General features: G+C 36.5%; 1 protein-coding gene across 1 annotated transcript; it reads right to left on the bottom strand.

The window, feature by feature from the left end:
• Window positions 1-28,969: 28,969 nt before the first annotated feature.
• On the bottom strand, window positions 28,970-54,614 carry LOC149248585 (phospholipase A1-Igamma1, chloroplastic-like). The gene is made up of 4 exons (XM_089450528.1): window positions 54,452-54,614; window positions 37,308-37,325; window positions 36,249-37,175; window positions 28,970-29,865 (listed from the first exon to the last, which is right to left on the bottom strand). Exons 1-4 carry the CDS (start codon window positions 54,612-54,614, stop codon window positions 28,970-28,972), a joined length of 2,004 nt encoding a protein of 667 aa, XP_089306654.1.
• Between the last annotated feature and the right edge of the window lie 17,475 nt (window positions 54,615-72,089).

Below are 72,089 nucleotides of genomic sequence, written 5' to 3' on the forward strand. Positions count from 1 at the left end.
CTGCAACCTGCAGAGAGCTACAACCCTCTCTCGTTTTCCAGTCTCTCTTGGAAGGGAGCTACAACCCCCTTAGCTCTTGTACTAGCTGAGCTACTAGTACGTAGGTGCTGACCTACTTCTTTTCTTCCAAGGACCACGTTTCATTAATTTTCAGAGTGGATCCATGAACATCAAATAATCATCAAGTACATGTGAATCAACCAATCTCCTTTTACAATGAACTAATGAGCCTCTCAAAATGCAGTAACCAGACAAGCAATGCCAGTAATCTAAACCCAGAATTCAGTAGCAGTAGACAAAAGGCAGCCAACAAATATTTCAGGAAAAGTCCGCAACTTCACCAATAGAAACCTGCAAATATCGACAATTCTTCTGTGTCCAGCCTGCGTAGCTCCGCACCTGCTCTGTCTACTCGACAGCGCACCTCCGCACCTGATCCGTCTACTGAACTGCGCACCTCCGCACCTACGCCGTTTACTGGACTGCGGATCTCCGCACCTGATCCGTTTGTTGGATTGCGCACCTCCGCACTTGTGGCTTCTGCTGGACTGTGTACCTCCGCACCTGTGGCTTCTACTAGACTTTGCACCTCTGCACCTGCAGCTTCTGCTGGACTGCGCACCTCTGCACCTGCGCCTTCTACTGGACTGCGTACCTCCGCACCTGATCTTGTCACTGAGTTGTGTACCACCGCACCTGCGCTGTGGATCGCCTGTGGACCTCCTAATAGAGCCAAATTATCAGTCCTCCAATGTGCCACAGACTCTCAGATCCACAGATCTGATCATGTGCCAAAGAGATCACGACCCCTCAATTGATCTGTCTTCTCATGCTCAGGTTTAACTCTAACTCATCAACCGATTACAATTATTTCAGATATTGTTCCTCTTAAGATATTCAACACATAAGTGCCTAGCCAAATGATCTCCTTTCCCTTTTATAGGCAAGCCCTTACACAAACCATGGATCAAAACCATAGAAAGCCAATACAAGGGACCCAAAATCGGGGTTCAATATTTTAGATGCTATACCACGGACCAAAACCATAGGATCAAACACGTCAGACTAAATACCATGGATCAATCATAAAAATTCCCACGTTTGTGCGCTTCTATGCATTGAAGTGAGAGAATTTGATGCTCGCACCTTTTGTTCGGAGAACCTGCGGGTATGCTCGCACCTTTTGTTCGGAGAACCTGCGGGTATGCTCGCACTTCTTGTTCGGGGCACTTGCGGGTCCGCAGCTTTTGTTAGGCTCACCTGTGGGTATCACATTTTTTATTATTTTGAGAGCTTGAATAAAGATTTGCCACTTGAGTGAGTTGCCATCAAGGACAACACCTGTTCCATAGCGCCAAACCTGAGTCATAATGCCAACATGTGATGTGTCGTAGCCTCCTTGGAAAGTTTGTCAGTAGCCTAATTGTGTTCCTTGTAAATATGTTGATAGGTAATAGAATTAAATTTAGTCTTGAAATCCAAAATTTCATCCAAGATGTTTCTAAGTGAATGTGCATGGAAGTTATTGATGTTATTGAACCAATTTATGATGATTTTGGAGTCACCAAAGATCTGTAAATTATTGCAAGAGTGTGCCAGTGAAAAATGCAAAAGGTGCCTGAGAGTGATCAGTTTAGCATAATTGTTTGTTCCCTCTCCCAAGCCCAGTTGAATTTTGAAATGATGATGTTCAGATAGATGTAGAATAATTCCACCCCCACATCCCTGAGCTTGAGTGGCGTCGTCGAAATATGCCCATGGTATGGTGTGATCAATCACCTCAGTGGTGCAGGTGTGGTTTGTAGGAGTGTGTGTTTCATTTGGGATCTCATGGTAGGCAGCAACAATTTTCGTTGCAGCATGTGGCCATTGGGCCTCTGTTTCCTTGAATATAATTCTGTTCCTGGTCAGCCAGATTGACCAACAGGTGAGGAGAGGGAGATAGTGGGTTTTAGGGCTATTGTTCATGGCAATCCAATTATCCCAGGCCTCCGAAATCGATTGCCCCTGCCAACATCCAAGTTTGGAGAGTAGGTTTAATACTTGTAGCCATAGTTGCGCACTCATCGGGCAATGGAGAAACATGTGATCATTTGTCTCCTCAGCCTATTTACATAGTACACACCAATGTGGACTGTAGTGAGATCGATGCATAAGGTTTGCTCCAGTTGGGGTTTTGTTACTGAGCACGTTCCACATGAAGAGTTTCATTCTCGGTGGTGCTTTAAGCTTCCATAACTTGCTCCACCAGTCAAGAAGTGCATGTGGCCTGCGCGCTGTGAGAAGGATGGGATAGCCAATTTTAGGGGAGTATATACCATGATCAGCTAGGGTCCAGATAAGCTCATTAGGACCTTCTTTGATGCACACATGGGCTTCTTTCAGGGCGTTAATATACCCCTCCCAAGTCTGCAACCAATGTTCGGGGATGCCCAAGTCTAGAGCAGATAACCAAGCTTGTTCAGAGATGGAGTTGTTCTCAAAATAATAAATTTGAGCAATTACCTTAATATGCCTCTGGTTGAGAAAAGGATGAGGCTTGGTGGTAATTTATACATATTCCCCCCTCATGTCCATGGGTTCATGCCTATACGAGCCGATGTGCCATTATTTATTCTCTATGGTAGGCCCTCTCTAATAAAAGGAAAGGTATGTAGAATTTCTTTCCAAACCATAGATACCCCTGTTCGAGACCAGGTGGGTAAGTGAATCTAGTCCATGAGATGATGAGGCCAAATGTATTTGTGATAGGAGACTTCAGTCCAGAGGTTTTGCGATGTGAGCAGGAGCCATCCCGTCTTGGTAGCAAGGGCATGTGCAAAGACTAATAAGTTCTTTAGCCCCCATCCTCCCCACTTCTTGGGGAGGGAAATGTGCTTCCATCCCACCCAATAAAATGGGTTTCCCTCTTTATATCCATTCCAAAGGAATCTGTAGCAGATCTTCTGAATTCGAGCAAGTATTCTTTTAGGAATCCAAGCCAATGACATCCAATAAATTGGGGTAGCCTCCAAGACAGATTTGATGAGGACTAATCAGCCAACTCTGGAAAGGAATCTGTGGTTCCAATTTAATAGTCGCTTTTCAATTTTAATAACAAGCCATATCCAATTTTCTATTCTGTAACAATGAGGCTTAATCCAGAACCCCAAGTACTTGAGGCCATCCTCCAGATGATGTCTCTAAAAAGGGAATTTCTGATGAGCATATCTAGCTTCCGGGGGTGAAGTATTGGAAAGGGTGATGGTAGACTTGGAGTGATTTGCTTCCATGCCAGTAGCCAGGGAAAATAGTGAGAGAATATCATGGAAGGTAGAGGAGTCCCGAATGCTTCCATTTAGGAAGATGAGGACATCATCTACGAAAAGTAGATGAGTGAGGTAGCAGATGTCACTCATTTTAAGCCCTTGTAGTCACCCTTCCCTCTTGGTCGATGCAATGAGTCTGCTGAGCCCTTCCATTACAATTAGAAAGAGGAGCGGGGAGAATGGAAAACCTTGCCAAAGAACCCTCTTAGCATGGAAGAAGTGTGATGCAGATCCATTAACGAGAACACTGAAAGTTGTTGAAGTGATATAGCACATGATCCAGTTGATGAAGGTGGGGGGGGGGAATCTCAGATGGGTGAGGATCATCTTAATGTATAGCTAGTTGACCCAGTCAAAGGCTTTAGCTAACTCAATTTTGAGAATTACCCCTTTTAGATTTTTAGTTTTAAGGGAGTGGATTGCTTCTTGGGCTATGCCAATTGCTTCATGGATTTGTCTATTCTGGAGGACAACAAATTGCTCAGAGGAGATATGGCAGGATAGGATGGGCCTGAGTTGATTAGCAAGTATCTTGGAAATGATTTTATATAGACAATTACACAAGGAGATAGGACAAAAATCATTGAAAGATGTGGGGGAGTCGGATTTAGGGATCAGGGCTATGAAAGTTGTGTTAATGGCCTCATACAAGCACCCAGTAGTCCTACATTCCTCCACCACCTTAAGCAGGTCTTGTCCAATGATCTCATAAAAAGAAAGGTATAATTCAATTTTCCAGCCATCTAGCCCTGGACTCTTATATTTTTTGAACCATTTCAGAGTACCTTCTAGTTCCGCCTGAGTGACAGGGGATGTGAGCTCCTCAACCATGTCCATGTCCACAAATCTAGGGAAATGTCCCGCAATTCTAACAATTTCAGCGAGGGAAACACCAGGAGGTGCTTTGAAGAGTTTTTGGAAATGAGAGTTCCCAAGGTGGGAGAGATGATTAAAAGTTGTTTCCATTCCCCCATCTTCCATGGGCATATTCCAGATAGTATTGGTGACCTTCCTTCCCTTGGAAAAGTTTTGGAAGGACTTGGTGTTCTCATCCCCTGCTTTTAACTAGACAACTCGACCATGAAGCCACCAAGTTTCTTCCCTCTCCTTCTGAATTTTTTATCTTTGATTTTCCAAATTTATAAGTTGTGTCTTTGCCTCTGCAGAAGTGAACCCCTGGCCCTAATCATCCAGAAGAGTGGCCAATGACTGTTCAATATCACCGAGGGTTTGGTCATCCCTCTTAGTTTTATCCTTAGTCCAATTTATGGAGAGTCTCTTGAGTTTAGTAATATTGGAGTAGAAACCTTCTGCCAGAGTTCTCCCCATGGAAGGAGGGTTGGATAACCATAAATTAGAGACCATTTGAATGTAGGATGGGTCCAAAATCTAGGTGGAGTTGAATTTATACGGTGCCTTTGGTTTCTGAGAGGGGCCAATGATCTCCATAAAAATTGGGGAATGGTCTGATAAACCACCTGAACCAACCCATTGTCTATATAAGGAAAGCTTTTATATTAGAGAATCTTTCATAAGGAATCAGTCCAATCTCCTGGGCAGAGATGCCTCACCAACTCTTCGGTTTCTCCAGGTGGGGAGAGGTTTTACCATGGGAATATTTGTCAGATGGTGTTGTTCAAGCAGCATCTCCATAGTCTCCGAGAGTGGATCCACTTGTGCATTTGTCCACCATGATTCCCCAAATCCTAAGGAGAAGTTCAGGTCACCGCCTATTATGAGATTATTTGGGGTAGTGAGGGATAGGTTGAGGAGGCGGTTCCAGAAGGCCTCTCTATTTTGACAAGGGCCATATACATTGATCAAACGAAGATCCATCCCCAATTCTGATGAAAAAATGTCCATGCCAATAAAACCAGCTCCACCCTAGGAGGCCTTGAGGTTAATAGAATGGGGATTATATCCCAGGGCCAATCCTCCAGATCTCCCTATGACATCAAGGGATTGAAAGTTCCATCCAGGCTTCAAGGAATAGAGAATACAGGAGGTAAGTTCAGCCTCACCCAAAGTTTCTTGAAGGAAAATTATGTCTACAATCTCGGATTCAAAAATTCATCTGAGGGCTAGATTTTTAGGCAAGCTAGCTAGGCCCCTGCAATTAAAGGAGAGCCATTTCATGGGGATGATTTAGGAAGAGTGTTCAAAGCTCTAAGAACCCAATCAAGTGATGATTCTCTGCCCGAAGCCACTTTCGCCCTGACTAATAGGATGGATTTAGATAGATGGAAGTTATGGCCTCTAATGGAATTGGGGGGATGAGATGGGGGAGTCAGACCCAAACGAAAGGATACAGAGCTAGCCTCTAAGAGGGGGAGGCAGAGCCTAAGGTTGTAGGGGTGGGGGGACCATCATGGTAAGAAGGCATAACAGTGGATGAGGGAGGAGGATCAGGAGGGAAGGATGGGGGAGTTGTCAAGAGGACCAACCAATGTGAGTCGAGTGGACAGGGGATGGAGGAGGGGATGAAATCCTGATCCAATGTGGATGCAGAGTTCATATGCAGTGCAAAACATGCAAGAGAAAAAACAAATACAGAGTCAGGGAGAGGAGTACCCGAGGATTGGTTAACCTCAGCAGTAGCCCTCGATTGGGTCATCGATGGGGAGGGAGGATGAGGAGCGCTTGTAGTCGGAAGATGATTTGGATACCCCTTCCTATGCATTGATGAGGCAGTCGAAGGAGACGACCCTGGAATGGATGCAGGAGCCTTAGCAGTCTCACCTTCAAGTCCTTTTGGAGGGTCTGAGTCCCTTCACACCAATGGGCATTCCTTGAATAAGTGTCCAACTTTGTGGCACCTGCGGCACCTGAAAGGGACTCCTTCATAGTCCAGGATTTGAATCCTGGTGAAATTCTTCCATTGTAGAGTGATTTTCTCCTCTAATCCTTCTCTCATATCCAGGTGTACCAGTATGCATGCCAGAGACTTGTTCCTGGATTGGATATAGGACCTATCGTAGTCCAAATAGGTACCCAGTGCGTTCCCGATACAGACAAACACATCCTCAGACCAATACTGCAGTGGGAGTCCAGGAAATCTAACCCATAATGGTCTAGCCCCAATCTGTTCTCTTTCAGGGTCGAAAAGCGGGCTCCATCGCTTCAACATGACCGGGGCCATTTCAATGTGCCAATATCTTGCAAGTGCCCAGTTGGTGTATTCCTCTTGCAAGAAATGGAGCGCAAACTAGCCGCGGGGTAGGGTCTGCACTTTCGGAAGATATTTGAATATGTTGCCCCAAATCTCCTTGACCCAGAGGCTAAATTGTGCCACGGAGTAGGCACGACCCTGAACCCTACCCACCAAAACCTTACCAGTCGTATTGACAACCTCTCCCATGTTCAAACCTTCCCCAAATTTGAGGGTGAGGTCCTTTCCCAAGGCCTTCACACACTTAATCTTCCGCTTTCCCGATCTCGACATGGTCGGGTGGTCTTGCAGAGGGTTTAGAGAGCCCTGATTCTCCTAGTGATTCTGCGCATGGTGTCAGACCTTGATGACGTGGGTCTCAAAACAACCGAATGGGATTGAGGAGGAATATGTCACTGCAGTGGAGGAGGGGATACCAGGCTCAAATAAGATCTGCTCAGGCATGGTGGCTTGGTCAATCCTAGACATAGGTGTGAAAGGCAGTGAGCACAATAGGTCCTCCGAAGGTGAGGGTTCAAAGGGTGGGGATTATGAAGAACAAGCAGTAAGCAGATGGAGGGTCGCCAGTGAGAGCGGAGGGCAGTCAAGCTCAGGGGAGTCAATGGAGAGGGCGGTGAAGGGGAGGCTATATGAAGATGGTTCGAGTAGGGTCACGATAGAAGGATAGATGGAGTGAAATGGAATATATGATTCCCGAAGAGCAGATATAGTCGGTGTAGGGTTAGGGCTTCGAAATATGGGGATATTGGGGTTAGGGTTGGCGGAATAATCCACCTCCTCTAATTCCATATCCTCCATGACACTGCATGCCTGGAGATAATTGAAAACGGCATTGACAACAGGAGGCATGGAGGGTAGCCAGTAGGTAGCGGAGAATGATAGCACATCTGCAGGGATCCTATGGTTATAGAGGAGCAGGGGCAGTGGTTAACCGTAACCCTTGTTTGGAGTGGTCACCATCGAGCCCAATGATTTGACTATGCCCACCTCGTCCCCCTTCTTACTTGCCTTTTTAGATCATGGTGAAGGCTTGTGATAAAAATATTTGTTACACTATTATAGATGAGGGAGATTTTGTTATCATTCTATCCTCAATGACTTGGAAATATTTGGGATCCCCTCAGCTTGTGTTTTTGCTCTGAATCTTTTGGATTTTAATAGGATAACCAATCAAGCTTTAGGGATCCTTCCTAATTTTCTTGTTACCTTTGAAGGAAACACTATATATGTTGATGTTATGGTAGTCATGGCCCCCATGGATTTCAATTTACTCCTTGGGTAATATTATGTTTATGCTATGAAATTTGTCATGTCTACACTCATCTGAGTGATGTGTTTTCCGCGTAAAGGGAAAATTGTGACTATCAACCAACTTTCATTCGTTGGTCCTGACTTGACAGCCAATCATCCGAATTCTATAAATGTTCCAAATATGCAAGTATTATCTCGCCTACCACAGGTTAATTATGTGGCAACATGTCTCATGTCTTCACTTACTAATGAAGAAGAGCCTTTCACTTTTTGCTCAACTTATTTTGACCTGGATCCAATAAATGATATGGTGAATCATTTACTGGGGGCATTGGAGTCTGATCTTTCCATTGGATCCCTTGATATGTATCCCTTCCAGAGCATTGTTCTCTCTTCTGATGAAAACATCTTGGAATCCATGGTCTCTTGGGGGCCATGAACAAGATAAATACTTATAAGTAAAGTTCATTTTCTTATGTCAAGCTCATTAAAAAATGAAACAAGGTACATAGATCATATTTTTTTTTATTGTGTCAAGCTCGTTAAAAAAAATGAAACAAGTCACCACGAGTGTAGTTTCTTCTATGTTTCAAGTTTGCATAAAATGAAATAAACCTTTGAGCATAGTTATTTTCCTATTTCAATCTCATTAAAAAATGAAATAGATCGCCCTCCAACTCCAGCTTTGATTAGATCTCGTAAATGTGAAGTCAAGTCTTTAACTTTATCTCATAAATGAACCTTCATTCCATCCACCTATTAGTGACCAGTAGTCTACTTAGGTGAATGAAAAGAATATTGGGGGGCATGTTCCTAGAATTAAGTCATTATGTTGGGGACATGCAACTTATCTCAAGCATATTTTTCCTTTGTTTCAAGTATGTGTAAAATTTAAACCTATTTTGAGTCCATTTCAATTATTATTTTAAATACTTATTAAACTCATGAAAATATTGAGATTCTTTTGTTATCTTTTCATGCTCATAAAACACACATGAAAATGTCGAGTTCTTTCTATCTTTCCCTCCTCGTTAATTAAATTGAAAGTTGGTGATACGAGTACACTTTTATCAAATTTTTAGGCTCGTTAAACTATTATTAAAAGGATTCCACAATTTATCTCTCATGGTTTCCATTTTTTATTAGCCTATTTCTACAAGATGAGCCTTGGTTTTCTCACTCCAACGTCACCATATGCTTGGCTGATCATTCGATTTCACTTGGTGTTTTACCCTTTCCTTAACAACCACTATGATGAGTGGTCTTATATGCCTACCTCTTTACCTCTACACGTTTTGAGAAGTTCCATCATAATTGGAACTAGTTGCTATAATTTATACCACTTGTTCCTCTACGAAGATTCCTTTTTAAGATATTTTCATACTCCCAAAACATGAAAATATTGTCAATAAATTCTCTTTTTGAACTTGTTAAAATAAATGAAAAGACATCTGCCTAATATAAGTTTAACCCTCTTCTTGACTATATAGACTATTTATGAAAAAGGAATACTTTAGTTGAGCATGACTAAAAGGTTCTCCTGGATATTTTTTTATGCCTTCTTAGGCCCAAGGGACAAATTTACAAAAAGAAACATCTTGGAGTTTTCTCTTTTGCCTCTTTTTCAAACTCTCTAAACATGAAAAAAAAAGTTGAGTTATGCCTTCACTAAACTGGTAAAACTATTGAACAACATTGGACTCATCAAACATGACGAGAGTAAACCAATCTTTCTCAAGGTTCATTAAAATTACTCATAAGGGTTCATCTGAACAATGAACTTATAGATCAAGCATATGTTATCCTCTTCAATCTTGTAAAAAATAAAGAGGTATTGGCTAGAAATGGTTGGGAAATTGAGAAAAAAGGGCATCAAACCTATTAATGGCAACGAGTCGCTCTTGAACATGACACTCTTTCACTTCATCTCCATGACTTCTTTGGGTTGGGGAATCTTCTTGCCTCTCTATTGATCACACCTTAATGAAAGCCTTCATGATGGGTCTTTGAGTTCATGTTGAAAACTCCATAGAAGTTTCGTTGATATGTTCAAGAGAAAGTCCACCAACAGTTGACATATACTACAATAACTGTAAGCCTTACTTCATTTCTTTCGTTCTTAAACTAGATCTGTATAATCGTTAGAATTATGTCTCAAATCTTTGATACCTATTTTGTGTCGCTGATGGGGGATACATAAAGGCTCTCCTACAACGAGTGACTTCTTTCACGATCAACACATTATCCAAGAAGTTGACTTAGAAACTCCATTTAGTGCCTTGGAGCTTGCCTACCTCAATGGCAAGTTTCTTTCTTTTGGTGCCAAGTTCTCATCAATGGCCTTCAACTGAAATATTCTATGTGGTGTTCAACTTTAACTCATTTATTCACACTGCATAAATTGTATTGTAGTACCTTGAGAGCCATTATCATTATCAATGGTTCCTCTTGCATCTGTTAACGACTTACATCATTGGCCAATAATCAGATGGTGTCTACCATGTTCGACCCCAACACATTTATTCACATGGTTAAACTTGTATTGTCGAGTGACAAGGTAGAAGACCCCATATCTAGTTTCATCCATCCGGGCTACGATTTCAGGATTCATACAAGATCACAAAGTATGATGGCTATGATCATTCAAAAAGTTATCCAAGCATGGGTCCACCATCTATCATCAGTGGATGTGACTTTGATTATTGTACATGTAAATTGGCTTATATGTTGAGTATGGGTATGCTTACCTAAACAATGATATCATGATGATTAAGTATTGTAAAAGAAAATTAATGATCTCGACCAATCTATTCTTGATCTGAACTTGTCACATGGTAAAGATCTTAAGTCCTCAACCATTGCTTATGGATTTGTAATTTGGGGGGAAATTTGTTCCAGGTCATTTTCTGACATCCAATCAATTGGCCTGGGAACCAAATAAATCATCATCCTTTAAAACTTTGCATTCATCCCCTGCAAATCCTAGAGCATCCTCTCTCCAAAAGTCCCAATAATTTTGGGTTAAATAGCTCAAAATCCTAATTTTTAGCCCTATCGCATTTTCCCTTCATGTAACATGCACTGTTGCAAGTTGTACATGGATAAACTGCACTAACTAGCTCATGTTGCCTTTGTTGCAAGTGTGATGGCCTCTACAATTCAGTAAAAATTAAAAATAATTATGAATCTCCTCTTTCCAGAAGGTTTTCGTTTGGTTTTAACTATTTACTGTTAGATCAATATCTCGAACTTGAGGTCTTATCTCTTATCCCTAGAGCTTATGCTCCGTCATAAGTCCTAGATTGGTAAATCCCAAACCACCCCATTTACCCTATAAATTTACTGCCTCCCATGGAGACTAGGTTTTCTTTTGGAGACTCTTAGTTATGCCCTCATGCTACTGCGTTGTGCTTAGGGATCTATTATCCATCCATGCACTTGAGTTTTGATTGAAGGCTTTATTTGTTGCAAAGGAAGAACAAGATAGTTGGGAGACATCTACAAGGTCAAGATTTGTAAAGGGTTGCAATTTCTCCTACATTCATTAATACAAAAAGTGCTTTGTTTTCCTATACTTATGTCTCATTAATGCATATGTATTACAGTGCCTTCTTGAATCATTATTTAGAGATGTTACTACATGCCATTTGTATGTTGTAGTGTTCTTGCTTGTTTTAGTTATTTTGCAGGTTGTTTTTATAGCATTTAGATTTGGAGCCAAAGCTTACAAGGAAGGAGAAGAGGATGACTTGTGTTGGATTCCAAATAGGTATTTCCTTCATGTTATAATTTCTCAAAGGAAGCATAAGTTTTTTTGTCTTTGTTGTTTCTAGATCTAACCACTAGATATAAGGAATTCGCATTTGTCCATAGAAGGAAATTATCTGTCAAACATTGAGTTAAGATGAATTAATGTTGGTTATAATATATGTTATTTATTATAATGATTTCAATTAAGTAGAGTTCTTGAGTATTGATAAGGAGTTTGTGTGGAGTGAAATTAATTTATTGTTAAATAATATATAGTTAATTTAAAGAAAATATGTGAAATTATATTCATTGAAATCAATTTTTTAAAAGGAAATATAAAATATTGATTAATAAAAGAAGTTTTTTCTCTTTTCAAATTTTATAAATTTAAATTGTTTAATCAAACCATTTAAAATCATTGTTTAATTATATCATGCAATAAGAAAAAAGGCCTCAAAAGTAATATTTGTTTTTTTCCTTTGTTTCGAGAGGTATGGTAACGTTATATATATATATATATGATTATTTTTCCTTTATTACCAGTTGAGAAACTAAATCGATAGTAGAAATTTAAATTTTCTAAAAATTTTGCACAGTACTTATAGCTAAGGAAATTTGTCACTTAAACTGAAAAGATAACTAATCAATACACGGTATCAATACAAAGATTATAAATTAAAATATAAACTAGTAATTTGGTTTTCTTGATCATTCTATGTTGTAGAAGAGCCCACTTGGATCGATGGTGAGTCAAGGAGAGGGTGAAGGTGATGTTTGTTTGCTTTTAACCAAGTCAAAGACATTCGTGACTAGCCTTTCCATTTTCTCCCACTTTTTCCATGCAAACCAAGATATCATGTTCTATGTCAAATTGTTCAATGAAAACTATTCCAATAATCATTTTAATGTGCCAATATAAATTGACCAATTGTATGTAAGATGTTTCTTGAGACCTAGTAGAGGTGCCTATTTAGGGAATTATTACTTCACACACACACACACACCATTTATTTTTCATTGTAATTATAAACTCCATAGATATATAATATAATAATAAAGGTAAGAAAATTTTTAAAGAAGAGTTTCTTCTTATTTTAAAGTCAAAGGTTTGTCCATTTACAATTATTTTCAAGTCCTTTCCACCCTCTCCTTATAGTTTTTTCAATGATATAGTTTCACTTAAGTTTTTAATAAAAATTGGTTCTAAGATATTGGCATAAATTCATTTCCTCCAAGCTACTATTGTTATACATGAAATTAATATATAAGTGATCGTTTTATAATTATTTCCATAACCTTTGTTTAAGTACTGCTAAATAATCATATGCACACTAGAGAAAAAATAATTGAAACGTTTTAGTTGCTTATTGAGATCATAGGAGCTTCTCACTATAAGAAAAACATTGTCACTATAAAAAAGAAGAATGATGAATATTTCAATTGAAGATTCTAAGAATATCCTACTCCTCTCCTTATCCTTTTTTCAATGTTATACTTTCACTTAAGCTTATGAAGTAAATTGTTTCTAAAATATTTCCATAAATTCATTTTCCCCAAGTTATTATTGTTAAACATGAAATTAGTATAAGCGGTTATTTTGTAACTATTTCCATAACCTTTGTTTTCACAGTGTTAAATAATCATATCCATACTAGAGAAAAAAATAATTGAAACTTTTTACTTGCCTATTGAGATTATAGGAGCTCTTCATTGCAAGAACAAAATTGTCATTATAAAAAAGAAAAATTATGAATAATTTCAACTAAATATGACAAACACATCCTAATTCTTTTAAAAAACCCTCTAACTTATTCAAATATATGTGAAAAATGGTAGATATAGGGGGAACCTTTCTTAACTCATGCATTATAGTTAACTTCTTTCGACCACCCCTCAATGTCTTTTTTGTTAAGGAACGAGTAGGTATTTATATATTAACAAAAGATGGGGTATGGACTAGAACCCTTACACAGAGATTCAGATACAAAATTGGATATATCATTTATCCATTCAAAATGGCTAACAATTGTAGAGATGCAAATCCTTCTTGTGCTAAAAACATGGAAATTATAAACTTCACAATATTAAGGACCCTAGAATAAAGAAGCATCTAAATAATATCATATGTAACCAATGTTATGAGGAAATAATCAATACTAATCTGAAAATATTATTCAACAGGTACCGAGACCAACAGTGTCAATCCCTCTCACACTTTGAGATCTCTTCTTTTCCACAACATCGAAGCCTACTCTACCCACATTCTTAAGCATGTCACCAACCTTGGTGGACTCCAACATTGTAGCTCGAGCACTTAATGAGTGGACATCCTCACACAGACATTGAATACATTCCTCCATATCAAATTGATTCCTAATCAACTTTTCTTCCATGAATAATTGAAAGGAACAGCTTTTCCTTTTGACCATGTCCTCCATTTTTTTAATAGAGGTCAATAGCACTTAAACTGCTTCCAATAGCCTATCTAAAACAATGTTGGCGGTGATATTCTCTGGATATGCCAAAGAATTAGCCATTTAGAAATAGAAACACAACACCCAACAAACAATATTTCTACTAAAATTTATCCACACTCCAATGATCACATGAGAAAATGACACATAATTGACCCGAGGGACTGAATAAGTTGATAAATAGACAAAATTAGAGCTATGGCATGAGCCATACTACAACAATATTTCAAGAGCCATCACAAAATTCTCATCTAGCTAGAGAATTAATGGCAAATAATTACCACAAAAAATCTGAATTAAATCCTTCCCACTACTCCAAAAACTGAAATCTGTTGTTGACGAAAACCACATCAGCGCCCACCAGGGGAAAGTTAAATAGACAAGACACTCAAGACTATGTAATATGAAAATTTCCACTTGTAGAAATGGATATAACATCGGGACCAAGTCAAAGGAATCTGTGGCTGAAATAGGAGTAGCCATCAAATCCCGAGATCCATGTCTATCTGTAAACGAAACATGTGACAGAAATGGAGGACAGAAGATGGCCACAAAATAAGACAGAGGATTACCCCACTAATGATGGAATTAGTAGAGTTATTTCTTCTTATGACTCCAAACAACATAGTTACTGATCAAATGAGAATTATTACCTCAAAACAAGAATTCTAGCAAAACAATACCCAAAAAATCATGAAAAAACAGCCCGAAAACAAAAAGTGTTGATTTTGCATTACCATTTTTTTTAAGAGAAAAATTTCAATCATTTTTAGAAATAATAGTAAAAAACAGTAAAACCCATTTTATTCAGTGCAAAAAACACCTTGAAATAAAAAAGTATTGATGTTGGAATAATGTATTTTTTCAGAGTAAATTTTCAACATTTTTTAACAATGGTGTTAAAGATAAAATATCAATTCTCTGAAAAACCTTAAAATTGCACCAATTTTCAAGCACGGCATTAAAGATAAAATATCATTCTCTAAAAAATCCCTAAATTCAAACAATTCTCAGTGATAACGTTAAAGATAAAATACTTGTAATTTTTTTTTACCATAGCATTAAAGATAAAGTATCGTGACTTAGAAAAACCTTGAAATTCTGACAATTCTTCAACCATAGAATTAAAACCAAATATCACGACTGCAAAAAACCTTAAGTTTTCAATATATTTCAATCATGCCATTATCGAAAAATTATATGACTAAAAAATCTTTAAAAATGAACACCTTAATAAAATAGTCATTATACCAAGAGTAATTTCTTTTTTAAATGCTAAAAGTATAGCTATTTTAAAATCTTAACCTAAGACAACTTGACACATTGCAACAAAATTTTACAAATCAACCATCAAATTGACATGTGGTGTAGGCAAGCTCAACTATGCTAATGAAATCTTAAAAATCAATCATGAAATTCATACACGCAGACTTGTCCATTATAACGATAACTTTAAAATCAACTATCAAATTGACACATAATGAGGTTGGGTTGCTAGTTGATGATCAACACGAACCCTTAAAAAAAAAGTAGATAAATAAATAAAAATGTAAACTACAAACAAACAAAAAAGTAAAAGTAAAAAAAAAAAAAAAGTTTTAAAAAATAACAACTAATAAATAAAACAATATATTAAAACACAAAAAAATAATTAAAAAGATAAAAAAAAAAAGACAAAAAAAACAATCAAACATAAAAAAATTAAATAAAAAATATCTTTCAGATAAATCATAAAGTAGATTCCACATATATATAACAAACAAAAAAACATAAATTTTAAAAAATACAAAATTAACACAAAAGATAAAAAAAAAATAAAAAATAAAAAAGTCAATTAGATAATAAAAAAATAAAAATTAAATACAAACTAAAACAAATTAAAAAATATTTAAACCATAAAGTTAAAAATAAATAAATTAAAAATTAAAAAATAATATTAAAATACATTAAAGAAAACCATTGAAGCAAAAAAAGGGTTAAAAAAAAAAAAAAAAAAAAAATATAAAATAAAAATTAAGTTTAAATAAAAATTAAAAAAATATAGACATTAAAAAAAAAATTAAAATTTAAACCTAAATATAAAATAAAACAATTAAAAAAAAGTTAATTTAAAGTTTACAATTAAAAATTATTTAAAAAAAAAATATTAAAAAAACAATTAAAAAGGATAAAAATTCTTTTAAAAAAATAAAAAAGGCCAAAAAAAACTTAGAAAAATATGAAAACAAAAATTATAAAAAACAAAAATTTAAGGAAAAAATTTAAAAATATATATAAAAAAAACCAATAAAAAAATCAAGTGAATTAGATCATTAGAAAAGAAACAAATAAAAATAAACAAAAGATTTAAAAAACAAAAATTCCAAAGAAAAAGAGTTAAAGTATATATATATATATATATATATATATATATATATATATATATATATATATATATATATATATAAACCATTAAAAATAATAATTTAAAGAATTTAATAAATTTAAATAAATTTAAAATTTTAATCTATTTTTTTTAATTTATATATATAGATATATAAACCATTAAAAATATTTATTTAAAGAATTTAATAAATTTAAATAGATTTAAAATTTTAATCTATTTTTTTTTAAATTTAAAAAATTTAATTTAAATTTATTAAAATAAAATAATTTAAAAAAACAAAATTGAAAGCTGAAAATTAAAAAATTAGTTTTCTTTTTATTAAAATTTGGAAAGAAAATTGGCCCTCAGGACCTTGGCTGGCCAAGGGCTGAATCCGATAATCGGCCCTCAGCCAAGTGGGGGCCTGAGGGTTGACTCCTGGGATCAGCCCTTAGCCAGGCAAGGGACCGAACAATTTTTTTTCTTTTAAATTTTAATAAAAAACATAATAATTTTTAAATTTTTAAATTATCAAGAGGCCACTTAGATCAGTGGTGAGTCAAGGAGAGGGTGAAGGTGATGTTTCTTTGCTTTTAACCAAGTTAAAGACATTCGTGACTAGCCTTTCCATTTTCTCCCACTTTTTCCATGCAAACCAAGATATCATGTTCTATGTCAAATTGTTCAATGAAAACTATTCCAATAATCATTTTAATGTGCCAATATAAATTGACCAATTGTATGTAAGATGTTTCTTGAGACCTAGCAGAGGTGCCTATTTAGGGAATTATTCCTTCACACACACACACCATTTATTTTTTATTGTAATTATAAACTCCATAGATATATAATACAATAATATAGGTAACAAAATTTTTAAAGAAGAGTTTCTTCTTATTTTAAAGTCAAAGGTTTGTCCATTTACAATTATTTTCAAGTCCTTTCCACCCTCCCCTTATAATTTTTTCAATGCTATAGTTTCACTTAAGTTTTAATAAAAATTGGTTCTAAGATATTTGCATAAATTCATTTCCTCCAAGCTACTATTGTTATACATGAAATTAATATAAGTGATCGTTTTATAATTATTTCGATAACCTTTGTTTTAGTACTACTAAATAATCGTATGCACACTAGAGAAAAAATAATTGAAGCGTTTTAGTTGCTTATTGAGATCATAGGAGCTTCTCACTATAAGAAAAACATTGTCACTATAAAAAAGAAGAATGATGAATATTTCAATTGAAGATTCTAAGAATATCCCGCTCCTCTCCTTATCCTTTTTTCAATGTTATACTTTCACTTAAGCTTTTGAAGTAAATTGTTTCTAAAATATTTCCATAAATTCATTTCCCCCAAGTTATTATTGTTAAACATGAAATTAGTATAAGCGATTATTTTGTAACTATTTCCATAACCTTTGTTTTCGCAGTGTTAAATAATCATATCCATACTAGAGAAAAAAATAATTGAAACTTTTTAGTTGCCTATTGAGATTATAGGAGCTCCTCACTGCAAGAACAAAATTGTCATTATAAAAAAGAAAAATTATGAATAATTTCAACTAAATATGACAAACACATCCTAATTCTTTTAAAAAAACCTCTAACTTATTCAAATATATGTGAAAATGGTAGATATAGGGGGAACCTTTCTTAACTCATGCATTATAGTTAACTTCTTCCGACCACCCCTCAATGTCTTTTTTGTTAAGTAACGAGTAGGTATTTATATATTAACAAAAGATGGGGTATCGACCAGAACCCTTACAGAGAGATTTAGATACAAAATTAGATATATCAGTTATCCATTCAAAATGGATAACAACTGTAGAGTTGCAAATCCTTCTTGTGCTAAAAACATGGAAACTATAAACTTCACATTAATAAGGACCCCAGAATAAATAAGCATCTACATAATATCATAGATAACTAGTGTTATGAGGAAATAATAGATACTAATCTGAAAATATTCTTCAACAAGTACCGAGACCAACAGTGTCAGCCCCTCTTGCACGATGAGATCTCTTATTTTCCACAACGTCGAAGCCTAGTCTGCCCACATTCTTAAGCATGTCGCCAACCTTGGTGGACTCCAATGTTGTAACTCGAGTGCTTAACAAGTGGACGTCCTCACACAGACCTTCAATACATTCCTCCATATCAAATTGATTCCTAATCAACTTTGCCTTTAGACCATGCCCTCCATTATTTTAATAGAGGCTAATAGCGCTAAACTGCTTCCAATAGCCTGTCTAAAACAATGTTGGTGGTGATATTCTCTTGAGATGCCAACGAATTAGCCATTTAGAAATAGAAACACAACACCCAACAAACAATAATTCCATTAAAATTTATCCACACTCCAATGATCACATGAGAAAATGACACATATTTGACCGAAGGGACTAAATAACCCGATAAATAGACAAAAATAGAGCCATGGCATGAGCCATACTGCGACAAGATTTCAGGAGCCATCACAAAATTCTTATCTAGCTAGAGAATTAATGGCAAATAATTACCACAAAAAATCTAAATTAAAACCTTCTCACTACTCCAAAAATTGAAATCCACGATCGACAAAAACCACATCAACTCCCACCACGGGAAAGTTAAATAGACAAGACACTCAAGACTATGTAATATGAAAATTTCCACTTGTAGAAATGGATACAATATTGAGACCAAATTGAAGGAATCTGTGGCTGAAATAGGAGTAGCCATCAAATCCCGAGATCCATGCCTATCTGTAAACGAAACATGTGATATAAATAGAGGACGGAAGATGGCCACAAAATAAGACGGAGGATTGCCCCACTAATGATGGAATTAGTAGAGTTATTTCTTCTTGTGACTACAAACAACATAGTTACTGATCAAACGAGAATTATTACCTTAAAAAGAGAATTCTAGCAAAAAAAAATACCCAAAAAATCACGAAAAAACAGCCCGAAAACAAAAAGTGTTGATTTTTCATCACCATTTTTTTAGAGCAAATTTTCAATATTTTTTAAAAATAACAGTAAAAAACAGTAAAATCCATTTTTTTTTTTTGGTGCACAAAAATACCTTGAAATCAAAAAGTGTTGATGTTGGAATAATGTTTTTTTTCGGGGTAAATTTTCAACATTTTTTAGCAATGGTGTTAAAGATAAAATATCAATTATCCTAAAAACCTTAAAATTGCACCAATTTTCAAGCATGGAATTAAAGATAAAATATCATTTCTCTGTAAAGTCGTAAATTCAAACGATTTTTAGTCATAATGTTAAATCTAAAATACTTATAATCATTTTCGACCATAGCATTAAAGATGAAGTATCGTGACTTAGAAAAACCTTGAGATTTTGAAAATTCTTCAACAATAGAATTAAAACCAAATATCACGACTGCAATAAACCTTAAGTTTTCAATATATTTCAAGCATGGCATTATCGAAAAATTATATGACTAAAAAATCTTTAAAAATGAACACCTTAATAAAATAGTCATTATACCAAGAATAATTTCTTTTCTAAATGCTAAAAGTATAACTATTTTAAAATCTTAACCTAAGACAACTTGACACATTGCAACAAAATTTTAAAAATCAACCATCAAATTGACATGTGGTGTAGGAAAACTCAACTATGGTAACGAAATCTTAAAAATCAATCATGAAATTGATACATGCAGACTTGTCCATTATAAAGATAACTTTAAAATAAACTATCAAATTGACACATAATGAGGTTGGGTTGCTAATTAATGATCAACACGAACCCTTAAAAAAAAAATAGATAAATAAATAAAAATGTAAAATAGAAAACAAACCCAAAAATTAAAAGTAAAACAAAAAAAACAAAAGGTTAAAAAAAATAACAACTAATAAATAAAAAAATATATATTAAAACACAAAAAAAATTAAAAAGATAAAAAAAGAGACAAAAAACAATCAAACATAAAAATTAAATATAAAATATCTTTTAGATAAATCATAAAAGTAGAGTACATATATATAACAATGAAACAAAAAAACATAAAATTTCTAAAAATACAAAATTATATATATATATATATATATATATATATATATATATATAAATATATAATACTAAAAAAATAAGTCAATTAGATAATAAAAAAATACAAACTAAAACAAATTAAAAAATATTTAAATCATAAAGTTCAAAATAAATAAATTAAAAACTAAAAAATAATATTAAAAAATATTAAAGAAAGGCATTGGAAAAAAAAGAGTTAAAATAAAAAATAAAAAATTAATTTTAAATAAAAAATGTATATATAGATATAGACATTATAAAAAAATTAAAATTTAAACCTAATATAAAATAAAAGAATAAAAATAAATAAAAAATTTACGATTAATTTTTTTTTTTTAAATATTAAAAATTATTTCAAAAAAAAATTCAAAAAAACAAAAAAAAAACAACTTAGAAAAATATGACAACAAAAATTATATATAAGTTAAGGAAAAATTTAAAAACAAATTAAATAAACCAATAAAAAAAAAAATCAAGTGAATTAGATCATTAAAAAAGAAACAAATAAAAATAATGACTAAGAACTATTTTCTTAAATAAAGAAATAAAATATATTAAAAACAAATTTAAAAAAAAACAAAACAAAACAAAAGTTTCAAAGAAAATGAGTTAAGGAGAATATATATATATATATATATATATATATATATATATATATATATATATATAATAAACAATTTAAAATATTAATTTAAAAAATTTAAATAGATCTAAAATTTTAATCTAAATTTTTTTAAAATTTAAAAATTTATTTTAAATTTATTAAAATAAAATAATTAAAAAAAAATATTAAATTTAAAATAATTAAAAAAATATTAAATTTAAATTTGAAAATTGGCCCTCAGGCCTCTAACTGGTCAAGGGCTGAATCCAATAATCGCCCCTCAGCCAAGTGGGGGCCTAACGGCTAACTCCCAGAATCAGCCTTTGGCCAGGCCAAGCTAGGGGCCGGGCAATTTTTTCCTTTTTCATTTTAATAAAAACATAATAATTTTTAAATTTTGAATTTATCAAAAATTTTAATTATATTTTTATAAATTATAAATTCTTAATTCTTAATTGTTAAAATTATAAATTTTTAAAATGCAAAATTTTAAACTATAAATTTTTAAATAATAAAGGTTTAAAATATAATAATTTTTATTTATTTATTTTAATTTATATATATATTTTTAAATTTATTTTAACTAATTTTATTTAATATTTTTTCTATATAGGTTTTAATAACAAAATTTTATTTTATTTACTTAAAAAAAATTAATTTACTTCATTTATTTGAAAATTTTAATTCTAAATAGTTTTTTTGAAATTTAATTTTATTTAAAGAAAATTTAATAATTTTTTTTTTTTTTTTTTTTTTTTATTATGATTGTATAAGTTTTATATTTTATAATTTTTTTACCATGTTTTTGTTTTTAATAATTTTTTATCTTTTTTTTAAATTTAATTTTTGTTCAAGTTTTTCAAATCGGTTTGCTTTTTTTCCAAGTTTTTTAAGATTTTTTTTTTTTTTTTTTTTTTTTAAATGTTTTTTAATATATTTTTTAATTTTTTTATCTATTTAAAAAAATTAGTTTTTACTTTGTATTTAATTTTTTTTATTTTTTATTGTGTAATTATTCATTTTTTATTTTTATTCTTTTTGAGTTAATTATTTTTTATTTTTCATTGTTTATATATATAATTTGTTTGGTCTCAGCGGACGTTAACCATCATCATCATCATATATATATATATATATATATATATATATATATATATATATATATATATAATTTTTTGTGTATTAAATTATTAATTGTTTATATATAAATTTATAAAAAAAACTTAACCTCAAAATATTAATGTCATTATTTTCTTTTTTAATTTTGCACAAATAATTTTAAAAAAATCATTATAAAAACACACTACAAAAAAAACATATATTTTGAAATCCCTTAAAAAAAACAAATATCTTAGAGTGGAAAACAAGATGAGGAATAAGCTAATTTGAACAATTGTTAAATAATCAACATTTAAAAAAAATATATATTGTGCATACTTAGGACATCAGAAAATTTTAAGCATAAAAAATATGCCTTAAAAAAAAGATGATTTTCAAAATTCGCACTAAATCACAAACAATTAAAAAAAAAGTATCCACACTCAATACATTAGAAAAATTAAAGTGTCAAAAAAAAGCCCTCTAAAAAAAGGGGTTAATGTTGCATCAACACTTTTCAAAATCAACCTGAAAATCACTAACATTTTAAAAGAAATGTTCATAAGAAAATTTAAAGTGCCAAAAATATGTTTCAAAAAAATGGTGTATTCTGGATCACCACTTTTCAAAATCAAGTGATTTTTTGCTACCTCAAAAAAATGGGTACCACGTAATTTTCTCGTTTGATCGGTAACTACATTAAACATGGATAAGGAGACGAGAAGGCTAAGGTTTGCATCCAAACAACCCTAATTGCACCATAATGATCTAAACATAACTAAAGTATGGGAATATTAACAAAATTATGATCCAATTATAGCCAACCTTGGCCCAGAGTTGATCCTTTATTAGCAAGGGCGTCTGCCACTATATTCAATTTCTTGTACACATGGAAGGGATCCAGCTGCTCAAACTAAGAGGTAGAAACAGTATTCCACTAGAGAAAGTGTGATAGCCCCACCCAAGGTTCTTGTATGATCCATGTAATAGATGTAATGTAAATTTCATGCAAGGTTGAAATTCAAGAAAGAGAGGACTAAGTTAAGGGACACGGATTCCAGGGCTAGGGTGGAGAATTGTTGCTTATGATGTTATGGTTTCTTGTGCCAAGGTGAAACCTGGATTGAAAAGGTAGATATTGATGGTTATCTAGTGCAACGAGTTAATGAACTGACTCCTGAAATTAAATCAGCTGAGGGAAAGTACTCAGGCCCATGCTTGCTTAAGAAAGCACTACAAGAAAGGAAGGAAGGAATTTATGAAGGAGCTACAAAACTGCAAAAAGGAAAGATGCAACAATAAATAAGGTGGAAAAATTGTTGATCGGGGGCGTTGGAAGAAAAAAAAAGAAAAAGGAGAGGACACACGAGAGGAGGATACGAGCAGGGGAAGCCTTTGAATAGCAAGAGGAAATCATTCAAATTAGTGGAACAAGGAATATAGACCCATTCGAGTTTCTAGAAGAGGAGAACATAAAACTTTGCTTAGAAGGAGATTGAGAAGATGATTGGGAACCATGCCTTCAATAAAAGCTTGCAATAGACATATTGAAGAGAAGGGAAGAGAAGGGGATCGGTTCTCTGTCCTGGGAGGCTATGGTTGAGTGCTAGTCTCTAGAGCACTACAACAGCTTGGGATCCCTTAAGGATGTGGGTCGAGATAGGATCCCTGAAACCCTATGACAACTCGGGTCCCTAGAGGTTGTCGGTTGAGACAGGAGGTCTTTGGAGCCCTATAACAACTTGGGTCCCTGGCGGATGTGGGTGGGATGAAATCTCTGAAGCCTTGTAACAGCTTGGGTCCCCTAGAGGCTATGGGTTGAGATAGCCACTCTAGAGTCCTGTAACATCTTGGGAGGAGACCATCCTAAAGCCGAAATAAGGAAAGGCTTGATCACAGTCTTTGGTTACTGCCCTAATTGGTACAGTGGATTTTGGACTCCCTAGGAGGGGGTGAGGTTGGGCACCTCTGGACTCCCTATGTGGGAAAGAAAGAAGCAAACAATTGTTGGGATTGAGGCAGGAGGTCCTTCGGAGTCCCTGACTTAACTGACAGCTTGTGTGTGGTCCCAAAAGCAAGCATTTCACCCTCAGAATATGGAATCTGGCTTAGGGGTGGCAGTTGTAAGTAACAGTGGTTGTATAGGTTCTATGGTTGGGTGGAGAGTCCTAGACTTAGTTTCCATGTAGACTTAAATATAAATATTTGTGAATGTTTCTTGCATTTAAATGCATTATGTTGTATTGTTGTTTATAATGGTTCTGGGAAACAGAGATTTCTTTTGTGTTGCTTGTGCATATACCCGTGGTGCAACTTGGAGGAGATATTCTCTTTATATGTATGTTGAATATATGTGTGTGTATGTATGTATGATGATGCTTGAACCTGAAAGAAAATGTGTTCAATAGCCTAAGTTATGGCAACCATAGAGTATATGATGTAAAGATGTGAAATGAACCTTAGAACAGTGATGCCTAAGCTATGGAGTCGAGGTTGGCCCTTACTCTGAATAAAACACCCATATGTGCTCAAAATGACACAGTAATGGAAGAGAAAGAATTTCATGATATGTTTAACCATGCTCAGAAAATAATATAGTAGTGAAATTGAATGATCTTAATGATATGTTTCGGGCCATAATCAAGCTTGAATTAAACCATTAAAAGTAGTGGGTTCTGAGACCCTTTTTATTAATGTACACCTTACATAAAAGACCCTTTATTGGCCATAATCGATCATTGTATACATTTTAGGTAATTTCTTACAAGTTGTTGTGGCAGCATGAAAGAAGTGTATGAATGTTAGGGGAAGTTCTCCAGGGTCGGTTGATCCTTGTAGCTTTACCTAAATGTCCTATAGCCATACTCAAATAACCTCAAACCTTTCATTTGCAGCAGCCTCCATTCCTGCCACAAGGACTTTGGAATTAATGGCTACAGGTCCTTGCGAGTAGCCAAATACCCCATAAACCTTTGAGTAGTACTAAGGAGTTGCATGTAGGGCTGACATGGATTCTAGAACTATCGACATGTGGCAGGTGAAGTGGAATCTTCTCATAAGCCTTCACCAAGCCCATGGTAGGAAATGGGCATATGATCGCTTATGTTGACATGTGAGGAATTCCCTACACAAGGGCAGGGAAGGCCTATGGGAAGGAACCTGCTTAGCGCATATAAAACCCAAGCTCGTGAGGGGTAAAACCATGAAGTGCATTATATTGTTGTTAGCAGAGCATCAAAGTTTTAGCAAAGAAGATCCAGAGGTTTACGCAACCTCTAAGATAAAGCCACAACCATGTAGATTAGTTGGAGAAGGCTTGTGCAACGACAAGAGTTTCTCTATGGAGTGTTCACATAGATCTTCATCTAATTTATTACATAATCGAGGATCAAGGTCCTCTAGCTGAGTCATGACCAAGATCTAAATGAGATTGGTTGTAGCACGAAGAGACTGATTCCTGTGCTTAAGAGGGACGATCAAGAAACTTTATCCCTTCGTTGATCTGAACCCTGAATGTGGAGACACCTCATTGACGTGCCATATTTTTCCCTGGAATGTGATTGGATGAAGAAGTGAGGACATGGTTGGAATAGAACTCGAAAGGGTTAGGTTTTTGATAATATGAACAACTGTGATGACGTCAACTAGATGTGATAGCTAACATGCCAGCCCAAACTTCCTATGATTAGTCGAGAGGCAATCTGACGTGGCCTAGAGGTGGGAGCCCAGAGGTTCATTCCCTAAACTTTTCTAAAAGCACAAGCTAAGGAGCATCGGGATAGAGGTGCAGGGATGATGTGACACATGACGTGCACCCGACATTGTTGTTATTAGTGTGTGGGTTGGCCCACAACACACGTATTCCCGGATGCGTAACTCAAAAGAATGAGAAGATGACATAATGGAAAACATCGGGCAAGACCTAGTGGGATGATATGAGAGGTGTATGTGGTAGGGCCTGTTTTGTTGCGGTAATGCCAATTGTCGAGGACTGACCCATATAACACGTATTCTCGCTAAGGTTCACCCAAAGGATTGTTTTTGCAGAAGAGTTGAAGGCATCAGGTAAGGCCCAGCAGGATGACACAAGTAGCTGCATGGTAAGACCCGCCTTAATGCTACGATGCTATTGGTCGGGAGTTGGCCCACTTGCCGAGTAAGCATCATGGGCTCATTCTGGAAGAACAAAGAGGGAAGTTATTCATAAGCGCCAGGAAGGTAAGCTAGCAGGATGACGTAGGTTACGCCACACAATGCTACACTCGTGGAATTGGCTATGGTGGCATACACGAGTGGAAGACAGGCCAATGGGAAGGGAAGTCATACAACCCCACCTTCCATGCCAGCATGGTGGAAGAGACCTGGCAGTTGGTAGGTGCTTCTCTTTAGAGTGCGCTAGGAGGGACTTAGTTGGATTACGTAGGTCGGCCACGTAGACCATCCATGCAAGCCTAGTGGTGATACTATTGGACGAAATCAGTCCCACAGCTAGATCAACTCGACTCTGTCGCCACGCAAAATAAAGTGGTGTTGTGAGGGAAGTTTTTGGGATGTTGTGGACCAGAAGTTACGCATGAAAATGGTGGATAAGCATTAGGTGAATGAGTAGATGGAATGGGGGGACCATTTTTTAGGTAAGCCTGGAACAAAAAGGTTGGTGTGGAACCTAACGCGTAGTTTGGGAAACCGTCAAGAAGGCAACACTAGGATAGGGAGGATGATTGTGTTGGCATACAGAACCAATCAGAGTGCAGGGGGCAGACCGCTCGAGACATGTAGCCTAGGAGATTAACCCTGATAGGTTATATAGAAGGCATTAAGGATTGCACCAGGATGGAAGGGGCTACGAGTTAAGCTCGACCCTTGGTCATTTCTTGAAGAATGTGACTAGGGGCTCAACAAAATAATGAAGTGCACATAAAAGTGTCAGGCTTGGGAGCTCCGGCCTTGTGTCTGGCCTATGGTCATTTCGCGTAGAAATGAGACCAATGGCACAGAGTCATTAGTGAAATTAATTTAGCCCACAAAGGGTTAGACAGGCTAAGCGCATAAGCGAATCGAAGAGGAAATAAGGGAAAAAAATTATATACCCCATCCCTCGAGGTGATAGAAGGGGTTGGGTATGTGACAACAAGGGAGAAGAATCATGACAAGCCTCCTTCAAAGCCTTGATCACTTGTTGGATGACAATCATTGAGTATCTGAAAACTATTAATCTAGTGATTTTCCTCGCTATGGTTAATTCCAAGCCTTTCCACAAGGTGAGGTGCTCAGCTTGGTTGTTTGTTGTTGTACCTAGGCCCCATGCATATTGCGAAACAATTATTACTTCAAGGCTAAAAAAGGCCCCACTTGCTCTACCTCCCGTAACACCCCTCAATGTTATTAATTTTACAAAGAAATAGTTTTTTTTTTAATGTCTTTATGTAAATTTAACACCAAATTCTATATCTTAAAAAAAAAACAAAACAAAAACTTCTTCCTTTATTTGAAAAAAAGATTAGTTTGTTATCTATAATATCAAGAAATTCATAAAATTTATAGAAATGTTAATCCCTCAAAAACATTTCTCTATTTATACTTCTATGCAATATCTCTTTTTTAATTAAAATTGTGTATATATTTTGGTAATTTATTTTAAAAGCACATTAAAAATAATTTCAAATATTATATGCAATATATATTTTTTTTAATTCAAATTGTGTATATATTTTTCAAACTTAATTTAAAGAATTCATTAAAAACAATTTCAAATATTATATATAACAATATTAAACAAATTATGAATGTCCAATTTAAAGAATTGAATATCATTCTCATTCAATTTATATTAATAACCTATTCCCAAAATACTTGGTGATGAGATTAGTTAATAATATAACAAATATATCTACATAATTATAATTGTTCCCATTTCTTTATTAAAATTATATATAAACAAATTATATTATAATATTAAAGTGGATATAATTATATAATAAAATAAATTTTAAAAGTGAATAATTTAAAAGTTATATATATTTAATAATTATTATAAATTTACAGAACGATAATAATTAATTTTATAAAGCTTTTTTGGTAAGCATTTAAAGGTTATAGTGATAAAAATTGGAATTGAAATAAAATGTTAAAAATTGGAATGGACCGAACTTAACATAAAGACAAAACTAACTCCAGAAATTATAGTGATAAAGATTGAAATCAAAATAAAATGTTAAATGTTGAAATAAAACTCATGTAATGTAAAGACAAAACTAACTCTACATGCTATGTAAGGAAGTAAGAGACCAGCGAAATTACAAATTCCTCTATTACAAATATATATAGATATATTAAAAAAATTCACACTCCATTTTTTCTTGTGGAAATATAGACACAGTGTGAAACAATTATGCACAATGATTTGCTCTAAATATATCTTAGTTGTAAAAGAATAAAATATTACCAAGAAATTCCAAAGTTATCATAGATGGGATGAATCGAACATTCCGAATAAGAAACTACATTTTGAGATCAATATATCAAAATATAATTTCACAGCAAAGCTTTTTGGACAAAAGGATTTTCAAATTCTTAGAACAGCGTAATAAAGTTAGTTTTTCTTCAAAGTGATTTACATATATTTCTTTGGTTGTGGGTTATCAATAGGACAATCTTATTTTCCCTATATTTTAAATTTTGTGACTGGTTTTTATATATTCAGCAGAGCTGACCGATTATATATCTCCCATGCACACAACTATGAATCCTTACAGGACTCTTCATACAACATTAATATTTTGACATTTCTCAGCTGGTATTACGGGAATATATAAAACATAAGCAAATGCCTAAAAGCCTTTTAAAAAGCAATGATCACGAAATTTTTGTATGTAGATTACATTAACAGCGGAAATGCATTACTTTCAGACATTGATCTGTTCCTCGAAACCCAGAGACTGTTGCACTAGTACGTGGTTAGGAGATGGGATATCCTCGGGATCTCGTTCAGGCTGCACCCATTTTCCGTACGAGTTGTGGACGAGTCCCTTGTTTTCCAATTGGTACCACTTTCCCGACACCATTTGTATTGGACTCAGCATGTCGGAGGCCTTGTTCACCAATGCCACGTCTCGTTCGGCATCCCCTCGGAATGGGGCGCACGAGCTGTCGAAGCCATCCAACAAATGAAGATATCCCTCCAAGTTGTGATACTCTGCAGGGTCGAGATTTTGTTTCAGAAAACGGGAACGTCGATGATCCAACTTGAGTTCCACTCCAACGTGAGCGTATGTCCAGGGGAAACGGTCAAGCAACGGCTTCATCAGTCGCTCGAATTTTTCCATCCCTTCGTTGAAGATGATCCCGGGCATCTTGGGGACCATGTCCTGTTTGCTCACCACGCGCAGAACCTTCACCCCCATCGCCTCCAATCTGTCTTTGAAAGCCCAGTTGCCCACTCTCGGAGCTCCGAAAGAGAACACAGTCACAGGGACGTTCCTGTCGGGATCGGCTTTGTGCGAATTGAAGCCCTTAGCTGCGACCTCGTAAGCGCTGAGCAGAGCGAGGGCACCACCGAGGCTGTGGCTAGTCATGGTGATACTCACGTCTTCTCCTTTCTGCGTATACACATCCACCAGGCGGCCGAGCTCCTTCATTGTCTGCTCGGACGCGCTGAGATTGTTGTATCTCGTGTTGTGGTCCTTTGAGGTATATATGCTCAGAAACCCTCGCTCCACCTTCACTGATGAATTCTCGTGCAGGCTCCCCACCTCTCCCAGGGGATGGAGAATATCCTGAAAATCCTCCATCCACTTGTTGGGTATTTTTACATGGAGAAAATACCAAAAACCAAACATTCAAACACACAGAGGCAATGCTCTGTTTTACCTCCACAGGATCCTCTTGTGCACAGGAAGACTTAAAAAATTTCACTGAGGAACAGAGGATTTCACCACCATAAAAGATTTCTATTCATTAAAACAAAAAAAACATTTGCTCTGTATCCATATGAGAATTTACACTGCTGGAAAAATTCCCATTAACATTTACTGCTGTAAAACCTCCATTTACATTCACTGGTGTGAAAAACAACTTACTGTTGTAATAAAAGTTTACATAAGTTTACTACTGTAATAAAATTTACACAGATTTACAAAAAAAACACGCTCCACCATTTTCTTTATGCACTGCTGTGCAAAACCACACATGGTTTTCTCTTACACCTCTGTTTTACAAAATGCCACCCAAAAAACATTACAACCTGTTCATTGTAATTTCTTCGCACTGTTGTGCATACATCTCTCTCATTTTTTTCGCTGCTGCGAACACACACCTTTTTCATTGCCTCCCGTGTGCCATACATACATTAAAAAAAAGTCAACACTCAAAACATAAAAAAACTTGTTACATACGAGTTCATATTTAATACATGCCGTATATAAATATATATAAAAAAAACTTAACTTAACTTATTCACCTAAGCTTATGACAATGCATTAAAGAAGGGTATGGTCAACCAAGTTTTTAAATTACTCCACGCAGCATTTAATTTTATGCAGGGTCGTGCACCTTCAGGCGATCGATGGCGGATAACACTGGAGCGAATCCTACGGTGGAGAAAGATATCGGAAGCCCTCACTTGAGTGAACGATAGCTCCCGATATGTCAGAGCTGCTTACGTCAGGCGAGTGCCACATGTCTTCACCAAATCGCATCGGAGCCTAGAATACGGAAACTGCTTTTCCGGAAAAGCGGTGCGATATGCTTCTGGGCGGTTTTGTGGTTTCGTTCGGTGGTTTTTGGGCTGCGTTGAAATTATAACTTCAACACTCCCCTTTAATTTCAACTGCTGGCCATTCGGTCATACCGAGACACTTTCTTAAAAATTCAAAGCTTCTCTGATCCAGCGGCTTTGTCAAGATGTCCGCAACCTGTTCTTGAGTCCTGCAATGTTCCAAGACAATTTCTCCATTGTTCACCAATTCTCTGATGTAGTGAAACCTTGTATCAATGTGTTTCGTTCTCTTATGAAACACTGAATTCTTTGACAATGCAATAGCTGAGCTATTGTCACAAAAGATGACTGTCGCTTTTGCCTGCTCTTGGCCTAAGCTTCTCAACATTCTTCTCATCCACACTGCTTGACATGCTGCTGCTGTAGCTGCCACATATTCAGCCTCTGCTGTAGACAATGCTACAATGGACTGCTTCTTAGAAGCCCATGAAATGGCTCCTGAACCCATATGAAAAACATAACCGGAAGTGCTCTTCCGATCATCTACACTTCCAGCCCAATCACTATCAGTGTATCCAACCAAATCTGAATGTTCTGAGACATCATATAAAATTCCAAACATTTTGGTACCTTTGACATACCTCAAAATTCTTTTTGCTGCCTGCCAATGTGCCTCCTTTGGCCTCTCCATGAATCTGGAAATCAAACTAATAGCATACATAATGTCAGGCCTAGTAGCTGTTAAATACATAAGGCTGCCCACAATGCTTTTGTACAGGCTAGGATCAAAATCCTTGCTGCTGTCCTCTCTGCTGAGTTTTAATCCCATCACTGTGGGAGTGATTGCTGCCTTGCATTCTTCCATCTTAAATCTGCTCAATACTTGATTTACATATCTTGCTTGTGATATAAAAATTCCTTTTTCATTTTGCTCTACTTCTATGCCTAAGAAGTATCTCAAGAAACCCATATCAGTCATTTCAAATTCATCCTTCATGACTGATTTAAAATTCTCAATAAAATAAATATCATTTCCAGTGAAAATAACATCATCTACATACAAGACGACAATTAAAATTTTACCATCCTTTTCCTTGATGTAGACTGTGGGTTCTCTTTCACATTTGTCAAATTCATTATCTAATAGATATGAATCTATCCTGCTGTACCATGCTCTTGGCGCTTGCTTCAGCCCATAAAGAGCTTTCTTCAATTTGCACACTTTGTGCTCTTCACCTTTCTTCTCATAGCCGAGAGGCTGTTCAACATAAACCTCTTCCTTTAACAGTCCATTTAGGAATGCTGACTTCACATCCATTTGGTAGACTTTCCATTTGTTTTGTGCTGCTATAGACAGCACTGCTCTCACTGTTTCCATTCTTGCAACCGGTGCGAAAGTCTCCTCATAATCTCTCCCATACTGCTGCTTGTACCCTTTTACAACCAGCCTTGCCTTGTGCCTTTCTATCTTGCCTTCAGCATTTCTCTTGGTCTTATAGACCCATTTCACACCAATGACTTCTTTGCCTTTTGGTAACTCAACCAAATCCCATGTTTTGTTTCTCTCTATGGCATTCATCTTCTCATCCATAGCTTCTATCCATTTCCTATCTTTAATTGCATCTTCGAAATGAATAGGATCATCAACATGACAATACAAGGCAAATAAGGAATTCATTCCTTCATCATAAATGTCACTTAGATTTCTAAATTTCTTACCTCTTTCACTTGGTGTGCAAGTGCTTGAAGATGCACTTGAATTTCCTCCTTGTGGTGTGCTTGGAGAAGCACTCTCATTGATCCTCAATGGTGTACCTTGCTGTCCTTGTGTTGGCGCTGCTGTTTGGGGATGTATTTCAGCCACCTCCTCTTCATCTTCATCATGAGACAAACAGTTCTTGACATTCACTGTTTTCTCTATGCTTCCATCCCAAGCTTCTTCCTCAATGAATTGAACATCCCTGCTTACAAAGAACTTCTTGGTAGATGGGATGTACAGCCTGTAGGCTTTGGATTCATCACTGTATCCAATGAAGATGCATTTCTCCCCTTTGTTGTCCAACTTCCTCCTTAGCTGATCCGGAATGTGTGCATAGGCCACACACCCAAAAACTCTCATGTGGGTGACTCCTTGCTTTCTCCCACTCCATGCCTCTTCTGGCACTTTGTTCAAGACTGCTTTTGTAGGACACCTGTTCAATATATAAACTGCACAATGTACAGCTTCAGCCCAATACTCATTTGGCAAATGCTTTGCCTTCAACATGCTCCTTGCCATCTCCATGATGGTCCTGTTCTTCCTCTCAGCAACTCCATTTTGCTGTGGGGTGTACCTGGCTGTAAACTGTTTATGAATTCCATTTTCTCTACAAAACTTTAGGAATTCATTGGAGATATACTCACCTCCTCTATCAGTTCTCAAAACTTTTATATGCAGCCCGCTTTGGTTCTCCACAAGTGCTTTGAAGTTTTGGAATTTCTCAAAGACTTCACTTTTGTTCTTGAGGAAATATATCCAAGTCTTTCTTGTAAAATCATCAATGAATGTCAAGAAATATAGGCTGCCAGCTAATGATGGAGCTTGCATTGGTCCACACAAATCTGAGTGGATAATCTCTAAGGGTGCCTTTGCCCTTATGCTTTTCCCTGATGGAAAACTTTCTCTATGTTGTTTGCCCAATATACAACCTTCACAAAGGCTGTCCGGCTTCTCTATCAATGGTAATCCTCTTACCATTCCTTTTCTGCTCAATAAGTTTAGACCTCCAAAATTTAGATGCCCGAATCTCAAGTGCCATAACCAGTTCTCATCCTTTGGCACGCTTTGGAAAGCCTCTTGGGTGACTGCTGCAATTTCATTTTTGTTTTTCAAATCTGCCCTGATCCTGAGAGGGAACATCCTGTTCCTTGTCATCTTCACTTCAGCAATGCATCTTTTGCTGGGTGTTATATCCATGATGGTGCATACATCATTTTTAAAGAAAACATTGTACCCCTTATGGACAAGCTGTCCAATACTCAAGAGATTACATCTCATTCCGGGGACATAGTATACATCTGCTATGGTTTTCCTTTCTCCTTGCTTTGAAAATATTTTTACTTCTCCTTTTCCCATAATAGACACTTTACTATCAGTTCCTAGTGTGACTTCTGATTTCACATTTTTATCTAGGGCAGAAAAGAAGGCTATGTTTCCGGTCATATGGTTGCTGCAACCTGAGTCTAAAAACCATATGTCCTCACTATGTGTTTCAGCCATGTTACAAGCTAACAGGACATTGTCTTTACTGCTGTTTTCTCTTGTAACATTTGCATTTTGTCTGCTATTCTTATCATGCTGTTTCTTTCTACAATCACTAGCATAATGTCCATACTTTTTGCAATAATAACATTGAACATTAGATTTATCATACCTTTGTCCTTGAGCATGATGTTGTCCTCCTTGTTGGCTGCTGCCTTGGCCTTGGTTCTGATTTGGATTGCTGCCTCTTCCTTGTGCATTTGATGGGCTGTTCCTTCCACCTCTGTTCTGGCTTCTGCCTCTTCCTCTTTTGTTTCCTCTTCCTTGACCTCTTCCTCTTCCAAAGGACATCTGGGTCTTGAAGGCTTGCTCAAGAGATGAGTTTTCATTCCTACTCAACCTCTGCTCATGTGTTATCAGTGATGCATGTAGCTCATCAACTGAATAGTTTGAGAGATCCTTTGTCTCTTCAATGGTGGTGACTATGGCATCAAACCTTGAGGGTAAGACCCTCAATATTTTCTCCACTATTCTTCTATCTTCAATTGTTTCTCCATGAGTTCTCATTTGTGTGATTACACCAATCACATGAGTGAAGAATGATTCAATGTTGTCTGACTCCTTCATGTTCAAGTTTTCAAAATCCTTTCTCAGCAATTGTAGTTTTGCTGTCTTCACTCTCTCCATGCCTTGATAGGCTGTCTTGAGGGTTTGCCATGCTTCATTTGATGTTTTAGCTACTGCTATCCTTGGAAATATACTCTGGTCTACTGCTAGATGCAACAATAAAATGGCCTTTGCATCCTTCTTCCTATTGCTCTTCAGGAGATCTCTCTCTCCCTGAGTTAATGCATTGAACTCAGTTTCATCTGCTGGTTCTTCAAAACCATCTTCAACTATTTCCCATAAATCTTGAGAGGCAAACAGGGCTCTCATAGTTATTGACCAATAGTCATAGTTCTTCCCATTAAACTGTGGGAGCTGGGTATTAAACACACCCATACCAGTGCTTGTGCTAGCCATTCCTTGACTGTGTATTTAAAAATTGACTGTCTCTTCAATAACAAACAAGATAGCTATGAAGAATACCTGAATCCTTCGTTGTCTGAGTCTTCTGTCTGCCTCAGAAGTTTTGCTGCAGCAACAACCTTCTCCCTTCAGCTTCTTTAACTTCTTTAAAGAGCCTAAGCCTGCTCTGATACCACTGTTGGGTATTTTTACATGGAGAAAATACCAAAAACCAAACATTCAAACACACAGAGGCAATGCTCTGTTTTACCTCCACAGGATCCTCTTGTGCACAGGAAGACTTAAAAAATTTCACTGAGGAACAGAGGATTTCACCACCATAAAAGATTTCTATTCATTAAAACAAAAAAAACATTTGCTCTGTATCCATATGAGAATTTACACTGCTGGAAAAATTCCCATTAACATTTACTGCTGTAAAACCTCCATTTACATTCACTGGTGTGAAAAACAACTTACTGCTGTAATAAAAGTTTACATAAGTTTACTGCTGTAATAAAATTTACACAGACTTACAAAAAAAACACGCTCCACCATTTTCTTTATGCACTGCTGTGCAAAACCACACATGGTTTTCTCTTACACCTCTGTTTTACAAAATGCCACCCAAAAAACATTACAACATGTTCATTGTAATTTCTTCGCACTGCTGTGCATACATCTCTCTCATTTTTTTCGCTGCTGCAAACACACACCTTTTTCATTGCCTCCCGTGTGCCATACATCCATTAAAAAAAATTCAACACTCAAAAACATAAAAAAACTTGTTACATACGAGTTCATATTTAATACATGCCATATATAAATATATATAAAAAAAACTTAACTTATTCACCTAAGCTTATGACAATGCATTAAAGAAGGGTATGGTCAACCAAGTTTTTAAATTACTCCACGCAGCATTTAATTTTATGCAGGGCCGTGCACCTTCAGGCGATCGATGGCGGATAACACTGGAGCGAATCCTACGGTGGAGAAAGATATCGGAAGCCCTCACTTGAGTGAACGATAGCTCCCGATATGTCAGAGCTGCTTACGTCAGGTGAGTGCCACATGTCTTCACCAAATCGCATCGGAGCCTAGAATACGGAAACTGCTTTTCCGGAAAAGCGGTGCGATATGCTTCTGGGCGGTTTTGTGGTTTCGTTCGGTGGTTTTTGGGCTGCGTTGAAATTATAACTTCAACACCACTCGAGATGCGTCACAGTCCCCCTCCACGCCACCACGATGTCTCGCCTCCCCAGGCGCCTCACCTCCTCGTCTGTGCTCACCGCAACGTATCCAATCCAGTTGGAGTCCCTGCTCCATGTATTGTCGTCCATGGAAGATGGGCTGCCAAACCATTTAGGGAGGTGAATGTCCGACATGGCGTAGAGATACTTGGTGATGTTGTAACCCGTGTTGTCCAACCCCACCTTGTGGAACATCTTGTGTCGCCCGTATCGGCAGCTTCCGCAGTATTTAGAATGGGGCTCAAAGTCGAATGCGTCGTAGGTGGCCTGTGCAAACTCGCCGTATCTCACGATTTCTCGTCTCAGATTCGGATGCAATCGATCGCCCACAAGCCCTGCCCAGTTTTCTGATCCCTGATACTGTCGCCAGTTCTCCTGGCCGAGGGATTCTTTGGGCGAGAGCGGGAGAATTTCCTGCACGGGATCAAGGGTTCCAAAATTTTCGTGGTCGCCGGGGATGATCGACAGGGCAATCGGCCTGTCGACGACCTTGATGTCGAGAGACAAATCAGGTGACTGGGCGGTCTTATGAACACCAGAGATGCGCACGTTCTGTTGGGGTTTCTCCATCGCCCGTACGAGAACAGGCGACCACCGCTTCTGATTTACGAACGAAAGCAGTGTCGAATTCATAGTGAAGAGAATGCAGTCACAGAAATAGCAGCCGGAATATGGCTGGGATTTGTTGCACGAAACGCCGGAGCGTGAGATAAAGAGCGTATGGAGAGAGGGGTTTCGATGTGTGGAGTTGAAGAGAGATTGCAATGTGAGAGAACGAGCACGGCCTCCAATTGAAGGCGAAAGCGGTTGTTCGATAAATTGCCGCGTAATCTTCAGGTTTTCGGGTAGCTGACTACTATGTATGGCTAGCTTTCCCAGTAGTATCGATGAAACTACTTATAAATCGATTCCAAATACCAATTTTAATTATAAATTTTAAAAATATTTTAACCTGAGTTAATAAATTCTTAAATTCTGCAATGCAATCCCATTAAAATCAGCTACCATATATTAACAAGAATTACCATTCAAATTCTTAAAATCTGCATTCCAATAAAAACATGAGTTACCATACTGAATGGTAGTGACTTACAGATATTTAGTGGTGGGTTTCAAAGAAAAAGACATTTTCTAATAAAACCGAGAATGAGAGAGCATGCTCCAGATTTTCTATGTGCATGGAAATTGCAGAAGAAAGCCACACGAACACCTAGCGTTATCATTGACTTCCAACCAACCAATGACCATAATCACATTTCCATGGAAATTGCACTACATAGCCACACAAAGATTAACATGAATTACCATTCAAATTCTTAAAATCTGCATTCCAATAAAAACATGAGTTACCATACTGAATGGTAGTCATTCACAGATATTTAGTGGTGGGTTTCCATGTGAACACATGAATCCTTTCCGTGCGCTTCTTGACCATTTTGAAATTGTGACCCCTCAGTGTAGACAGTCATCAGTCGAATCAGATTTCAGTCAAATTCTCTAAGTCCAAATTTTTAACACCGCGCATTATCATTGACTTCCAGTCAACCATAATCAGATTTCCATGGAAATTGCAGTACATAGCCACACTAAGATTCCATCGTCTTATTTTTCTGCACCGCCCTTTATCATTGACTTCTATAACGCTTTTCCCAGTCTCTTACCTTTTTGCTCTCTAAAATGTTATTTTCATATTAATTTTTATTATAATAGGTTATTAATAGAATTTCATTAGTAAATGTGGTTATATAAAATTTATATCAAACAACCATATTAATAAATGTGATTGATATATAGGAATAGTAATTATTTAATATTAAATAATATTAGTAATTCCTTGTAAAGGCGCAGAGGTAAAAAAAATGAAGATTTGGAAAGATCATTTAAAAACTTTTATTTTTAATACAGTAAATATTATATAAATATCGTTTTGGAAATGCCAATCAAGCCCCTTAATAATAAAAATGACTACATTTTAGTTTCAAATACTAAATATTACTTATAGATATTTACAAATTCCTAATTTTAAAAGGTGCCTACCATATATTCTAAAATATTCTAAATGTTAAATATTATATATCACTATTTAAAAATTCCTAACTTTGCATTTAAAAACATTTTAGTGTTGAATATAAATGCTTTGAAAATGACCATAGATAGAGAAATCAGATGAACTCGTCGATTACCAAAGTTCCTGACGGAGCTTTGATTGGCCCCTGATCTCCCCAGGGAAGTCATGAAACCTATAGCTAAGGGTGCCAACATCAAAAAGAGCTTCAAACATGGATCACAATAGCTATTAGCTGCCAAAAAACAGTCGGCCCTGTCCCATCCACGTGAGAGTAAGAACAGGTCGATGACTAGAGACATGGATCCATGGATATGCTTGTTGTGATGAGATCATTTCGCTTCCAAAAGTAGGGCCTTTCCGTCAAGAGAACCAACAAGTTCTTCCAGTATGACCTACATTGGACCGTAGGCTCAGCAACCATGGAAGTGAAAAAGGAAGCACAGACCCAGGAGAAAGTAGTTTGCATCAAGCGTAAGGCAGCTAGGGAGTATTAGTGGGTCTGAGCAATGGCCACCTTTTATTCATGCTCGTTCACCTCTTATTTTATATCCATGCTAATGAGGATTGACTAGTGTTGGATTTCTAGATGGTACCAAACATTTTGGGTTCGATTCTTATATGCTCTTAGCACTACTCGGCATGAGGATTGGCTAGTGTCGCAGGTTGGATTGCTAGATGGTGCCAAAAGTTGTGGGTTTGACTCTTCTATTCTCTTAACACTACTCGGAAACTGATTTGAGTCTTCCGTTGTAGGAAATAAGAGGAAAGCAGTGGCTACACCATCTCCATATTCAAGATAATTATCACTTGCGACATAAAACACAAATTAAAAAAGAAAACAAAGATAACTCCTTCCAGTGATGCATGGGTTGGGGCAGTCGTGGTTGTGGGTGCCATTAGGGTTTATGCAAAACCCTCAAATTAGGAGCACGAAGGCTCAATTTAAAACTCAAAAAATGGCATATCCAAATATGTCATTTGTTGGAAAGGCGGAGGAGACAAAGCATGAATTCACACATAAAACAGTTGAGGCTCTTCTATTGATCACACAAAGCATGATGATTACAGTGAACCCGGTGAATGGTATTTATCCTTTTCGACTAATGACTCGCCTTGACATGCACTGACATGCAACCACACGTCTATCACTTAACTCGACTTGGCTAACACTCAAATACTCTATCACTCAGTTAAGTGACTCTTTATGTTTATCTAACTCCTCATGCATGAGTAATTATCTTATTTTACCACTCCCCCTTAATTACGACTGCTAAACTAAAACATGACTCATGAAAACTCAAACATGTCTGCTGGTCTATGTCTCAGCTAGGCTTACAACACCCAAGTTTCTTCTATGAAACTCAAACACATCTTGTGCTAATGACTTAGGAAATATATCATCCAATTGATCACTAGATTTATAAGGTTTCAAGTGAACTTCTACATTGCTCACAAGTTCTCTAATAAAGTGATATCTAGTATCAATATGCTTGCTCTTCTGATGAAACACACTATTCTTGGATAGTACAATCGCTGAGGTGTTGTCACAATATATTACTATTGATCCTTGTTGTTTCTGCTTGAGTCTATCAAATACTCTTCTTAACCACATTGCCTGACATGCCGCTGATGTTGCTGCTACATATTCTGTTTCTGGTAACGAAAGTGTCACAATGGGTTGCTTCTTAGATGCCCCTGAAATCACGCCTGAACCAAGGTAGAACACATAACTAGAAGTGCTCTTCCTATCATCCAAACTACCTGCAAAATCACTATCTGTGTATCCAATCAAATCCTTCTTTTCTGTGCTTGCATACATTATGCCACAATCTCTAGTTCCTACTATGTATCTCAGAATTATTTTTCCTGCACTCCAATTGTGTCTTTTGGAGTCTCCATAAATCTGGAAAGCAAACTCACTCCTTGCATGATATCTGGTCTTGTAGCTGTGAGATACATGAGGCTGCAAACCAATCTTTTGAATAGAGTTGGATTGACATCTGATCCTTCATCATCCTTGCTTAGCTTTGTACTTGTTGCAACTAGTGTAGGGACAAGTTTGCAATTTTCCATCGTGAATCTTTTCAACAAATCTTTGGCATATTTATTTTGACAAGTAAAAATTCATTTTTCAAATTGCTCAACTTCTATGCCAAGAAAATATTTCAAGAGACCAAGATCTGTCATCTCAAATTCTTTCTCATGACTGCTTTAAATTCATCTATCTTAAAATCACATGTAAAAGTCATGTCATTAACTTATAAGAAAACAATCAAAATCTGTCCATGCTCATTTACCTTCGTGTACATTGTAGGCTCAATGTTGCTTCTGCAAAAACCATTCTTGATCATGTAGCTGTCGATTCTACTATACCAAGCTCTAGGCACTTGTTTCATTCCATAGAGTGCTTTCTTCAACCTGTGAACTTTGTCTTCGTTACTTTAAACTTCATATCCTGGAAGTTGCTGCACATAAATTTCTTCTTCTAGAATTCCATTCAAGAAATCTGATTTCACATGCATCTGATATACTTTCCACTTGTTCTGAGCTGTTGTGGCTAGAAAGATCTTATAGTATCCAATCTGGCTACCAGAGCAAACGCTTCTCCAAAATCTATTCCCGATTGCTGCGAGAATCCTTTTGCTATAAGTCTTGCTTTAAATATGCCAATTTCAACTTTCTCATTCAACTTTGTCTTGTACACCCACTTCACACTAATGAGATTTTTTTCCTTTGGTAAATCAACCAAATCCCATGTGTCATTCTTTTCAATAGCTTCAATTTCTTCATCCATGGCTTGCACCCACTTTTCATCTCTGATTGATTCTTCAAACGAAGAAGGTTGGAATGACAACAATGCAAAATTTGAACTAACATCCAAATCATCATAAATATCTTTCAAACTTCTCATCTTTCTACTACCATTGCTTGATTCATCACCTAATTGATTGCTGGGAGAATCTTGATCTGTTGATCTTCTTGACAATCCATGCTGCTCTGAAAATCTTGGAGGCATTGTTGGTGTGTCTCTGTTTGGTGTCTTCACCTGTGATTCTTGCTGCTCCTTTTCTGCTACATCATCTTCTTCCATCAATGGCACTTGTGCATCAACTGTTTTGTCTACAGTTCCATTCCACAACTCTTGTTCTTTGAACACAACATCTCTGCTAATTATGGTCTTCTTTGTGACAGGGTTATACAATTTGTAAGGTTTTGATTGCTCACTATAACCAGTGAAAATGCATTTTTCACTTTTATCATCCAATTTGCCTCTTTGCTCCTTAGGCACATGTGCATAAGCTACACATCCAAATACTTTGAGATGAGATGAACTGCAAGACATACCTGACCATGCTTGTTCTGGTACTCATTCATCACACTCTTTGTAGGATATCTGTTGATCACATAAATAGCACATGCAACTGCTTCTGCTCAATACTCATTAGAGAGTTTTCTTCCTTTCAACATGCTTCTTACCATTTTCATAATTGTCTTGTTCTTTCTCTCTGCTACACCATTCTGCTGCGGTGTGTACTTGTTTGTAAATTGTATTCTAATTCCATGTTATTTGCAGTAATCATGGAATGCCTTTGAGTCATATTCTCCACCACGGTCTAATCTCAATACCTTGATCTGTCGATCACTTTGGTTCTCTGCTAAAGCTTTGAATTCTTTGAACTTTGCAAAAGTTTCAGACTTCTGCTTCAAGAATAAACTCAAGTCCTTCTGTTGTAGTCATCAATGAAAGTGAGGAAGTAAGAACTTCCACCAATAGACTGTGTCCTCATAGGTCCACACAAGTCTGTATGCACTAGCTCAAGAGGTTGCTTTTCTCTATATGTAACTCCCTTCGGAAAAATTTCACGGTGTTTCTTTCCCAAGATGCAACACTCACAAGTACTAGTAGGTTCTTTGATGGGAGGTAATCCTTTGACCATCTGTTTCTGTTGCAACAATCTTTAAAAAAAAAGTACAAGTGTCCAAATCGAAAGTGACATAACCAGTAATCATCAGAACATGCAATTGTAAAGAACTCACCTAACCACTATAAGTCAAAATGAGAGAAAAGAGTCTATTCCTCGTCATCTGCACCTTTGCTATCAGTTGCTTGCTTGGGGTCTTGTCATATATAACAACTTCTTGACCTTGAAATATAACTTTGTATCCTTTTTGTGTCAATTGACCAACACTTAACAAATTATGTTTGAGACTAGGAGCATAATATACCTCTGAGATTGTCTTCAGCTCCCCCCTGCTTGGTTAGAATGTTGACCACTCCTTTTCCATCTACTACCATAGTCTTATCAGTCCCCAACTTTACCTCTTTTTTCACAGATTGATCGAAATTTGCAACAAAATCCTTGTTGCCTGTCATGTGGTTACTGCAACCACTGTTTAACAACCACACACTAGCAGAAGGTTCATGCATGGTATGGCAAGCTAGGAACATGGAGTTAGTACTCTCTATAGTGACATTAGCTCTCTGGTTCCCTTGATCAGCTACCTTCTTCTTGCAATCACGAGCATAGTGACCAAATTTATTGCAATAATAACATCTCACCTTTGATTTGTCAACTCTTTGATTATTGTTGAAGCTTCTATAGTTGCTTACACTTGCATGTTCATGCTCTTCTCGGCCATCTTTCTGACCACCATATCTTCCACTTTGTCCTCTGCCTCTCGATCTACTTCTGCCTCGACCTCTATCTCTTGAAATAGAAACCTGACTCTTGAAAGCGGTCTCTAAAGTGGAATCCTTATTTGTGTCTATCCTTGCCTCATGTGATAGAAGTGATCTCATCAACTCATCAACTGTCAATGATGCCAAATCTTTAGCTTCTTCTATGGCTGCTACCACAACATCAAATTTAGTAGACAAAGATCTAAGGACCTTCTCAACCACTGTTTGATCTTTCATTTCTTCACCATAAATCTTTAACTGATTTACGACAGTTATGACCTAATGAATCGATGTCCTTTGTTTCCTTCATCTGCAGACTTTCAAAATCTCTCCTAGTATTCTGCAACTTAACAATATTGACTTTGGCCATACCTTTATAGTTTGTCGCCAAAGTATCCCATGCTATTTTTGATGAAGACGTGATCATAATCTTCTGGAACACTGCTTGGTCCACTCCTTGCTGAATATGCTGCAATGCATGTGCATTCTTCTTCTTGTCTTTTTTCCATTGTTCCCTCTTTGTATTACTGACAACTTGTTCTTCTTCTTTGTTCTTAGGTTCTGAAAACCCAAACTTGACATAATCCCAAACATCATGTGCCTGCAGCGTGGTCACCATCTTGATGGCCCACACATCATAATTTTTCTTTGTAAACTATGGGAACTAGGGCTAGAAATTTGAAAAAACCATCTTTCTCCAAAAATTTCTCTTTGAAAAAACCCTAAAATTCTCATTTTGTATATTTTATAAAAAAATACTCATTTCAATAAAACCCTATTTTTTTTTTATTTAGTAAAAAACTTAAAAGGAAAAACTTTTTGCGAAAAAAATCTTTTTCAAAAAATACCCTTGTAATAAAGCCCCTAATTTTTTTCAAAAACCTTAAAAAAAATACTAACACTCACACCTTTAAATAGCCAATCCAACGAATTTAAAAAAAAAATATGTGGCTTCTGTTTAATAAAGCATCCCACTCAACGAATTTGTAGTCAACGCATATGAATCTCACGGGTTTTGTTTTGTTGATTAATGCACTTATTGTGAGAATGGTACGCGATAAACGTCGTGCACACGAGGGCGTTAATGCTTTAATGCTTCAAAAAATCATGGAACTCGCGTGCATGCAAATTTCTCTAAGTTTTTGACTATTAACGTGGTTCAAACTACGTTATAGTGCCCTGTGTATAACCCGTAGGATGCGTTAATGCTAAAACCACCGGGAAAAAAAAAATCCTTGACCACTACGAATCAGTTCTTCTTCGCTCTGTGTAACCTAACTCTGATATTAATTTGTTGAAAAGGCTGAGGAGACAAAGCGTGAATTCACACATAAAACACCAGCTGCGACTCTTCTATTGATCACACAAAACATGATAATTACAATGGACCCGGTGAAGAGTATTTATCCGTTTCGACTGACGACTCACCTTGAAATACACTCTATGTTTAACTAAATCCTCATGCAAGAGTAATTATCTTATTTTAACATCATCCTCTTCACCTCTACTATCACAGCAAGCGATAACCTCATGCCTCATATCTCTTTGGAACTGAATCTCTGAGAAGATAGATAGATCTAAATGCTTAGTCGCTGGTTGATTCAATTTGTTGGGCAGCGTGAAGCCCCAACACCAATCCCTATGGCCTGTGTTCTCAAAGACTTCATGAGAAACACAGAGCTGCTACCAATGTGTTTAATTGTATGGAAGGTGCAACACGGTGCTTGTATAGATTTAAAGGGTATATGTATCCTTGATGTTATTCTTAGTTTGATTATCTATTTTAACAATTATTATATGATTTTTTTAGTTTCTTGTCTTAGTTCTACTCAAGATATGTATATCCTTTCTCTATGTGTATATAATTTTTTTAGTTCCTTGTCTTAGTTCCACTCAAGATATTTGTATCCTTTCTCTATATTTTTTAAGCGACAAACCTTTCTATTTCAAGGAGACAAATATTCTTTGCATGTCCATATCCTTATGTAACAAAAAGTATAAATAAAGATATCATAGAATATATATTAACAATGAGAAGAATTGAGAAGTACATATAATTATACAACTTCATTTTAATTACTCCCAACACAACACCATCATGGACATGTTTGTACATCAAAGAGAGGGAATATAGATATTCAATAGGTTTGGCATGGTTGAGTGCAATCCTCTAACTACTCCAATGAAACAAAACTTAAAGCTCACATACATTGAAGTAAAAGAGTTTGGGGATGCAACAAAGTATAGGCAACTTGTAGGAAGTCTCAACTACCTGAATACTACCAGACCAGACATTTCTTTTTTTGTTGGAATCCTCTCTAGGTTTATGCAAAAGCCTTATGAGAGACATTGGTCTGCTGCAAAAAGAGTTATAAAGTACTTGAAGGGAACTCAAGACTTTGGACTCAAGTATACACAAGTGGGCTACTTTAGCTTGATTGGATACTCTGATTCAAACTTCGATGGAGACAAATAAATTAGGGTATCCACTTCTGGTTATGCTATGAGTCTTCGATCAGGAGTTGTCTCCTGGAGATCATGCAAACAATTAGTTCCAGCAGATTCCACAACAGAGGAAGAATATGTGGCAACAGCTGAGGCAATAAAAGAAATTGTGTGGCTCAGGAACATTCTTGAATATTTGCAGGTAAAACAAGTACATTCAACTCCACTCATGACTCACAACACCTCTACAATAAAGTTGGCAAAGAACCCAAAGTTCCATGATCGAATGAAGCACATCAATACAAAATACCATCTGATTCGACATCATGTTGAGACCAAGACAATCCATCTACGTTCTTGTTCCACTAATGAGCAGATTGCAGACATCTTCACCAAAGCACTTGGAAGAGAAAAGCTTGAAAGATTCAAAACGATGCTTGGGCTCACCAACATCCCTTCAGATTAAGGGGGGGAATGTTGAGACCTAATCATGGTGTTTCAGGGAAAACTAGTGTCGATTCGAACTGCTAGTCCCACTAAGACAGGTAGCTATCTTAGAAATAAACAATGAAAGATTTTCAAGAGTTCCTTTAAGTGTGATAGATGGAAGAGAAGAACAGAGGACCAACCTCAATCTTTCACTTTGATCCTAGCTTGATTTCTCCTTTCCTTGATAGAATTTGCCACTCCTCTCCTACTTGTCCTGCTTCAAAGAGTACGTAGAGTCAAAGTAACAACAAACTATCAAAGCATCTATATCTAAAACATAATAACCAATATGGAATCAGAAACACATTGACCATACAGTTGCATTCATAAATAATAAGATTCACAAATACAAAATCATATGGAGGAAAACTCAAAGAACTTTATTAATAGTAACGTAAGAGAGGGTTACAACCCATCTTTCTGATCTAGAATCATCCTCTCAGTTGTAGAAGCCCTCTTCACCTTATGAACAAGCAATTCACCTAACAATGCAATGTCTCTTCTCACCAAACCAACAACACTTCCTTACAAAATCAAAATTCCAACCTCTAGATCTCTCAGATGAGTGATCCATATATAGATGTCTTGCAAGGGTGTGATTCAACTCTGGGTTTTTTATTAGTGTCATTCCATTGATAGTTCTTGGTTCCACTTGGAGATTTCATGGTCTCTTACTCATCCATAGGCGAATTCAGAGAGGCAAGTGTCATAGGAGAAGTTTCTGGAAGATTCCATGATCATCCACCTTGAAAACTGTCTCTGCCATTTGTCTATTCTCGCTCATCGCACCCCACAGAAGGCCATTTTAGTATGCATCACACCTGGCTAGTTAGGCAGTCAGTATGCATCACACCTTGTTCATGGAGTAGCCTGTTTGGTCCAGTTTTGGCCAGTTCTGAGTAGTTTTTCAGGTGGAACTTCTGGGAAATGATGTAATCAACTGACCATGATCCTTTAGGGTATGAAGCAACACTTTTAGGGACTTGAGGAGTCCTTAGTTTATGGACATATGAGTTTGGGGTTGCAATGCCCAAATATGTCTATAACAGATGCCCCCTAAAGCATGAGGTCGTAAATCTTTTGATGTCGGGTGAAATGCTTTATTCATGAGGATCTGAGGTATTCGAACTGGAAGGTGACCTGCATAAGATACAATACAATACATCATCATCATATTATTTTCATGATCTAGCTGAGGTGGGCATTCCCATGCTCAACTTTATAAATTCATTTTTATGTACATAGGACAGACAATCGTCTGTTATTGTAGACTTGTGATTCTTCACATGAAGGGTCATCTTCCCTAACTATATGACTATCTATGCAGCTTCTATGTACAATTGATGTCTTTATTTTCCTAAATATATTGCAGCCTGGATAGATGAAACTAGATCCGGGGTCTTCAAAACTCGTACAATCTTTGCCCGATGTACAAGTCGATCCATGTGAAAAGATGTTCTGAAGTCGAACATGGAAAGACATTTCCTGATTACTAGCCAATGATGTAAGTTGTTAACATACGCAAAAGGAATCACCGATAATGATGATGACCGTCAAGGTACTACAGTACAATTCACGTGGTGTGTTTATATGAGTTGATGTCGAATGCCACACAAAATCTTTCAGTCGAAGGTCATTGATGTAAACCTGTCGCCAGAAGTGAGAAACTTGCCATTGAGGCATGCAAGCTTCAAAGTATTGAAAGGGTTGTTTCTAAGTCAACTTCGTGGATAATGAGCTGATGTTGACAAGAAGTGACCTATCATAGGAGGGCCTTGATGTATCCCACATCTATGATGCAAAACAGAGCAAATAATTTTTGTGGAGGTGAAAACGATTTGATGATATGAGGTTTAGGAATGGCGGTCATGAAAAATGAAGGGTGGATGTAATGCAGTGGATGAGGCGCTTGCTGGATGGTGAATTCTCTTAATAACTTCTCTTGAACATATTGGCGACACTGATATGGACTGGTAGCGTTAACCCCATGGATGGCACGGTGTACCAATGGTGACGGTGAACGGAAACCCAACCCCACTCAATCATGGTGATGGAGTGAAAGTATCATGTTCAAGAGCAACTTGCTACCAATAGAGTTCTTCAAGTTTTCTTCCCATTTTTCCCCAGTCATTGCTGACTAGTACCTCTTTATTTTTGACAAGCTTGAGGGGGATAACATATGCTTGGTCTATAATTTTCCCTTCGGGCAAATCTATCGCTTTGTGTTTAGCGAGCCTAACACCAGTGAGACTCGTTCTTGTCTGGGTGGACAAGTTTGTCGCTATTGTTTTAACGAGTTTAACGACAAAGATAAATTGGTCCTTTTCTTGTTTAGAGAGTCTGAAAATGGACAAAAAGGAGACTCCAACAATCCTTTTTCGTGGCATAATCCCTTAAGTCCGAAAAAGTGTAAAATAATACGAAAGCGATGACTTTTCGATAGTTTTAACGAGCTGAAAAAGGCAAGCGCTCGATATTTTTGTTTAATAATCCCTCAAGTCTAAAAAGGATTAACATATATGAGAGGGATAGCATTCCCCTTACTTTAACAAGCTGGGGAGGCTAATAGTTCGATGATATTTTTATATTTAACGATTCTAAAAAGAGTTTAAAAGAGGCTCATTTTTTGAGGAATGAGTGATGTTTTTGGGTAGCAGCTGGTTCCAGGTAAGTTTGGAACTTCTCAAAACATGGCAGTATGAAGAGGGTGGAAAACATAATCACTCGTTGCAAATGTTCCTCAAAAGGGTAAACAATCAAGTGGAAGCATATGGTCGACCGAATGAAATGGAGGTGACAGAAGGAACACAACCAAAGTTCAAAAGGGTAGATAGAAAAGCGATCACCAAAGGTTATTTACCAGAGGCGGGTTTATTTTTTAAATGAGCTTGAACCTTGTGCCAACATGTGCTCACTGAAGGTTGATTTTTTAACGAGCTTGAACCTTGCAAGAACATTGCTCTTACCAGTCTTTTGATAATGTCTCTTGGTAGATTTATTTTTTAATGAGCTTGATCACTACTATAACATGTGCCCATGACACCTTTATGTAAGCTAGAAATGACCGAACTACAAGGTTAAAGGGTTAAGAACCTAGAAACTAAGAAAATCAAGGGTCGCTTTTCACTTGCATGCAAAGGCTCGCATGCCCCCAGGTCTTTCAGTTAAAGGAGAGTTTCCAGGTTATCAAATGGAAGTCCTTGCGGTTAGGCAGGATCGTTTCTGTTGGGAGACAAAAACTCTTCCTTTGCGATGTCTATCGAAATAGACAAAGGTGATTTCTGTGAGCTTCCAATCACATAACGTACGAAGGTGAACGCTATGAGATTCCATTCACAATCATACAAAGGAAATAATTGCGTCAGACTGATTACATAACCTATACGGTAATGTTATTCGGTCCAGGTATTATGCCTTTTCAAGAAAATCTCTCTTTTCCTCTGGGTTTGCCTGCCGAAGCAAACTAGGGTGCATGCCCCCTAATCTTCATCACACTTACCAAACTATCCACAGTAATTAGGTGGATGAGATGAAGACAGAAGAGACATTGTTGATGCGAAGAGGCCATTTAGGGATGATGGTTTGAACCAAGAAATGAAAGCTGGTCAACAAGTTGTACCAGTCTGCCTTCATGTGGAAAAGACATCACTCGAAAGAATGTGGAGACAATGGCTTCCATGCTATATATATAATCACGTCCAAGGAGTAGATTTTAATCTAGTGGACCTTGGACTACCATCACGTTCAAATGAACGGTTTTCTTTCTCAAAGTTATGGGCAACTTTGGAAGGATCCCTAATGGTCGACTGGTTCCTTTATTGAAGCCCGACAAATTTTTTTTTTCAGGCAAAAGTGATGGCGAACCAAGCGCTTTCCAAGTAGTTGAGGAAAGGATACTCACCGAAGTGCCTTCATCTATGATTGTGCCAGACACGATAATTTTGTACACTTGTACTATGATTCGGAAGGGTACATTAGATGGAAGGCGAGGTTTGGCTCTAGCTGATTCCAGTCAAATAAAACAACCAGACTGGTCAAAGGAGGTACCGGATAAATGTCTGGATAAGTTCCATGAACTGCGGGGGTTTCTTCCTGTGGTGAAGGAATGGGCGGATTTCTCCCAAGTTCATTAGACTCTATATTGAAAAAAAGAATTTGGACGGTGTTGTTCTCATCCTCTTTGGAAACTATATCATCTGAAGGTGGATTTTCTAAAGGCAAGACTGGGTCGACTGCCATCTCGACCAGTTGACTTTGATCTGGTATGGACTCAGAAGGTTCACTTTCAATGATAGGTGGTTTGATCGACAATTGAGTTATGTCAATCAGGTTTTCAACTAGCAAAGGATTTGGTAAGAGTTTCTTGTATCCAGGTGGAAGCTGCTGTGGTGAAGCAGGATGGTTATCCAAAATGCTTTTGGCTTTATCCAGAAAAGGACAACGGTAAAGAGTTTGATCACCTTCACATAACCTACATGGAACTCTAACTTTTCCTCTCTGTCAATTGACTTTGTTTTCACTAGTTGATGGTGCGCTGTCAACCTGACTATCAGGGGTTGACAACACCGAATGGTGCAACCAGGGAGACCATTCTCTCAAGATCAGCGGGATGCAAGGGCAATCTCGATGGTAATGGTTATCCTTGCAAATTGCGCATGGATTTTTTGGTTTGGAAACTTTAGTGTGTGGATTTTCGCCAGACAATGCTTTGGTGTTCCCTTATTTAGCTGGTTTCTTCTTCTTCTCCTTCCCTTTCTTTTTCTTCTCAATTACATGGTTTTTAGTGTCACTAGTTCCACTAAGCCAAGAGGAAGAAGGGGAAGGAGAAACAAATGAAGTAGAAGGTGAAGGGGTAACTTCATCATCATCTGGTTGTTGATTAGATTGTTGAGGAATTGCAGTGTTTTGAACGACAAAGGTTGAGAAAAGCCATATCGACAAGCTGATTGTGATTCTTGGAAGGGACAATATAGCCATATATGGACAACCAATATCTCCCCAAGAGGAGAAAGGACTAGGATTCCCTCCAAGGGGAATTCCTTGATTGGTAGACTCCATTATCTCAGCCTCAGATCAACGTAGGAACAAGGGTGTTATTCCGTTTAAAATAAATTTTAAAGACACTTGGATGCAACTTTCTTTTTCAATTTTTAAGAGTCGAGAAAAAGCTAAAGGTGACCCTAGTCGCCTTCGATTTTTAATGAGCCTGAAGTGACAAGTGCTGAGATGGAACTTTTCTTTTAAGGAGTCAAAAAGGAATGAAAGTGACTGCTCTGGAAGTCTAGGTAGAGGGTTTACCAAATCGATCATAAAACTGCAAAATACACCTTGGTGATAAATGATAGAGAAATTACCAAGGACTTATGTATGACAGTCAATCTTCCCAAATGCTATGTTCAGTGCATTATGATCGATAGGGCGGTAGAGACAGCTTCCTAAGGATAAAGTATGATAGCCTATTATGGTCTCCCAATATATACTCGATAGCACAGGGAGCACAAGTCCGTACTGGCACTTGTCGTATCAAAGAGGAGGAATCACCCAACCTTTGATGAAAACGATAGTTACCAGGTTTTACGACGCCAGAACATGTCTCTAGCCTAGACTTCTAGATGTGTTGCGTTAAATTCCAAAGCGTTTTTATGTTCATTGAAGTTTATTTTATGGTTGATCTTTCAAGGTTCACCACGTGATGTAGATGTGAAATTCCTAAATATGCAATCTAAAATGATAAACAATCATTTATGTTCTTTTAGCAATGAAAATCCTAGCTACAAAGGAAAGAAGATAACGATTTTTCTTTGAGCAGAGAGCATAGAGCACACACTAAATGTAGTTTCCTAAATCAAATTTCGCAAGCAGTCAAAACGCAGATGCACATGCATGTATTTGTTTTCCACTTTCTTAATGTGTGAATGACAAAAAGAATGCTAAGTACAAATCTGAATTATTTTCTTTCAAAGTGACAGTACTAACAATTTTCTCTTTTCAAAATGAAAGGAAGACTAAGATGACACTTTTCGATTTTGAATTTAAAATTGTTTTCGACACTTGAAATAATAATAATTTCAAAATCAAGTACAATGACAAAAGTACAATGAACTATCTAGAAGAGGAAGACTTTACGACACTCTTCTTTTGATTCAGAATGACAATTACGACACTTGCATCAAAGACGACAGTTCGATTAGGCTACTTTTGACAAAGGAGGACTGCAAATGATCGACAAATACACAAAAACATTTACAATTCCTAACTAATGGAGGCTGAAATAATGTGAAGGAAGATGGCTACGGCAAGAAGGTACTAATCATGCACAAAAAAATTACTGAATAAAGCTGAAAACAAAGAGAAAAAAACCAAATTTAAGAGAAGAAAACACAGTTTACTCAATCATCGCACCTGCAACAGAGGGAAACAGGGATGCATCTCACCTGTAACACATGGGAGGTGCAATGCATCTAGGTTGCACAGTTACAGACAGTGCGATGGGCCAGGGAGTGAAACTGAGCTTGGTTTTTGCTCAAAACTTGCAGCTAAGTTCAGTGATTTAGGCTGAGTAATGATGGACATTAAACACAAAGCATAAGGGTAGGATCTGATGAGGTTCTGAGCTACCACAAGGGCACTTAAGATTCTTTGTAAGTCAGATGTTCAGTTCATAAACCAACCCAGAGATTGACTGAAGCAACGTTTATCTACTTCGCAATTGCATAGCAAAGACGTTTCGAAGGCTTGCTGGCTAACTTCAGGCTCAATTTGTAGTTTATAAAGCAAACAATAAACAAACAAAACAACCTATTCGTTCCCCAGTGGAGTCACCGTTTTGTTTCAAGGAAAACTAGTGTCGATTCGAACTGCTAGTCCCACTAAGACGGGTAGCTATCTTAGAAACAAACAATGAAAGCTTTTCAAGAGTTCCTTTAAGTGTGATAGATGGAAGAGAAGAACAGAGGACCAACCTGGATCTTTCACTTTGATCCTAGCTTGATTTCTCCTTTCCTTGATAGAATTTGCCACTCCTCTCCTACTTGCCCCACTTCAAAGAGTACCTGTAGAGTCAAAGTAACATCAAACTATCAAAGCATCTCTATCTAAAACATCATAACCAATATGGAATCAGAAACACATTGACCATACAATTGCATTCATAAACAATAAGATTCACAAATACAAGATCATATGGAGGAAAACTCAAAGAACTTTATTAATCGTAATGTAAGAGAGGGTTACAACCCAGCTATCTGATCCAGCATCATCCTCTCAGTTGTGGAAGCCCTCTTCACCTCATGAACAAGCAAATCACCCAACAATGCAATGTCTCTAATCACCAAACCAACATCACTTCCTTACAAAATACAAAATTCCAGACTCTAGATCTCTCAGATGAGTGATCCATATATAGATGTCTTGTAAGGGTGTGAGTCAGCTTTGGTTTTTTGATTAGTGTCATTCCAATGATAGTTCTTGGTTCCACTTGGAGATTTCGTGATCTCTTACTTATCCCTGGACGAATTTAGAGAGGCAAGTGTCATAGGAGAAGTTTCTGGAAGATTCCATGATCATCCACCTTGTAAACTGTCTATGCCATTTGTCTATTCTCGCTCATCACACCCCACAGAAGGCCATTTCAGTATGCATCGCACCTGGCTAGTTAGGCAGTCAGTATGCATCGCACCTTGTTCATCGAGCAACCTGTATGGTCCAGTTTTGGCCAGTTCTGAGTAGTTTTTTAGGTGGAAATTCTAGGAAATGATGTAATCAGTTGACCACGATCCTTTAGGGTATGAAGCAACACTTTTAGGGACTTGAGGAGTCCTTAGTTTATGGACATATGAGTTTGGGGTTGCAGTACCCAAATATGTCTATAACACATGGGGATTGGGTGAACACTTGTAAATAATGTAAATAATAAATAATGGAAAAGGAAGAGTCATCGAGAGGTGAAACCCAAGATTCACTCCCCCATGTATATAACCATGAACGATCTTAATGATTAAACACAGTTCATTTGAGGAGTTACCTCCTGGCCTGACAATATATATATATATATATATATATATATATATATATATATATATATATATATATATATATATATATATATATATATATATATATATATATATATATATATATATATATATATATATATATATATATATATAAGAATTCTTATTCCATAAATAAGTTCCATTTGTAATTCATTTATTTTTTATTATGGAGTTGGCATGTAACATTTTAAATATTAATAACAAAAATTATATATAGATAGGCAAATAAATGAACATATAACATTTTAAAATATATTTATTATGAAAATATTTTTTTATATAGAGAGAATCCTATGGATATATGTTTTCTACTTCCATTAAGACATGTATTAATATTTTAATGTGTAAAATCTGAACTATGAATAAAATATTTCAATGTCAACTATATAGGAGTAGTCTACCTAGGCGGTAGAATGGCCCGTTTTCCGTCACTGGCCGGAAAATCGTTCGGCTCCGGCCACCGGCAATCCCTCCACTCTCTGCCACCCTCCCCTAGCTCCGCCACCCTCCTTCTCTGCCACCCTCCGCTGGCAATCCTGACATTCCTTGCCATTCCCTGACAAAAAAATCCGATTGCAGCCGGAGGGCCTGACATCCCCTCACAGATCAGGGACGAAGTGGAATTGCAGCTGCGGAGTATTATTGCCGGTTCCAATTTGAATTGAGGAAATGGTCACTCGCGCGCTGCTCACTGACCTTCCTCTTCGACTCGGCTTCCCGCTTTGCAGCTCGCCACCCAGGTACTCTTTGGTGAACCTGTTAGCATCCTCTGCTGAAACAATGGCGTGCTGTTGAACCTATAAGCATCCTCTCCTATGCCCAATGTAATGAAAAATTGTGAACTGTCAATTTTTCCAGGTTTGTTGCCGTCTAGGGTTCACCTACAGTCGTAGCTAGAATGGTGCCAAGAAAGACAGTCGCGTCCTCTTCCTCTTCAAAGCCCCCACGACGATCGTCTGCAGCTAAGTAGAATGAATCTTCTGCAGCACGGAAGAAAAGGAAAGCAGCGTCTCCGCCACCTCTTTCGGCTACTACACCACCTGCACCAACTACCGTCTATGTGTTGATAAAGAGCGAGGGTTCTGCCCCCGATGGATTTCATAGCTATCAGCCGCCCACTAATTCGAAAAAGGGAGAGTATTATTCAGAGGACCAACCATATGCCGTTGTCATTCAGAAGATCATTTCAGAGTATGAGCCTCTTGGCAAGGAGAGGAAACTTCGTAATATTTCTACCACTAAAGGGTTGCCTGTCAAGCAGAGAATGGAGAGAATAAGGGCAACGAGTCTTAGAAAGTACGAAGCGGACGAGTCGAGGTTCCGCGTTAAGAAGAGTCGATTGTTTCCCACGGGAATTGTGGATGACAACAAATTGCTCGATGGGCTGAAACATAAAAAGCCTATGTACAGTGATTTTGATTATCAGAGTGACGGTGCTGCCTCCTCCGCTTCTTCTGACTGGGACATCGCTTATTAACACTTTTATTTTATTTGCCGTCTAATCTCAAGTTTGTTGTGCAAGAATGTATAGAGAGCTCTCATGGTTTGGATTTTGGGGATTCCATATTTTTGTGTGGAATCAAGGAGAGATTTTGTTTTCTGTGTCTATTTTAGGATAATGGTTTGATTCTCAAAGAGGTTAGGAATAGGGTTAATCCCATTTACTTCCTCATGTAATTGCAACTTGTCCCGTTCCCTGTATTAAACTTAGAATTTACATTTTATTGATATTAGGAGAGATTCTTTCCACGATTTCTTGCTTAAAAATCTGCTATTCCTATGAGTCAAAGTTTCCTTTTACATTTTCATTTCTAATTAATATGCAGCTCCTTCTGTACATTTCCAAAAACTCTCTATAAAAAAACAACATTTAAGGGATTGAAATAAAAATAATTCATTATAAATCCAAAAATAAATTATATGATTTTGTATTGAAAAAAATGCTATTAAATATCTTTCAAGATAAATCTCAAAGTGAAATATTATTCAATTTAAAATTGAAAATTCAATATAATAAAATCTAATACTTCTTACCACTCACCTTCACTCAGCAAACCATATAATTAAATATGTACTGCAACTAGATCTATAACTTATTATTTCCACTAAGCTAAGCTTATAGCTAAGGATGAATTACAATCAAATTGTAGCTAAGGATGTTTTTCCTGACAGAATGACTACAGTTTGATTGTAATATTGGACTCGCTAACTACAAAAACATTGATTATAAGAGATATCTAGTTGATGAGGATTAGTAAGTGAATCAATAATTATAAACTTCTTATGCATGAGCCTTCTTTACTAAATGTGGCATTCATTAATGAGAGTACTTACAATATAGGTTATATCCCTATGTATCTGTTCAATTTACATTTTTTTAATTATGTTTTGGGAATACTTCAGACTGACTAATTGCAACACATTTGATTATAAGAGTTGTACAGTCACTGAGGATTGGTAAGTGAATCAATAATTATAAACTTTCTTACTCATGAGTGACTTTTGTAACCTAATGTGTGTGGCGTGTTCAGACATTGGTGTATGCAGCTACCAAATTTAGCAAGTAGAAGTAGAAAGACAATTAAACAAATTCTTCAAAAGTAATGTGCCATTGTGCTGTTAAATTTATTGAAGTAAAACTTCAAAATGAATAATATTAACAATAATGAGGACTTTATATTAAAAAAGGAGTATTAAACTTAGAATTTACATTTTATTGATACTAGGAGAGATTCTTTCCATGATTTCTTGCTTAAAAATATGCTATTCCTATGAGCCAAAGTTTCCTTTTGCATTTTCATTTCTAATTAATATGCAGCTGCTTCTTTACATTTCCAAAAACTCTCTTTAAAAAAAACAACATTTAAGGGATTGAAATAAAAATAATTCATTATGAATCCAAAAATAAATTATATAATTTTGTATTGAAAAAAATGCTATTAAATATCTTTCAAGATAAATCTCAAAGTGGGATATTATTCAATTTAAAATTGAAAATTCAATATAATAAAATATAATACTTCTTATCTTCACTCAGCAAACCATATAATTAAATATGTACTGCAACTAGATCTATAACTTATTATTTCCATTAAGCGAAGCTTATAGCTAAGGATGAATTACAATCAAACTGTAGCTAAGGATGTTTTGCCTGACATAATGACTACAGTTTGATTGTAATATTGGACTCGCTAACTGCAAAAACATTGATTATAAGAGATATCTGGTCGATGAGGATTAGTAAGTGAATCAATAATTATAAACTTCTTACTCATGTGCCTTCTTTACCAAATGTGGCATTCATTATTGAGAGTACTTACAGTATAGGTTATATCCCTATGTATCTGTTCAATTTACATTTTTGTAATTATGTTTTGGGAATACTTCAGACTGACTAATTGCAACACATTTGATTATAAGAGTTGTACAGTCACTGAGGATTGGTAAGTGAATCAATAATTATAAACTTTCTTACTCATCAGTGCCTTTTTTAACCTAATGTGTGTGGCGTGTTCAGACATTGGTGTATGCAGCTGCCAAATTTAGCAAGTAGAAGTAGAAATACAATATAAACAAAGTCTTCAAAAGTAATGTGCCATTGTGCTGTTAAATTTATTGAAGTAAAACTTCATAATGAATAATATTAACAAGTATGAGGACTTTATATTAAAAAGGGAGTATTAAACTTAGAATTTACATTTTATTGATATTAGGAGAGATTCTTTCCATGATTTCTTGCTTAAAAAACTGCTATTCCTATGAGCCAAAGTTTCCTTTTATTATGCAGCTGCTTCTGTACATTTCCAAAAACTCTTTAAAAAAACAACATTTAAGGGATTGAAAAAAAAATAATTCATTATGAATCCAAAAATAAATTATATAATTTTGTATGGAAAAAATGCTATTAAATATCTTTCAAGATAAATCTCAAAGTGGGATATTATTCAATTTAAAATTGAAAATTCAATATAATAAAATCTAATACTTCTTACCTCCACTCAGCAAACCATATAATTAAATATGTACTGCAACTAGATCTATAACTTATTATTTCCATTAAGCAAAGCTTATAGCTAAGGATGATTTACAATCAAACTGTAGTCATTCTGTCAGGCAAAACATAATTTACATAATAATTACAAACATAATTTAAATGATAACTATAAAAATTTAAAGACATTTCATGGGTTTCGGTGGATAAAGTACAGATTTGCGCAGAGTCAAGATGAAAAGACAGTTAAACTTGACTATCCCAGACTAAAGGGGATATATATGTGTTTGTGCGGGGCTTACCCGTTTGGTTGTAAACTATGGTCAATAACCAACATAAATCCTTAAAACTGGCCGGATAACCTAATCAATGAAGTGGTAGCTCCAACAACAGTTTTGAAATAAGGAAATTTAGGTGATGTAAAAATGCATGGCACTTTAGTGGTTCAACTTTTGTAACCCTGAAAATTGTGGAATCCCATGAATAAAACAAAGTATACTTTTATTCAGGCAATTTTTCTATACATGGTCGACAATAGGAACTATGCACTATTCATATTACTTTGTTGAAGAACTTTTTAGGATATCAACAAGTTCACCTTAAAACAAAAATATACCAAAGAAAATGACAGTTCTTAATTTCGTAACCAACTCTCTAAGCGAGATTGCATAGCAATAACAGGGAACGGGACAAGTTGCAATTACATGAGGAAGTAAATGGGATTAACCCTATTCCTAACCTCTTTGAGAATCAACCCATTATCCTAAAATAGACACAGAAAACAAAATCCCTCGTTGATTCCACACAAAAGTATGAAATCCCCAAAATCCAAACCATGAGAGCTCTCTATACATTCTTGCACAACAAACCTAAGATTAGACGACAAATAAAATAAAAGTGTTAATAAGCGATGTCCCAGTCAGAAGAAGCGGAGGAGGCAGCACCATCACTCTGATCATCAAAATCACTGTACATAGGCTTTTTAGGTTTCAGCCCATCGAGCAATTTTTCGTCATCCACAATTCCCGTGGGAAATAGTCGACTCTCCTTAACGTGGAACCTAGACTCGTCTGCTCCGTACATTCTAAGACTCGTTGCCCTTATTCTCTCCATTCTCTGCTTGACAGGCAACCCTTTGGTGGTAGCAATCTTAAGAAGTTCCCCCTCCTCGCCAAGAGGCTCATACTCTGAAATGATCTTCCGAATGACAGTGGCATACGCTTGGTCCTCTGAATAATACACTCTCTTTATCGAATTAGTGGGTGGCTGATAGCTATGAAATCCATCGAGGGCATAACCCTCGCTCTTTATCAACACATAGACAGTAGTTGGTGCAGGTGGTGCAGTAGTCGAAAGAGGCAGTGGAGACGCTGCTTTCCTTTTCTTCCGTGCTACAAAAGATTCATTCTGCTTAGCTGCAAACGATCGCCGTGGGAGATTTTAAGAGGAAGAGGACGTGGCTTCCTTTCTTGGTGCCATTCCAGCTACAACTGTAGTTGAACCCTACACGATAACAAACCTAGTAAAATTGACAGTTCACAATTTTTCATTACACTGGGCATAGGAGAGGATGCTTACAGGTTCAGCAGCACGCCATTGTTTTAGCAGAGGATGCTAACAGGTTCACCGAAGAGTACCTGGGTGGCGAGCTGCAAAGCTGAATTGCAGAGCTGGAAGCCTCGAATCGAAGAGGAAGGTGAGTGATCAGCGCAAGTGTGACCATTTCCTCAATTGGAATTGGAACCGGAAATAATACTCCATAGCTGCAATTCCAGCTCATCCCCGATCTGTCAGGGGATGTCAGGCCCTCCAGCTGCAATCGAATTTTTTTGTCAGGGAATGACAGGGAATGTCAGGATTGCCAGGGAGGGGGAGGGTGGCGGAGCTAGGGGAGGGTAGTAGAGACAGGAGGGATGGCCGGTGGCCGGAGCCGGACGATTTTTCGGCCGGTGACGGAAAACGGGCCATTCTACCGCCTAGGTAGACTACTCCCAACTATATATATAATTTTTTATTAGTTAAAAAAGTTTAATATGTATTTAGTTATTTTTTGTGGGGGTAAATTTCTAATTAATTCATTTTTAAATATGTAATTGAGTTGTAAGATTTTAAATATTAATAACAAAAATGATTATTAAGTATTGGGGATTGCCAAAAAATGATATCTAATATAATTCATTGCAGAAATCCCAATACTTAATTTAAAAGAGGGAAGGGAACTCTACTTGAATGGTTCATGAGTCACAATACTTGTTAAGGTTTTGCAAATGGGTTAGCAAGCTAAGTGGGCTTGATTGTGGGGAAAACTCCACAGTTAAGCGCGCTTGAGCCAGAGGTGATCTGGGATGGGTGACCTCCCGAGAAGTCCTGGTTACCAAGTGCAAGCCCTGGAAGTGATGATTGAAACTATGTGTTGTATTTCACTAGTTTCAATCCCACTTCTTCACTCCTGTGAGCATCACCCGATGCAATGAGTGCTAAGTGGACTATTCAAAATTCATGAGAAATTAGTTAGTTATGACTACCTCTCATGAAAATGGTCATAGATGAATGACTTACTTAACGCATTTGAATCCCAAAAAATGATATCTAAAAATGATTATATATAGAGAGAGTGTGATATAGATATATGTATTCTACTTCCAAATATGATTGGGGCATGTATTAACATTTTTAATGTGTAGAATGTGAATCATAAATAAAATATTTCAATTATATATATGTGTTGTTCAAAATCAACATAGATCCATCTTAACTTCAAATCTATCAAGAGCTAAGAGGAAAAAAATATTTCAACGTGCAAAACATTCCTTAAGTTTTGCATTAAAAAAAAGGTTTTCATATTGAAAGATTTGATTGCTTGGTAATTGGTAAATCCAAAGTTAAGATAGATCTATGCTAGTTAAAAAAAAATCATTGCCCTAAGAGTTGCTCTCTAGCCAGTATGATAGAGATGTTTTAATGTAACATAATGTAATGTAAATATTTTCACTCGATAAAAAATAAATAACCCTATAAAAATAAAATAAAATAAAATAAAATAAAAATGACGCATGGTATTCATGCAAAATATAGCCTATTTATAGGGGGAAATTATACAAGCCTATATCTATCTTAACTTTGAATCTACCAAGTGCTCAAAGGGATCAAATATCTTGACGTGGAAACCTATTTTGGAGTCAAAATATATTTGATCTCTCTCGGCACTTGGTTGATTCTGAGTGTTACAGGTCCTTTTGTCACGTCCAATCAAATGGCGTAGAAATTGGATCAATCATCATCCTTTAACACTTTGCATTCATCCCCTGCAAAGCCTAAAGCATCATCTCTCCAAAAGTTCCTAAAATTCTGGGTTAAATAGCTCAAAATCCTAATTTTTAGCCCCATTGCACTTTCCCTTCATGCAACCTACACTGTTGCAACTTGTACATAGAGAAACTGCACTAACCAACTTATGTTTCCTTTGTTGCAGGTGCGACAACCTCTAGAGTCGATAAAAATTAAATATAATTATGAATCTTCTCTTTCTAGAAGTTTCCCAAGTGGTTTTAACTATTTACTGTTAGATCGAGTTCTCAAAATCCTATACTTGAGGTATTATCTCTTATCCTTAGAGCTTATCCTCCCTTTATGTGGATCTAAGTCCTAGATTGGTAAATCCCAAACTACCTCATTTACCCTATCAATTTACTCACTCCCATGGAGTCTAGGTTGCCTTTTGGAGACTCTTAATTATGTCCTATTTTTTTTCTTTGTGCTTAGGGATCCATTATTCATCCATGCACTTGAGTTGTGATTGAAGTCTTGCTTTGTGGCAAAGGAAGGACAAGATAGTTGTGAGACATCTACAAGGTCAAGCTCTGTAATGGGTTGCAATTTATCCTACATTCATTAATACAAAAAGTGCCTTGTTTTCCTATACTTATGTCTCATTAATGTATATGTATTACAATTTCTTCTTGACTCATTCTTTAGATATGTTGGTACATGTTATTTGTATGTTGTAGTGTTATTTCATGTTTTAGTTGTTTTGTAGGTTCCATTTATAGCATTTGGAATTGGAGCTAAATCTTACAAGGAAGGAGAAGAGGAGAAACTATGTTGGATTCTAGGTAGGTCTTTCCTCCATGTTCTAATTTCTCTAAGGAAAGAATAAGTATTTTTTTCTTTATTATTTCTAGATCCAACCACTATATATAGGGAGTTTGCTTTTGTCCGCAGAAGGGAATTATTTGTCAAACAACTTAGCAACCTACTTGGGAACGAGAGGTTCCTTTAGTGGTTTCCTTTTTCTAATCATTTCAGACCTTTGAAAGAGACTCAATTTTACTTGTTCAAATCATAATTAGCCTTAGGAAAGTATAATTTTGAACTTGGTAGGGTTTTTGTTTTGTCTTTTGAATAAAATTTGCTCCAGTGCACTTTCTAGTCTGAGACAAAGTGACCCAGTGCACTCGTCTCTCTTTGTGGGTGTGATAACTCGCATTGGTTATCATATATAGCCTACGTGAGTCCCTGTAGGATGAAAAATTTTCATTTTGATTCCTTTCTCTAATTTATGTTCTGATCCAGTGTATTTTCCCCTATCTCTGAATTGGTATATGTCTATGTAAAGTCATCATTGTGCTTAAATTTGAGTGTGTTTTCCTTTTGATGAGAGTTTATTTGTTTTTGTTTTTCCTTATCAATTAGAGTTTTTAATCACTTGTCTTGATTATTGATTTGACAAAATACTTTAATTTTCAGTTCTAGTCTATATGAATTCTTTTGATTCAATAATTTAGTGATATTTCATTTTTTGTTACATTTGAAAATTGAAAAGGAAAAGAAAGGAAAAATTTTCATTTTCTTCATGCATTATTTGAATTGAATTGGAATAGTACGTTTGGAGATCTTATTTAGGAATTTATTGTTTGTTTCATCATTTTTGGTTTCATTATTGTTTGAAACCTCTTCCTTCCCGTAGATAGATCTTCATTGAACAAAAAAGGTTCTTTTAATCATGCTAGTTGCATTATATGAAGTTCAGGTGAATTTGTTCCATGAACCTTGAAATTGAAACTTAAATCAAGATCAACTTTAAAATTTATTCAATAAACCTAAGGAGAATTTGGAATATTAATGACACACATAATGGTTTAGGCTAGAAGACTTGTTTAGACATCATTAAACATAGAGGTTGTCAATGTTACATCCCGGGGATTGTTGGTTTTCCATGCACATTGAAGTATATCATAACATTCATCCACATACCTTTCTGTATATAAGACGATGCTCCATGTACATCTGAGTATATAGGAACACCTCCATCAAATGGTTATGCAATAGAAATCACTACTACAGACCATGCTTCCACGCACCTCCAGGTATATTTTGGAAGTTCCCACTAGGTTTCAATCATGCCATAGGTAACTGTGTCAACTGCTTGTTAACTATGATACAATGAACATAGAATTCAGTGAGATTACCTGCATGTACCGGAAATGGTATATTGCATTTCATAATGACTTGGTAAACCATTTTACCTAGCTACCCCCTTTTTATTTTGATTTGTGTCTTTAATTTTTAAAATCAATTAATTACCTATGGAACAACATCCTTGTTGTGGAACAATTCCTTAGTGGAACTTCTGTTAAATTTCATGGTAGTAGTTCCCGAATCTACTAGTCAAGGAAACCCCTATGACGAGATCTTGGTCCTTTTCCTTCTTTTGGAAATATTTGTGCTCCTTATATGGCTACGTTGTCTCTTCCCAGATTCACCAATATAGGTTTTCCAGTTTGGTTGTTTTCAACCTCTTTGGTTTTGAATGTCCAAACTTCTTCACAACTGATTCCTCCACCTATACAACATTAACCTCAAGTTGATCCTCAAGTTGAACCTTTTCCTTCTTCCCCTATTGTATATTCTTCCTTTTCTTCTTCCTCACCTAGTCAAAGTATTGGTGTTAGTAACCAGGAGGCTAAGAATAAGAAGAAAAGGAAGAAGACGAGGAAGCCAAATAAGAAAGGGGGTAAACAAGTAACCATTGATGTTGATGTAGCTAGTCCTTCAAATCCTCATAAAGTAAAATTCACTTGCATTCTTTGTAAGGGTGAGAAACTCCTTAGAGATTGTCCTAGGATTCCTCAGGTATTAGGAGTGTGGTCTGCATGCCCGTATCATCCCTTGTCTTCAGCCTCTAGATATTATGTTGGTTACCAATTGTTGACTAGTGCTAATAAGGTCCATGGAAATAAGGGTAAAGTTAAATTTCCCTATAATTTATGTGAAGGGAATTATCCAATTCACCTTTTCCCTTGTTTAGATGAAGCACCCAAAGTTTTGGAAACCCTTACTTCTTCTTAACAGTAGATTTCAATTGGTTTCCGAAAACTTTCCACAAATCCTTCACTAGTTGATGAAGTAATTGACTCAAATCCATCTTCAATCAATCCCACTCTTTCTGAATGTGAATCCCATGAGTTTGTTCCCAACCAATCATTGGTTGAGAAAGTGGTTGACTCGATTCCACCTTCATTCGATTGCATTTTTCCCATAGAAAGTAACATTCATATCGCTCAAGTTCTTCTTGTTTCTTTAGATCCCATCAAACAAGGGGACATTTATCCCATTGTCACAGAACCCTCTCAAAGTAATGAGGTCATTTCCTTGGATTTGAATCAATTGACAAAACCTTGTCCCCCTTCTTTTTTTTTCCCAAGGAAAAATCATAACTTTCCATTAATTTGAAAATTTACATATAGTAGATGTCGTTGGCATATGCATAACTGTTGGTTGTAGCCATTCAGGTAGTGTTAAAAAATAATAAGTTATCGCTGAGGCCATTTCCGAAAATAGTTGTACATATTCACCATGTAGGTTATGCTCGATGTGTCTAGTGAACAGAGATATAACCATAAATATATACATAAAGCAACACTATGCATTAACTGAAAATACAAACAAAAATTTAGGGCCTATCTACCCTAGTATATGCCCTATCAATGTAGGGCTAGTGATAGTATTTGTTGGGCATGGAATCCCCCCAAGGCATGTTTTGGGGCTCAAAGCCCAAGTTTTGACCGAATCTCATTGTAAAGCTCCATGAATTGTAGGCGTAGGGCATGAAAGTATAATAGAGTCACAAGGTTTTCTGCCCTAGTTTTGTAATGTAATGTCAGCTGGATAGACCAACCCATGGTCCACAAACCATGGGATTGTATAAATAGAGTGAGGTTCTAAGTGTAAGAAGGGAAGAAAGAAGTAGGAAAAACTCTAAGTGATTAAGTCGCAAGTTGAGTGTGTCTTTGGGTCGTAGAGTAGGAGAAGGCTTTGCAGCTGAGTGCGCAGAGGCCTAATGGTCCACAACTGAGTGCGCAGACCCCTACAGCTGAGTGCGCAGGGCGAAGTTGAGTCTGTAACCGAGGAAGGAATTAATAAAGAGAAGTTTTGTTATAATTTTGTGTATCTATTCTTGGGTTAATGAATGATTGATATAATTTGGAAATATATTGTTTATTTACTGCACGCACATATATGAATGGTTTATATTATTAAGTATACTTAAAGCACTCAAGTAGGCAAAGCTAATTAAATAATGTTGGAATACCAGTAAGGTCTTGGGTAATAACGCAGAGTGCGATCTTCAGCCCCTGGGTAGGGCTACGCAAAGGCAATATATCAGGCTGCGAAGTACGAGAAAGTACACAAAGCAACATGTGCACAGGGTCAAACCGTGAACCAGTTGAACTCCTCAGACATATCCAGGGTGCGGAAATCTAGTTCTAGCACCCTCCTGTTGATGCCTCGAAAATCGCTGCAACAACATTGGGGGATAACCACCCGGTCCGGACCTTAAAAGCAACTCCTTTTCCGTTTGGTGTGGTGGCTCCGACTGTTCAACTAGGTCCAGTTACCTTCTCCCTATTGCTATTGGTTTATAATGTATCTTTAACTACCAATAGACAGGGACATCAGATCACTTCTTCTTGCTGATCAGGCAAGAGAAGGACCCTTAAGCTGATTTGGGTTCAGCCAAGCCACAACTAAAGTTTTACCTCTATGAGAAGAGGACTTAAAAGAATGTAGAATTTACTCTAAATGCAAGCTTATTCTATGATGCAAGCAAAAGAAACTAATCTAAATCCTATCTTAATTAGGTAGATATAGATCTAACCCAACTAAGAGCAAGATAATCAAAATATTGGGATTTAAATATGTCTTGTTTATGATGCATATCAAGTTAATGAAGTAGTTAAATTAACTGATATTATGGTTACCAAAACACATTCTATTGAGACCTTAAAACTGAAATAATAAACCAACAACATTCAGGAAGTCGTTCACAAAATGATATTGATTATCAAATCAATAAATCCAATAATTGAATAATGATATGTGGAAATAGTTCACAACACATTATCATTCAATAAATCAGTTTCATAAGACAGATTTCAGAGTAAGTAGTTACTCAAAAATGAGAAATTAATCCATAAAAACAGAGATACATAATAACAAGATTGAGACAAATTACCCATATTGACAATAGTGCACAAACATGAATAAAATGACACATTCCTGTCACCTTAAAATTAAAACTGATATTTGAAACAATAGTATTAGAAATACCAATTTATTGCATCCATTTCTCTGTCCTTGGTCTCCAACAGCCCTTTACATTGCTTGAACTTCTGCTTTCAAAACTAGAGCCACAATAGTGCAAGCTTTGTTCTTCATGCATAATTCAATATACAAAGGGAAATCCTCAATAATCCCCAGATCTGAGATTTTTCACTCCTCCCTCCTACAACTCTAAATTCCAATTACAATAGTGCTTTCATGGAGTCTAAAATTGCAGAGGAGAGCAGCCCTTTTTACATTCTAGAATCTGTTATTTATAATATTTTTTTAAGGAATTCTTGAGAGAAGAGTTTGTTGAAGAGAAATCTGCTAAATCCAATTTTACTTGCTCAAAACTCTGCTCTTCAATTGCTGGAGCATTCTCATTGATCGAGATCCTTTGTTCCATATTCCTTCCGCTGTTTTCCTGCAAAAGAAATCAAAATAAATTAAAAATGCAATCAACATATCATTTCTGGTAATTAAATCAAACCCAATCAAATTCTATTTAAATAAATAATTGAAAATAAAATATAAGCTCTGTATTGATGCTTGGAATGATTTGATTGGCAAAGGATATCATTGGCCAATGGATCTGCAATTAGAAGAGGCTTTGGATAAATGAAATTGAAGAAAATAACTCAGAAAATTGATTTTGTTTTTCAAAATTCGGAGCCTGATCTTCTGCCTGATTTTTGACCCAATAAATGAGTAAATGTGTTGGTGAAACCTCCTCCAAAATGTTCTCCTTGATTTTCTCTTTCCAATGAGCCGTCCTGGGCCTCATTTGGCCAAGTATAACTCAATTTATGAGCTTCCAAAGTTGATGGGTCAAATCTGGCATGAATCTGGAAATTCTGTTGCTGGGCTAAAAATCAGAATTTGAATTAAAAATCTAATCCTAAATTAGTTTCTAATTTAATTGTTAATCATTAATCTAACTAACTAATATCTAATTAACTATTTATAAACAAATTAAATCTAATTAAAAACTAATTCTAAATGATATTTAAATCTAAATTAATTAAATATCATAAATTAATTAATATGATTAATTTAAAATTTATTAATTAAATACTACATATTAATTTAAATAATATAATATATTACATATTATTTTAAATAATATAATATATTACATATTACATATTAATATTCAAATTAATATTAAAAATATAAACTAACTTACACTACTTTACTTACCTGATTCACTCATACGTATGAGTGATGTCTTAAACCTTTTTTAAAGGAAAACTATTGGTATTACATGGGTTTTATGTTAAAGTTCATGTTTTATGTATGTTCCATCTTACTTAGTCCATAACACTCATACGTATGAGTGCATTTATTAAACTTTACTAAATCCAAACCGTTAATGCCTTAATGCCCCTATGCCTTTTAACTTTCGCAATCGAATCGGCATATCGCATCGGGAGGATGGGTAATGAGGTTTTGAAAATGGTCAAGCGAAATTCCCCGATGCGATATCGCATCGGGAGGAAGAGGGATATCGGCATATCGCATCAGGAGGATGAGGGATATCGGGTTTTTTAAAATATGTCACATAAAACTTCCGATGCGATAAAAACAATTTTATTATATGTTTTTTTTTTGTTTTAAATTTTAATTTAATTAAATTAATTATATTTAATATATTAATTAATTTAATTAATTTAAAATTTAATTTTAAACATGAATTTTATTTTGGTTTTATTTCTATGAATTTAAGTTTCTAAACTACGGCTACTCTTAATAAAAGTAAAAATATAAACTACAACCACTCTTACGTTTGGGTTTTCGAGATTAGGATTTGATTAAGAAATTAGAGTGAATTTCTTAAAATCTCGATAATTAATGATTTGGCTGCATAACTAAAAATGGAAAAATGTTAGTAAGAAGTAACTAGGGTTAATATTTAAAATAAATGCACTATTGAGCTAATTTATTTACAAACTGCAATATTCTACATTTTATGCATTTTTAACCCAGGCTACATAAATAATCAGACTTTCAAAGGAGTGCCACTTTCAAACTAGTTGACCAAATGAGGCGAAACAAGCGTCAATGGGAAGCTTATAAAAAAAACGATTCTAACAAAGCAATCAAAACAAGAATCCAAAGAGAATGTAAAATTAACAAAAGCGTAGGGCAATCAACTAAATAAAAATCCAAAAAAAGTGTTTAGCCAAATTTTATAGAAAGGGTCCCCATTATTTGAAGTGAACACATCAATAATGGGGGGGTTGTGTTTTTTACCACAACACCTCCCATACTACTTCGGGTGAGACCTCAGTTCACGCGCGAATGGTTGCCGAAAGGGCCAGTAGTACTAGGATTTGTTTGGCTAACTTAACTTTGAACCTGGGTCAGGCCCCAATAAGCCAACAAATGGTTTCGTTGTCGGGACTGGGATCTGTATAGAGATTTCTGATGTCGTATCACTGTAATTTGACAATGGAAGGAATTGAAGAGTGGTTGGACAAAAAGATTAACGAGTTCGCGATGCCGGAAAATCGGAATTCTCGATTATCAAAGGAAGAGTGGTTAGATTGATATTTATATACGGAAATCCATGAAATTTTCTTTGCATCCTTCCCCTCTGAGTTGTACGAGTGGATCATGAAGCTAGCAGATAGTCAAGGAAGGTGTAGGCTCGACAAACCTATTGTGTGGACTCTAGAGTTGGTGTGTAGACTGGAAGCATTGGAAGATAAGATCATGCGCGTTGTGGATCACTGGCTCGATCAAATTATAGGAGGATTTATCATTGAGTTTGCGGTAGATACTTTAATTAGCTATAGTGAGGCGGAATGACACTTCCTCAAAGGACCGCAAGGTAAGTACACCAAATCTTTGAACACTTGGATTAAAATGCTACTATGTGGAAAGCGGGTTATGCGAATAAATTAATGTTTGGGGCTATGAAAAGTGGGAGGATCTACAGAAACAAAGTTAGTGCAAAACTAGAAACTAGCCCCTTAATTTCACCTTTGCGAGAAAGCAAGGAAGAGCTCGCAAAGGTTTCACCAAGAAGTGCAATCAGTTTGATAAAGCAGCGAATTTGTGCATACCACTCCCACCTACACCACCACTAGTTTCATAATCTTCACCCCCGTCTTCACCCACACCACCTCTGCCACCACCACAGTTCAATATGGCAAGCATGATAAAGTTGCCGGTGTTCGAAGGAGTTGGGAATGAAGATCCGCACCAGTTTTGGTTCATGGTAAGGGTTGTATGGGAAGCGTAGGGAGTCACGGACGATAATATAAAGAAAGCAATGCTAGTCAGCACTCTGCAGGATCGCACATTGACTTGGTACATTAAGCATTCCAATGACAATCTGAACATAGGGATCGCGAATATCCAAGTTGTGCTAAATAAGGAATTTAGCAGGCCAAAATCAGAGACTGTCAATCATCGGATTTAATGAAATCACGGTGCTTCCAGGCAAGACCCCCTAGGAGCTAGATCAGAGACTGAAGTGTACAATTTGTGAAGCCTATATGACCTTGATGGATGGGAAACACCACGCATGGTTTGTAGCATTGCTAATGCCGCATCTAAGGAACGCGTTGTCACAAAAGAAGTTTACCACTCAGGCCGAGGCCTTGGAGATCGCAATGAGACTGCATGAAACCCCGATACAAGATCCTAACCTGGGAGTTCAACATATCCACGCGTAGTTGAAAAACTTGTGCCTTAAGATGCAAGGTTTGAAACAAGACAGGGCGGCTCTCCAAGAAGCGTGCGAGGAGGTATGGTGTGTAAAGTGGAAAGGCCAGGGACATGACAAGGACCATTGTCCAGTCTTCGCAAACTACATGGTGGGATGAGGACCAATACCATTGAGCCCAGAGGCACAAGCAGGACCGAGCACGGTGCCTGCATTATGGTGCGCGATTTTTCAGATAGGAGGGAAGCATGCTACAGATAACTGTGATCTATTGCAGAAGTATATGTAGAATTCCCAGCAGTTGTTCTGTAATTTCTGCAGGTCAGTAGGCCACGATGAGCACACCTATAGAAGTTATGAATTGATGATGGATCAGACTCCTACGTACAGAGTTCATACTGAAACACGGGTCCTCGATCAAAATGCAGGTATGGCACGCACTAGATTTCAGGAGCACGAACGAGGTCAAGGTGGAATGGGACCAGGAAGAGGTCGCAGACAACTGATATGTTACAATTGCAGAGGACTGGGGCATTATGCCCACAATTGTATAAATCTGACAAGACCATCATGCTTATATTGTACCCAGTTTGATCATGAGACAGAGGACTGTCCCACGCTGATAGCGAGGTTGCGCGATAAAGGAGCACTCCAACCTCCCTTGACTCAGAACCTACAAATGATGAGGTTTGAGCCGCGCAAAGAAGACCCGAATGTAAATATCATGCTCCAAAGTGGTATCACGACAGGAGATGAAAAAGGCAAGCAGCCTGAAGAGAGTGCCTGGGTTCGCAAGGCTCCAACAAAGGAACCAAAATTTTATTTAGAGTGTGCTAAGGAGACATTAATGGAAGCTAAGAAGAGCTTCGCAGATGCCTCCACTTCAGCAAGTAAAGACAAACTGGAACTAGAAATGGACCCATCGATGCTCACTACATTTTTGGAGACATGCATGAAGCTGCTTCGTGACAACAAAGCTGTGAAGGGGCTACAAGAACTCATCATTAGATGTGCTAAAACCATGCCAGGAGAACTGTGCATAGTCTAGAAGCTCGGGAAGCACACAACGCGAACAGGAAGAGAGATAAGATTGATCGCGCAGATTGGGGAATATGAAATGGATCAAGTGATTTTTGATCTAGGATCGGACATGAATGTCCTACCAAAGTAGACGTGGAGCGCATGGGCAGGCCTCTCTCCAGTGGTCTCCTATTCAATTGCAAATGGAAAACCAGTAAAAGATCCTACCTATGGGAAGATTGCAAGGAATAACAGTAGATATCAAAGTTGTGAGCGCGCTAGCAGATTTCGAAGTGATAAAGATTGTTGATGACAACAATCCCTATCCTATGCTACTAGAAATATATTGGGCCACTGACATGAATGGATTGATAAATCTAAATAAGCGCAAGATGATTTTTGAGAAAAAGTCACTGTGTGTAGTGGTACCTTTAGACCCTACGGAAGGATCGCGCTACAGAAAGCCAGTGTGTGACTATGAAAGCGGTGACGATCTAGACTATATCTACAAGATAAATGTGTAGGAGTAGGACTGGGTAAATCCAACAGCGGATGGCAGACTCTCGTAGGAGCACGAAAGCTCTTGTACCTTAGATTCGGACGAGGAAATAGAATGATGGTAGAACCGGTTACACGAGGTAACCACGCTCAACTGTAACATGATGACGAGGTTGTTGTGCTGCATGGCAAAAGAGGTAAGAGATTTGCCTATGTATGACAGGTTGAGCGAGGTAGATGATTTCCTGAAAAAATTTGAAAGAGAAGTACTGGAATAGCAGCAT

The sequence above is a fragment of the Pinus tabuliformis genome, chromosome 7, assembly GCF_031772625.1.
Source record: "Pinus tabuliformis cultivar Carrire ecotype Pingquan chromosome 7, CPIR1, whole genome shotgun sequence".
NCBI classification, from domain to species: domain Eukaryota; kingdom Viridiplantae; phylum Streptophyta; class Pinopsida; order Pinales; family Pinaceae; genus Pinus; species Pinus tabuliformis.

Bases quoted from the DNA above. Each gene is read 5' to 3' on its own strand.
- LOC149248585 (XM_089450528.1), bottom strand. From the start codon at position 54,614: ATGTCAGGCCCTCCGGCTGCAATCGGATTTTTTTGTCAGGGAATGGCA. The intron at 29,866-36,248 runs ATCTCGAGTGGT...ATGTAAAAATAC, and splicing joins GTGGAGGGGGACTGTGACGC to CCAACAAGTGGATGGAGGAT.